Here is a 72,089-nt window from a genome sequence, read left to right as displayed (position 1 = left end):
AAATTAGCCCAAGACTCTATTGATCTAGATGGGACTCCATTAAGCCAAGCTCTCGCTTGGTTGTGGAAAGAGTAGGGAATAATTTTAGCTTCAACACATCTTCATGCACAACTTGTTGCCTAAACAAGTCACATACTTCAAGGAAAGCACGTACATGATGCCTAGCATCTTCATTAGGCGAGCCACCAAATTGACCGATAGAATTTAACATGTTGAACATCACCGGTTTGAGTTCAAAGCAGGCTGCCTGAATTTTTGGTTCCACGATTATAGGATTGAGATCATCGAGAATAGGAGTCAAGTGATCTCGTACCACTCGTGGTCTTGCAACATTTCTGGGTACATTATTTACCGCGACACGGGATATAAATGATCCTCCATTTGGTTATCAGCTTGATATGGTAGTTGATTCATATTGCCTCTGGCACGCTAAGCACATATCTTTTGTCTGAACAATTGCTCGATCTCAAGTTCGATGGGAATTAATGGTTCGTTAGCATATTTTCTAGTCATGAAAATATAAAATCTACAAAAGAATTAGAAAACAAACAAATTAAAAAATTGTGACAAGAAAATAAAATTTTCTATGGCAAAACTTATCAAACTTTCTCCGATTCTCAATCCCCAGCAACAGTGCCAAAAACATGATCACGAGTAAATGTGTGCGTTATAGCAAACAAATATGTGCAAGTATACACCATCAAGTGAGTTATCGTCTCCACAGAGATTTGGGGAATCTTTAAAGATTGCTAAAGCTAGAACTAGGTGTGACTAACTAATCTTAAGTTTCTTGTCTAATGGTATTCACAAAGAAAAAATAAGCAGTAGCAAATGGTATGAACAGATGGAAAAAGTTTGCCAAGGAAAGAAAAGTGTGAACTGAGCAGAAAATTTTTGTCGTGGCAAGAAAAATATGCAATAGTAAAAAAATAAAAGTTGTTAAGGCTAAAAATGTTTGAGTTCTAAATATAGACTAAAAACCTCACACAATCAGAATTCTAACAGAGTATTGGGGTTAGATTTGCTACTGAGAGAAATTAATCTATATGTAGGATGATCTAGTATGCTAAGCCTATGTCGCCCTATAGGATTTACTAAAGTGTTCCAAGAGTATCTCTAGCACAGCTGCTGATGAAATTTTACTATGACAATACTACTCAGCGTGAACTGCAACCCTTGGTTTGTCAAATTATTGTTACGACAATATTCCTCAGTGTAAATAGTAGTGCTAGCCTATCTACTTAAGCATTTATCCTTCTTAGTCACATGAAATCCTCTCCTTATTTCTAAGGCGGATTAGAACCTCACCATCCCGGATTAGTTCCCTTGTTCACGTAGATCTAACCTAACTATCTCGATATTAAGTATCAACTACTAGAAAAGTGGCTATCTTTCAAAAGCTCTTACAAAGACTAGGAATGTTTTTCCAAGGCACTCGACAATCTTTCAAAAGCTCTTACAGTGTCAAGGCAAAAGATTAAAATAGCAAGCAAAATAATAATTAACAAAAACATACTTAATCATTCATTAACCATAAAATAAAATATCATCCAAGCATTTCCAACACCAAATAAAATAGTTTATGGTGTGGCTAACATCATCCCAAAAATATTCATTAAGTACAAGCCCTTAAAATATAAGAAATGGAGAGCAAGAGGAAGAAAAACTCCTAAAAAAGAGCTTTGATGTGACATCAGAACACCACCATGACTGCTCTAGCGAGCTAACCTCTCTCGAGGGCCTAGCCGATGTTCCACCGAAGCCTAGCTATGGAGGGCACCAAGGACAGAAGAGAGGGGGAACGGTAAAAAAGAGGTGATGTGATCGCCTTTCTCTAAGCCTTTATTTTAGGGTATAAGCCTCTCCTCTTTTATAGACGATATAATGTGCTATATATAGTGGGAATTTCTAGGGTTTAGTGCCCTTAAAATTTCCACAACTACCTTTGAATTCACACCCATTGTGTGAATAAATGGCAGCTGGTAGTGGTCCCAAATCCTTAGCAGGGGTAGGGGTTCACGTGATATACCTTGGACAGATGGCCACACGATGTCAGTAATTTTGTCCCATACTGCGTCAGACTTGCGAGATAAAACTAGCCGCGGCGAAAATTATTCCTCACAGTCATCGTATTCAGTTACTTTGGCCCTGGCACAGAATTTTTCTCTGCAAATAAATTCTTCCTCGGTCATTTCCTATCACCTGCATCATCACAGCCAACGCACAACTCTTCTCATCAACAACATCAGTTTAATCAAATAAACTTTGCCGCGGTAAAAACTTATCCTTCACATGCAGCAATACCCTAAATGCAACTTAAATGATATGACAATGGCTTTTAGAAATCAATAACTTAAGTATTAAGACCTAAAATATAGTCTTTTTACGGAGTTATCAGAGATCAAGCTTATTCAAATCTTGGTGGAAGTGGTAGTATTCTCTCAATGAATGCTGCAAAATTGCAACTTATGTCCAGCCTTTAGTCAATGTTCCTTCACTATGTTTTGTGAGTTGGCAAAGCTGCTATGGAGTTTGAAATTTTTAAAGTGAGTATCTTTATCCTGTTGAGTTTTTGTAGCTTCCATCTAGGTGTTTTTACTGCTTATTCTGTCCCTATGCGATTGTGTTCATTCCGAGTGGGTCAGCTCTATAGGTGGCTTCTTTAAAATATTAAAAGCAACGTTGGGGGTTAGTTGTATTAGAGTGTGGAAGGGGATGCCTTTAGGCTTTGGGTATGATGTTTGTATTCTTTTTGGGTTTGGTTTGTTTGGCTGCATCTCTTTTTATGTTTTTGGTTCGAATGTTTTTATCGTTGGTGTAATCTTTTCCTACTTAAGAGTATTATTTTCCTCCACTTAGGTTTAGGGAGGTTTTTAACGAGGCTTTTAATTTATGTTTTATTAATAAAATAATTTTTCCGAGAAAAAAAAGTCCACAGCGCAACCCACAGCTATTCCCTGCATTTGAACCTATTCACATACACAGACGCAAAGAAAGATTACTGAAAAATCTTCGAAGTAAATAATTATCCAAGTGGAGGAATTAATGTTTGCAAGAATATTTCATTTTTAATACCTTTATATGACTTCTTGTAAAGTTATCTATGATCTGCTTAACTTTTCAATTGGATTAAAGCTCATCTCTATCTACATTTGGTGCCACATGACATGATTTTCATTTGCTTTTGCTTCAGCAGTGATGTTTTATGCCATATGCAACCAATGCTTGTTCTCATTCTTGATCAGTTTTTTTGCTTCTTCAGGGTTTTAAATAGCGTTCGCGGTCACATTTTCGGTCGCGTTGCGTTTATCACGGTTGATGAAATAATGGATGCCATCGTGTTCACTGCGGGTTTCGCGGTCGTGAATTTTTTTAAATTTTGCACAACTTATCTTAAAACATAATAAAAATAATTATAATTATAAATAATCATTTTCAAAGATTTTTAAAATGTTTTCTAAGCGAAATTAACATATATATAATATTGTTTAACTAAATAGAAAACTTTAAAAATCCGATGATAGGATAAGATAATTAATTAACGATGACATTGTGAATACATTATTATTTCAAACAAATAATACTATCAACGTATGAAAAATCTAATAAATTAAAATGGATAAAAATAAGCTTTTCTATAACTATGAGATAAGAAATTATTTACCATTTTATCAAAGAGTTGTCCTTCACTGAAAAACTCAAGAATAATGTATATATATATATCAAATGTAAGCAAAAAGAACAACACATATCTCATGCGATAATTAAAGTAAGAAAACAATCTTCATTAAAGCAAAAGCATAAAAGTACGATGTACAATAATTAAAACAACAGATACCTCATGTAACATAACTATGTTAAGATGTACAATACTTAAAACAACACATACCTCGTGCAAGCAACCTAACTATGTCAAGATGTTCAACAATCTTCATTATGGATGTCTCTCGTTTAATTTAAAACCAATCAAACAACATAAATTAAAATCCAAAAAAATGCTAACTAATTAATGTCATAGAAACATAGATTCTTTTGGTAGGCCAAACATACCTTAGAAATGGGGTGGTCGCAGCTTCACCAATTAGTGAAATAACGAGGAAGATCAGATCCTTCACCTTCACTTTGAGAGTGATCTCCACTTGATCTCTGTGGTCTTTGTCCAAATATATATCCAAAAAATGTAACATTTTCACCTTGATTTTCAAATAATTGAGATGGAGGATGTACTTTAAGGAGAAGGATACATGTGAGGTGGAGGTGGGTGATACATTGGTGGCGGAGGGTACATTTGAGGCTGATATGGCACACCATAATTAGCAAATGATGGATAAAAACCATGTGGAGGTTGAAAATATGAAGATTGTACCTGTGGATAAAAACCATGAGTGCTAGTAGATGAATTACTATACCCAAGGTTACTAGAAGTTGATCTTCTACCGTAAGAAGAACCTTCAGAAGTATGTTTTCTGGTGTCTTTCCCTTTTCCTTTTGATCGAGCTCTTGGTTCATTTCTTTCTCTACTAGATGAAGCATGGAAATGCCCACGATCTATATAAACATATTCTTCTCCATACCGATCAGAAGATCTAAATTCAGCTCCATCACCACTCTGTCTATCATCGTCATCAATTGGACTTAAACCACCCCCATCGGGCCCATCACCACTTTGACTTGGTGTTGCACTAGAGCTTGAATGAGATAAATTTTGTTGTTGAGATTGATCATCAATATTCATTTCATCATTTGAGGTATCCACATGCAACACACCAGCATTTTCACCATCTAATAATGGATTCTCTTTCTCTTCAAGTCATTCTGATAGTGAATCAACATCTTCAAAGATATTATCAAGGCTGATAGGATTGTAACTACCGTTTATATCATCAATGCTCATTCTTTTTTGATGCCTCATTTTAAGTCTCATATTATAATAGGTAAACACTAGTTTCTCAAGTTTTTTTGTACTTCAACATGTTTCTTGCTTTGGTTTGAATATAGCTGAATGTGCTCCAATTTCGTTCACAATTTGATGCCGAAGTTGTTTGACTAAGCACTTTAATTACTAATCAATGTAATTCAGGAGTATATGTGCCATATATCATCTACCACTCAGCTGCAAAATATTATTTAAATTTCAAACTAACATCAAAATGTACAAATATAATTAAATAATATAAAGTAAATAATATAATTAACTATTTACCTGGATTCATTTGATTCCAAGCTCTTTGTGCCTGTGGAGTACCAAATGTCTCGTGTTTACTTCGAAATAGTAACAACTGCATAAATAAAAGTTTAAGTTAAAATAAGAAAAATATTTCATTTTCAAATTATTTAACTAAGTTACAAATAATAGTACTTGAATGAATCTAACATGATTAACCATTCTGATTTGATTATCAATAGAAGGTTATAATCTTTCAATCACTGATCTTGTTCCTTCTAATGTTTCTTCTAATACATTCTCATAATGCTCCACCCCAAATTGAAATTGAGGATTGAGAAAATAACCTAATCATAATTTATGATCAAATAATAATATATAATTATAAAACTTAAAAAAAAATAACTCTTAATAACTCTTAATTATATGATATATTGGTTTTTCATCACCGTCAACAAGCCTTAGCACTTTAACTAGGGGTTCGTAAACTTTTATAATATCAACGGCTTTTTTTCCAAAAATCTTTTCCCAAAACAATTTTTTCGGCTTCATAAGCAGGCCATGATTTCTGTTGTCCCCATTTTGATTCTCTGAATTCCTAAATTTTAATAAGAAAAAACTCAATAACATAATTTAACTTATTTAAAAATTGGAACAAATAAAATCATTAAATATTGTTATATTTGAGTAATCAGTAACTGTATTAACTAATTATAAAATACTGACCTTTAACTTAAACATCTCTCTTAAACCTTGTTTTTGCCTTGTTATCTCCTAAAATCATAACATATTTAACTTATTTAAAAATTGAAAAAAAAATCATAATATTGTTATATTTGAGTAATCAGTAACTGTATTAACTAATTATAAAATACTGACCTTTAACTTAAACATCTCTCTTAAACCTTGTTTTTGCCTTGTTATCTCCTCAAGTTGTATGAAATGAGTAGCGAATCGAGTAAGAGCAAGGCGAAGAATTTGCTTACCTTGAGTATACTTCTTCATCAAATCAACAGTCCAAATGTGATTATATATGAAGCATGTCACTTTCTTTTCTTCCTCTAACCTTTTACTACAGTACTTTTTTCCAATACCTCAAGACTAATCTAAGCAGTGAGCTGCACATGAGTCCAATATAGATGGGTTCTTTCAACTTAATATTTTCCCAGCGGCTTTCATTGTTGCCTCATTTTCGGTCACTATTTGGATAATGTATTCTTCCCAATTTCTTCAACAACTTTGTCTAACAAATTATAGTAGAATTCAACATCTCTACTACGAACTCTTGAGACATCCACAGATTTCCAAAATATAGTTCCTTTACTACAATAAACAAGGAAGTTGATGATGTGCATTTGATTTAAACTATTGGTCCAACCATCACACATCAGAGTTGCACCCAGTTGTTTCCAATACAACTTCAGTTCATTTACCCATTCACGAACTTGTTCATACTCCGATGTCAAATACACATATGAATCTCATAAGGTGTTGGGAGCTTTATTCCTTTTCCAACTTCCATTGATACTTGAATTAAGTTATACAACCAAGGAGCTTGCTAATAAAAAAGGAAGGTGGTCATATATTATAAATTTCGAGACCGCTTCACCCATCTTTTTACGCAATGTCATAGACTCGCTAACCTTTGGTTGTCTTGAGCTTTTGCTCTTAACCAATTCAGGTATATTTCCCCTTAAACTAAATTCAGATCTTTCTTCACGATATCTTCCACGTGATCCAAGAGAAAAAGATCGCCCTTCTTCATAAATGTTATCCCAACCACCTGTACTTCGTATGAATTCTTCTCTTCTATGCCATTCATGTTGTGATTTGATACTTTCTTGAGGGGCTTGTCTCATAGCATAAACATCATCTACGAATTCATCCTCTTCTTCCCTTAATTGTGATAAGAATTCATTTGTTCTCTTTTTTTGTCCATTTCCTTTCCTTGGCTTCTTTAAGTAATTTCTCATCATGCTTTCTCTAATGATAATTGTAATCAAAAAATATATTCACACTATTAATAATGTTATTTATTTATTATTAATATTTAAAAATAATTATAAAGTATCTTTTTTCTAAAGAAATTATAAAGTATCACTATCACATATTCATATACCAGTGACATTTGGACATGGTGCGACTTCACCAATTTTATGAGCAATGTGCTCTTTAAACCGTGTTATTCCTCCTTTCACAACTTTGCCACAAAGTTTACATACAACATTTCCTTTCGTATTTGGAACTGGATCTCCAAAGTGCCAACCTATATCTCTACTCTGCACCTTCTAATCCTTCAGTCGGAAACTTTTCAATATGTGGTGGCATGCTTCACTTTCAATAAAAACTGAAATTAATATATACATAAAGTTAAACAAAAATAAAATTTTCCTTGCTTGTAAAAAAATAGTTAAACTGAAATTAAATAAATATATACAATATTTAGAAATTTAGAAGGTTTAGAACCTAGCTTGTAAAACAAATTTTTATAAGTGGTGCATGAAATAAGTTTACCTATTTTCCTTTTTTTTAATATAACTCACACTCATTGAATGTAGTTAGCTGTTTCATTTAATTTCAAAACTATATAATAAAAATAGAAATAAAATATTTGAAGTGTGGCATCTAATTTGTCATATAATCAATGAGAAAATGAGAAATAATAAATTATTTATTGTGGCTCCAGTTCACAGGCAGTAGTAACACGTAGGGATGGACATGGGTCAGTTTAGGTTGGGTCGGGTTTTTGGTCCACCCGACCCATCCGAGAAGAAGGGGACCTCTACCCGTGACTCGACCCGACCTGATAGAAAGTTTAAAAATTTGACCCCACCCGACCCGACCTGACTCGATTATTTTTTTTTTTATTAAAACCCACAAATTTTTTAATTTAAAATATAAAAACACTTAAAATAATCGTTAGAAGCCACACCCTAATATCACTTGGTCGGCCTCGATGACTTTGCCATAAAAAAGATGTTGCTTGCCCTCTACACTTTGAAAACCAGACCCAACAATAGCCCCAAAGACCCCGTTTGCTCGCATGTGTTCCACGTGGATTGCATTGACGTTTGGTAAATAAAAAAGAGGTAAAAGCATGAAAAAAAATTAAAATGAGTTATCCAAATAGCTAAAATAATCGTTGGAACTAAAAAAGCATTTAGTGACAGTTAAGTAATCACACTAGCCTCATTAAATAAACAATTAAAAATACAGACCAAGTACAAATAAGATAACCCTATCTAATTTATTAAATAAACAAAAAATGAAGACAATCCACTGGTTTCAAGCCACGATTTGCATATGTTAAACAACTTGGAAGCCACGCCCTAATATCATGCTTGCCTATTGTATTCATCCCCCTCGAGAACCATGAAATTTGCCGACAAGCTTAATTTTGTTTTAATGGTTCCTTCATCTTTTTCTTTTATATTTTGAATTGATAGAAAACGCTACGCATTATGGGGAAAGTAAAAAAAGTAAAATATTAATAATTATGCATTAACTATTCAGGTCGGATCGGGTAGGATTATTATAATCCTAAACTCGACTCCGACCCGATCCTGAATTTTTTTAAAAAATATGACCCGATTGGGTCGGGTTAGGTTCGGGTTTCATGTTCATCTCTAGTAACACGGTGGTAGAGTGTACGCATGATCAAGTGAACATATAAAAATTATGATGATTTTTTTAATGGATTTTATATATAGTTCTCAATTTTGGATTATTAAAACCTTGATTCGTATTCAATCTAAAAAATCTGAATATTCAAATTTTTGGATCGGATATCTAAATCTAAATATAAACTTTAATTTAACAAAATATAATTTTAAATTTAATAATTTGTGATTTTATACAATTTATTATATATCTATATTATATATATTTATCAAAATATGCTTGAACAAAATAAAAAAATTTCTTAATATGTCATTTCAAAGCTTAAAAAAATAAATAATTTAAAAGGTTAAAAAGGAAGAAGAAAGAACTCACTGGATTCAATTATTCAATCTGCAAGCATTAAGATATTCCAATTTTAAGGCCGTTTGGGTAGTGGTTAGGCATTAACCATTTCAATTTACAGGCTGACTGGCTAGTGACTGGGGCATTGGGTATTTTAATTTTTTAGTTGGGGACGGGCTGTTTGGCTCTTTGTAAATTTTTTTAAGGGTCCATTTTTATTAGATATTTGGATGATTCATGTCTAATCAAATGTGTAAAAAAATTACATATTATCATTATTATCAAGAAAAACAAATCAAATATCCAAGTATCCAACTTCCAAGAGATGTCCCGAGAAGTTTCTCAGCTATTCCCACTCCCAGTTCCCACTTCTCTCAAAACCATCTTCTTCGTTTCTTCTCATTCCCATTCCCCAGTTAAATTTTTTTCAGTTTTCATCCCACTTATTTCAGTCTTGCATGTTCGAAATCGAAACTCAAATCCCCTAGTGAAGATTTCATCTTCAATCTTCCTAAACTAAGTAGAAAAAAAATACCTTCTTAAATGGAAGCGGGAAGCTTGATGCCTTGATCTACTCCTTCACCGGTGGCGAAGCTCGACGGATAGAAGACTTCCTACTGATTGGGCTTTGTTTTTCCAACTCTTCCCCTTCTCGATTGGTTTTTGGTAAGATGTGTATTGTGTGGGTATTTGAGTTCACAGTTGATTAAATAACCTATTTTGTTTTGTCCCACTCCCTGGTTATAACTTGTAAGTAATTTTTCTTTCTTTTCAGTTTTCAGTTCACTTTTCACTATACTTGTGGGCTCACAAGTTGTAGGGAATATATTCCCTTCATTTTCTTTTTTGTTTTTTATACGATGAGTTGATGATTGCAGTACATTTTTATTTTTGTATTTGTCTTGATATCATGGTTGAATAACGGTGATTGCGTCCCGTTATCGGCGCAATCGTCTGTTTCCCGTTAAATTTCGGACGCAATCCACCACGATGGGTGTGAATCCGTGACCCACCGCAAAAACCACAAATAACGGTTTCGGACGGTGGCACAACCGCAATATCAGCCGCTATAGCGTTTTCGGAACGCTATTTATATCCTGGCTTCTTCATCAAAACCCAATCCATGGAGCTTCTTAACAGAATCATCATGATGCTCTTTCTCATCATCTGGTTACATTCATTCCAATAAATTTATTATTTGAAGTGCTGACTTATGCATTGGATCCTTTTCTTTATACATATAAAACATGAACTGAAAACCATCAAAACAAAGTTATGGCAATTCTATATCCATAAATGTATGCTTTAATGTATCCTAACCGAAAACAAGGAAGCCTCGTATTTATCCTAAACAAAATCTGCTGAACAATAAGGTATCTCCGAAAAAAGGTAACAATAATTAAAAAAAAAATACACTCTAAAACTTGGCAAAGTGGCTTAAGCACAAGTCACAAATATTTGCCTTAACAAATCGCTTAACATGCTTATACTTCAATAAAAGAAATTCACATATTTCATTGTAAGAGTCAAACATGATTGTTTCACTATTCCATAGCATATATACTAATAAACTCAAGTGTTCTATCTTTGACCAGAAGACTTTCACAATAACAGAAACAAGATCATGCTTCGTGGATAACAGAAACAAGATCATGCGTTCGTGGATAATTTTCTCACGTCGCTTGACTCTGATTTTCGATTTGTCGGTGGTCTTCGGTAGCTTCATCTTCTTTTATGGTTCATTTGCTGATGCAGTCAGATTTATTCGTATCTTTATTTTGTTCGAGTATTGGTTAGATTTTTTAATCATTTCTTTTTTTGGTCTTTGTGTGATATAGGTGGCTAGTTTTTGTGTCAATGATTATAGAAAAATGTTCTAATTATAATTTAGTTTATGTTTACGGTTTTGCTTGTAAATATTTATTGTAATTTGGATTTTTTTTATTTTCAATAAAATTAACGGCTTTCTATAAAAAATAAAAATTAGTATTATATAGGTTTAGGCCACTAAGACTTCTTGTAAAGAATTCAAATATCAAGATGTGGATCGAAGATCTTGGTCTAAAAGGATGGAGACTTAGACATCCAATTAATAGTCCCATCATTTCATGAAAATAAAATTTTGTAAACTTCTCTAATTTGAAATCAATTCGAATTAGAATGAAATGGGTCGAATCGATAAATTAATCAATAATCATCTACATCAAATTATTTTTTATGGGAGATTGAGGTAGAATATAAACAAAATTCATCGTGATTCTTTCACATTTCCATTGAGGCAATTCGATGAGTTGGAGAGGACTTGATGCTCAACCTTGATTAATTTACATGCTAAATATTTTTAAATGGTAATGGTTTCCTTTATCCAGGACTACTAATATTTCTCTCGTAGATCACAATACATATTTACTGAATCAAAATGAACAAAGAATGAGATATTATAAACTTTTCAGAAGATATCTAATTTCATATAAAAAATATGGCTATCACCTTAAATTTAAAATAAACTCTAAAATCGTCATGAAGCATAAATAAAGTCAAGTTTAAGTTAAATAGTGAAAATAAATTATGCTAGATGATAGAAAACGACTTGAGATTTCTAATAGTATGCTTAATTTAGGGATTAAATAAATAAAAAAAAGAAAAAATCATATAAAAAATTAGAGAAAAACTTTTAACTCTTAAATCTCATATTGATCATAAATAAAGATTTACATTTAAATTATACTATATAAAGTAATAATAATGCTTTCAATTCATGGAGCCAAACTATTAGTTTCGTCCTATTTTATTTTTATAAAATTCTAGAAAGATAAATAATAAAACACACTTTTCATTGTCATTTATCACACAAATAAAAAAGCATTTTTGAAAGCGTCTTTTGAAGATGTGTTTAAAATGAAACGTTTTTTATTCATGTGATAGAAAAAATGATAATCTGATAAATAAACTGAAAAATATATAATTTTAGGTACTAATATGTTTAGAATGATATTTAGATAAAAAAAATTCTTAATATATAAAAATAAGTGTCTGAAAAAAAACGTTTTATTTTCTAAAATTTTTGTTAAAATTAGGCGCCTAATGTTTCAAATGTTACACTTTTAAGTGACCAGACGTTAACCGCCGTTAAATATCTCCGTTAAGTGACATGTGTCACAATTTGATAATATTGATAATTTTAAAAAAAACAAAAAAAAAAATTTTGGAAAAAAAAACCCTCCCCGTGTTTAGCAGCCCCTTTTCCATTCCATTTTCTCCCTTTCAAAAGTTATATGTCGGATCAATGGTGACCGTCACTGTCACTACCACTATCATCATCACCGATGTCGACCCTCGATCAAACTTCTGTTGGTCTTTCTTCATAATATGCTACCGTTTATTGTGAAGAAATGTTCAAATATTTGTTGGATTTTAAGCCATCGTGGACATTCTTCGTCTATTTTGACCGAGTCTGTGTGTAAAAAAATAAAATGAAACGTTTTTTATTCATGTGACATAGAAAAATGATATCTGATAAATAAACTAAAAAAATATATATAATTTTAGGTACAATATGTTTAGAATGGTATTTAGAAAAAAAAAGGCTTAATATATAAAAATAAGTGTCTCAAAAAAATGTTTTATTGTCTAAAATTTTTTTCGTTAAAATTAGTGTCTAATGTTTCAAATGTTACACTTTTAAGTGACCAGACGTTAGCCGCCGTTAAATATCTCTGTTAAGTGACATGTGTCGCATTTTGATAATTTTAAAAAAATAAAAAAAAATATTTTTTGAAAAAAAAAACCCTCCCATGGACATAATATATGTTATTTTCGTTTAATTTTAATTAAGATGTGATCACTGGGGTGTTAGTTGTCGTGAGTTGGATGAAGTGATGTGTTAGTAAAAAGGTTTAATTTTTATTTGTACCTTAAACTTTAAATAAATTACTAATCATAGGATTTTTTGTAAAATAATTGAAGGATAAAATATCAATTTTCTCATTTTCCGTAAGTTTTCTTCCCCAACGAAGAAATATATCGTTAAGTTTGATGGCCATTCAAGCCCTTTTCATAACTCGGTAAATTTCAATGGCACTGAACTCTTTTTAAAAATCAACTTAAACAATTATCAAAGTTCCACTTACAAGAAAAAAAGAAAAAAGGAACTCTTAATTTGAAACATTCAGTTGATGTAAAAATCATAGACCAAGAGTGCAACAACAATAAAAAGAAGAGTTTCAAAACATATTGTCTAGTTGTATAATGTCCTCGTGCAAACATGCAACATCACACGCGCTTATCCATCAGTTGTAGTTGAAGCTTTTCATCTTAGGTGTTAAAATGCTAAAGCTATCAATCAAACCGAAGGAGCTCGATATAGTTTGAAACCGCGGCTAGGAAGAACATTTGCCTCACCCCCTCTTCTTTTATTATGGAGAAATTAATTCCAGATGCACTCTGCAAAATGTAGGGGAAATGTTCAACACAAAGAGAGAGAAAGAGAGCAATCAACAACATAAAGGACCTGTAGAAAAAAAATTAACCTCCTTAGGTGGTAATGGTAAATGAAGAATAATTTAAAAATATGAAATGGGAGTTTTCTCAGCTTTTATAAGTAAGAGCCTTATAGATGAAAGGGGGAAGCTATGGAGAAGATATATTTGGGGGAATAAAACATATCGAAAAAAGGGGTAAATTGATATTTTATCCCCTGAATATTTGTGTTTACAAAAGACCTATGATTAGTAATTTATTTAAAGTTTAAAGGATTCAAATAAAAAATTAAATATTTTTATTAACATGTCACATCATCCAACTCACGGTAGCTAACGTCTCAATTGATACATCTTAATTAAAACAAACGAAAGTGACTATATATATATTTTTTTAATCTAGTAACTATAAGTTTATAAAACTCAAATTAAAGTGACTATTTGTAGTTTTACCCTATAATTATTTAAGCAAATGATTGACTATGTCCTACTAAATGTGTCCATTTTAAACTTTTAAAAAATCCAAAATTTTAAACTTTGACCCTAATTATTTTAAATATTTTAAACAATTAAATTTTTTAAAACATATATTTAAAAACTAAAATATATTTTTTATATTTTTATCACTAATAAATTTGAAATACTAATGAGTAAAAGTTAAGAAAGTTTAACTAAAAAAATTAACAGTAAACATATTTAATAAACAGAAGAAATATATAATATGCCCAAACAAAAGAGCAAAATGACATCCGATAAGCATTCTTTACATTGAATGGAAAGGTAAAGCTTTTGTATTTGCATTGTGTCGTGTTGGGTCCAAGGCTATTCTATATGTTAACGAAACCAATGAAAGAAAAAGTTAATGATATTAGGACCGACACAGAATTTTATAGAATAAAGTATATAAATAGTAGTTATAAGTTATTATTTTATTGAGTCTTTTAATTATTAAAAGTTATAAATGGTCTTATAATTATATAACACAATTTTATTGAGTCCCTTAACTATAAAAGTTACAAAATATTCTTGGCAATTTATATGTTCTAAACTCATTTTTTGTTTGTTAGAAAAGTGATGGTCTTTTGAGCTAAACATTAATCTGCTGATTGAGATATAATAAAATCATATTTTAATGATGTCTACTAGCACCATCGTTGCTTTTAACCACTGACTAAACAACATAATGTTTCAAGCACTGACTCAACAATATAATATAAACAGATAGTTGATCTATAAAATACAGCTCAAACAATTCTGAAATCAAATATTAGCATATTTAGTCAACAAGTTAACATCCATAGAAGACCATCATTTTGTAACTTTTAATAGACAAATGACTCAACAAAGTAATATCTTATAGTCGGGCGACCTTTTGTGTACTTTACCCAATTTTATATTAGGATGAATTTATAACATTTTAAAAGACGAAAATAAATTATTAATAAAAATTATAAAAAGTATCTATATGAGAATATGAAGTTTTAGGAAATTAGTTTTTTTTATTTCTTTTACAGCTCTCTCATCCCTAGTACTAATTTCCATTGTACCTTCCTCAAGGACGAATCATGTGATCTCAATAGTTAAAGGACTTGTTATCTGTTGAGGGCTCCAAGTTCGAGCACCAAAATTATTAAAAGTCTGAATGTTCAGTGTTAAATGATTGAGAATATTTGAACATATATTATCTTGTATTTTTTCTATATGTATAAAAAAAGTATACCTTCCTCAAGAAAGAGGAGATGACAGAATCGAATTCGATTTATGGTTCAAATCAAACTCCAACAGTCTACGATCTCAACCAAGTCCTTTTAGTAGAACACTTAAGCCCATGTATTTGAATTGGGTAGAAGAAGTAGCAGGCTCTTGGTGCCTTCAATTTGGGGCGTTATTGGACCACCGTACACCCTTCCCCCCCCCCCACCCAAAAAAAAAACAACAATAGGCCTTTGCAGTTGTGTAAAGCAAAGACCGCTAAAGTTTAGATATTTTAGCTTGTGAAACGCAAATTCTACCCTGTTTCATCGCAGAATGGCAAATTCCAACGTGAAGCAAGCACTGGGCGATCTGAACAAGGAATCCTTTGTCTCACTTCTAGCAAAGATCATAGGGGAATCCAAGTTCCTTCAAAACAACCCTCCAGAACTGATCCCAGAAGAAGACAGGGTGGTGAACCATGTACTAGATTGTCTCCGCCCTTACAGCACAGCTACTGGGGGAGGACCTTTGCTTATTAACCATGTTACTTATTTCCCTGGAAGAGGCAATCTCATTGTGGAGTATCCTGGAACCGAACCTGGGAAGATCTTGTCTTTTGTTGGTATGCATATGGATGTTGTCACCGCTAACCCCAATGATTTGGGTACTCTTTCATTCTTGTTTTTACTGTTTTTTGAAGTTCCATTTTTTCGTTAAAAGAAAGGTTGTTGCATTTCTGGGGTTTCATTGCTCAATTTCTTATTTTTCTGGGTTTGGTTTGCATTGGATATATAATTGTATTTGAGTTGGTGAAGATTTTTTCCTTCCCTTTTGTTGGGAGAGTTTTGATTTTTTTTAATACTACGGGTTTAGCCGTGTGGATTTGGTTAATTTCAGCCCTTCTTTTGTTTGAATTTTGGTTTCGGAACATAAAAATAAAGTTTTGTTTGCTTTTCCCTTTATTTTTTTGTTCATGGGGTCGATTTGAATTAGCTTTCAATGCTTGAGGATTGATTAGGAATAAAATCTGAATGTTAGAAATGAAATGCGTTGATGGTTTTACATTATATGATAATTGCATTTTCAGGATTTTGATCCTTTCTCGTTGAGCATTGACGGTGACAATCTTCGCGGCCGTGGAACTACTGATTGTTTGGGACATGTTGCCCTTGTAACTGAACTAATGAAGAGACTCGCTGAGACAAAACTGAAATTAAAAACAACTGTCGTTGCAGTTTTTATAGCCAACGAAGAGAACTCAGCAATTACTGGAGTCGGTGTTGATGCACTAGTGAAGGCTGGTCTGCTTGATAAGCTGAAGGGAGGCCCGCTGTGCGTACTTCCATATCTCAAAGAAGAAATACTGAGTATTTTTAGTATGAAGCATGTTTCAAATGTTAAAAGAATAAAGCCCATCATTGTTTGTCCTGTCTTCTTTACTAATTCATATGATATCACAGTTTCTGGATTGATACAGCTGATAAGCAACCTTGCATTGGTACTGGTGGCATGATACCCTGGAAACTTCACGTGACGGGGAAGCTTTTTCACAGTGGTTTAGCGCACAAGGTATACGATATTGCCTAATCAAAATATAATCATTCTTTATCAAACAAACTATAACCTGTTAAAATAGTTGGTGGTTATTTGGTTTTTCCATTCTCCATTAATTTTGAAGTTGTTAATTGTCTGCAGGCTATAAATGCATTGGAGCTGGGCATGGAAGCACTTAAAGAAATCCAACTGCGGTTTTATAAGGACTTTCCTCCTCATCCAAATGAACAAGTATATGGATTTGCTACACCATCAACCATGAAACCAACACAATGGAGTTGTAAGTTTTAAACCTAAGATTAGCATGTTATTCTTGAGAATAAAGGTTGTTCATCAACAAAGTTCTTTAGTGCAGATCCAGGTGGTGGAATCAATCAAATTCCCGGAGAGTGTACAGTATCAGGGGATGTCAGGTTGGTTACATTTTCAGAATGTTCGTAGATTCTCTTGACATAAAATGTGTTCTTACTTGGACCGTTGTTTCGGGCAGGTTAACTCCTTTCTACAAGTAAGCATCCCTCAAACTTGATTACATCTTTTACACCTTTCAAGTTATTTGCCGGTGGAAGATCTTTTATTCTTTCCCAAATAGAATTGCCAATCGGTATTTCGTCTTTGAGAATTTTCATTACTCTGTCTCAGTGTAAAAGATTTAATGATGAAGCTTCAAGAATATGTAGATTACATAAATGAAAATATAGGAAAACTAGACACACGGGGTCCGGTTTCAAAATATATCCTTCATGATGAAAACATTAGAGGAAGGTATGCCCTTTTTCCGCTTTTTTAGTAAAACAAATTTGTTCTAGACGAAGTTAAGGTTTTCATTTACACTATATCTGTTTACAGCCTTACCTTGACTTTTGATGAGGCAATGGCTGGAGTTGCTTGTGACCTTGATTCTCGTGGATTCCATGTATTGTGCAAAGCTACTGAAGAGGCAGTTGGGCATGTGAAGCCTTACTCAATTACTGGAAGTTTGCCACTCATTCGAGAGTTGAAAGTGAGATATATACATGGACATATACATCTTTTACCAGCATATATATACATATATAGTATGTAGTTCCTGGTTTCTTAGAAACAGTCATTAGCTAATTGTTTTTGCTCATTTTGTCAGGATGAAGGTTTTGACGTACAAACCGCTGGCTATGGTATGAGAACATTATCACATTATGCATTTTGCGCTTAAGTTAGTAAAATCTATAGCATATAGTGAGAGCCTTTACTGTATCTTAATGCTTTAAAATACGCATGGACGATACTCATCAGAGTAAGATACTGTACCAGATCAGTAGCCTGAAGTTACCGCAGCCTCAATTTGCATGACAAGTGAATCAGTTTGCAGGCAAATGAAGTTACATGAAGGGTTAATAATGCTTATCGACGATATGATGCCATGGATATCTATTGAAGTTAGGGCTACCTATAGAGAATTACTGCAAACTTTTGGGCTATCTATTGTTCTATTTGCTTTAAGAATTAACAAAAGATCATGAAATGTCTATGAATGCTACATTTTTTTTTCTCAAACCTGATATGTGCAGGTTTAATGGCCACGTACCATGCGAAGAACGAGTACTGCCTTCTTTCGGACATGTGCCAAGGTTATCTCGTTTTTGCAAGCATCATCGCTCAATTAGAGGATTGAAGACAACAAATTTGATTGTTCTCCCCTCAGTAATATCACATTTGAACTGTTTCATGAACATTACCGTATGTTAGTTTGTTTGTTTAATGTGGTCTTTTAGTAAGGAGACAACTTAGGTTTATGTCATAACGTTGTCTTTGTAGGAAAATCAAAAGCACCATTGTTTACAAATATTAATTATATTATTATATTGTTGCCATACTTAATACTTAATACGCTAAAACGTTTTCATCAACATAATAGATAATGTTTATCTATATATTTATAGCTACCCTCGGATTGTTTTATTGCTTTATAGAATTAGGACTGAAATATTGGACCTAAGATATATATTTGACCACAGATTATTGGACACCTAACAACTCTTTAAAACCCATCAAACGGCTTTGATGAAGACCTTGATGAAAAAAAGGATTTTTTTTTCTAGGTATTGAGTTTGAGCAGTTGTCATTATTAAGTGTGTTATGTTATTTTGTTAAGAATAATTTAAATAAATATTATCGTGTAATTATCTTAGATTATTTTAAAAAATACTCTTCACATATCATAATACAATTAATTATGATTTGATCTAATAATTCCATAAAGTCTGCTTCAAAGCATGGAATTCAACTCAAGCTTCTAAATTTGCACAAACTGACAAATGCCAATCCGTAGGCTTACTTACAAGGCAGTGCCATGTGTGACCATCATTTCCCTATGTTTGGGGAGAAAATGAAAGCCTCTCTTATGTTATCAGCTATAGCCTATATATGTGTGTTCTGCTTCTACGGCTGTACAATCACCATTTACCAACCACACCCATTGATGGAGCCAAAGAGGATCACTGAACTTTTTGGCCTCTGCTTGTAAATGAAAAAGCATACAAGCAAACCATCAAAGCCACAAATCTCTTCATTTCTGTCTCTTTGTGTGAAATCCACTCTTCACCAGAGTTGTTGGTACCCAACCACTCCCTTGTGGCTCGTAATCCTACCCTGAGATTCCATTTTTAAGCCTCTTCACCCCTCAAAAGAGAGGAACTTTGAGGGTGCTTTTTGCTGGGAATGCTCCGTCACTTTCTGGTATTGAGTCAGCTCTGCGTCTCCTTTTTGGTTCGTTTCTGAGCTTTGCAGAATTTGTGTTGGATCTGAGTAATGGGTTTTCTTTCTTTTTTCCTTTTTAAGCAGATTTGAGAACTTGGGTTGGGACTTAAATCTGCATCAAATTCGATTCAGTTTCATTTTCTAACGTTCAAGGTAAGATTCCTTCGAATACGTGTAGTATAAGACAACTTCTGGTTTGAAACTCTGTTATGTCTGAATTTCATCTGTTTGCCATAATCTTTTTATCTTTTCAAGTTCCCATTTTCAGGGAAGTACCCCTTGTTTTTTAACTTAAAATGAACTTGCTGATTATACGTCTTGCTTGTGATGTTGTAACTAAAGCAATTCATCTTTAAACCAAATCAACAACAAGAACTAGCTGCAATGAAGATTGTTTCCCTTGATGTCTTGTAATTGAGTTTTAATTGTATTATAAATGATGCATCTTGATTATATTATTGCTTCATACATGCTGCACAGATGGGAGATGTAGCTAAGGACCTAGCATCTGGAACTGTGGGAGGAGCAGCACAGTTGATTGTTGGGCACCCTTTTGATACCATCAAGGTGAAGCTTCAAAGCCAGCCTGCTCCGCTCCCCGGTCAACCGCCTAAGTTTGCTGGTGCTATGGATGCTGTGAAGCAGACTATAGCTGCTGAAGGTCCCAAGGGCTTGTATAAGGGAATGGGGGCTCCACTAGCCACTGTGGCAGCCTTCAATGCTGTCCTCTTTACTGTGAGAGGGCAAATGGAAGCATTGCTGAGATCCGAGCCTGGCGCCCACCTCACGGTTAACCAGCAGGTCATTGCTGGGGCTGGGGCTGGAGTTGCTGTCTCTTTCTTAGCTTGCCCCACTGAATTGATCAAATGCAGGTCAGCTTAATGGCTTTTCATATTCCCTTTTGGGGTTAATTGCTTTTTGGTGCAAATTTTGAGTTGATCTCAAATTCCAAAACGTTATAATCAAATCCCCAAAGTGTCAATATTGTGTCAATTAGGTCCTTTTGTCAACTTAGCTACTAGCCTGGTTGTTAAATGTGAACCCAAATCTAATGTCAAGCAGATTGCAAGCCCAGAGTGCGTTGGTGGCCGACGCTGGCTCAGCTACTATGGCAGTGAAGTATGGAGGGCCGATGGATGTAGCCAGGCAAGTGCTGAGGTCCGAAGGTGGTGCAAGGGGTCTCTTCAAGGGTTTGGTTCCCACCTTGGCTCGTGAGGTTCCCGGAAATGCTGCAATGTTCGGTGTCTATGAAGCATTGAAGCAGTACATGGCAGGAGAAACCGACACATCGAAATTGGGAAGAGGATCGTTGATTGTAGCTGGAGGCTTGGCGGGAGCTTCGTTCTGGGGCTCTGTCTACCCAACTGATGTTGTCAAGAGTGTGATCCAAGTAGATGATTACAAAAATCCGAAATACAAAGGCTCCATACATGCATTTAGGTCGATCTTAGCATCAGAGGGAGTGAAAGGGCTTTACAAAGGGTTCGGCCCCGCCATGGCACGAAGCATCCCTGCAAATGCAGCATGCTTCTTGGCATATGAAGTGACAAGGTCTAGTTTAGGCTAATCAAATGCTGTTGTGGTTAAAAGTTTTAACATTGTTATCATATTTGCTTCTGTCACAGCCATTTTCTGTTGATGAATGATGATGTTTAAATTGGTAATTTTTGGGCCTTTGGATTGGAGTTACAAAAAATAAACCAATATCACAGTGGGGGTCAAACCCACGGCCTTCTGATCCGAAGTTAGACGCGCTAATCCACTGCGCTATTCGGATCCTGATCGCTTATGATTTTGAATTAGTATCTACCGAATTTAAAATATTTGGACCGTTGGTTGGAGTAAACAAAATAGGGTAAACTTATATATTTGACAACCCATTTGTTTTCACATTTTTGTTTGAGCCCCTAAATAATATTCTTTAAAATCATATTTAAGATTACCTTAAAAAATTATATGTATCATCACATTATTTTAATAAAATAATTTTTTTTTATATGTTGTGTAAAACCCTAAACTGATACGACACACAGTCAACAGATTAGAATGCCGCATAGGATCACTGGAGTAGCTAACCCAAAATTTTTCTTCCTAATTACTCATTTAAGAAATGATTTTCAAACCATTTAAATCAAATAATTGGATCATAAATATATACCATAAGTTTATATCGGGGAGCTCCCAAAATACGTATATCAAAATAATAAAAACCGATGGCTCAAAATAAAGTTACAACTTAACTATATAAAAGGATCTACAAATAATACATGCCCTCTAAAGAATAACTCGATACGTACTCTGCTCCACACTTGATATGGAAAGTTGCTGTTCAAAAGGCTCCTCAGACGGTCTACCTAAATACCTCCGCGCGGAAGCAAATTATGAATGATGAGCTCATTAGCCCAGTGCCACACTAACATCTAAACCATATTAAAAACGTTCATCGAATTCTCAAGCTATCAATGACAATGCAACAGTGAGTATACTCGTATACTTCACTCTCTACTCTATGGTAGACATCATGGTGCGATTGAGGGTTTTGTATCTTGAAGCTCACGCGCTCCTCTAGTCTACTGAGGATGAGGTCTGGAATCTCTACGTCGGACACAACACCCTCGACTAACCCACCTCTCACGAGTGTCGGGCCTCGCCTTAGTTAGTTTAAAGTGCCTCACGCATTACCTAAGGATATCCGGACAGTACTAAATCTCGACACCAATATCTTTACTAAAGTAACTCAAGTGTCTCGATTATTTCTCGAGAATCAACCAAGGCTAGTTTTATGTCACCCTAATTGATCTCATTTCTAATTTATTCGAGCATTTATCTTGTTCTCACTTGTAATCTTATTTGAGAGTAATTGTAGAGTTATTGGGAAACCTCATTTCTTCTTAAAGTCTCTTAAATTTTATGCCCCAAAATGTACACTAGTACCGATACTAAGCCTCTCAATATTGGTATTGTCCCTTGAGTATAGATACTCCTCTCAGGGTATGGATACTCTAGTGCCAATTCCTATTGAAAAATGAGTAGTATTAATACTTCTCTGGGGAGTATCGATATTCTACCCTTGGTATCGACATTCCCTCAAGTACCAATACCAAAATTGAGCACTGGAAAAATGATCTCGATACAGCCCTTGGGTCTCAATACTGAACCCTCAGTATCGATAATCCTATAATGATTATAGATACTCTTTCATAAAATCCCTTTGATTTTATGTCTCTCATAAGAACAATATTGGCATTGTTCTTCCAGTATCGATACTCACGCTAGAAAATGCTCTGTTTTGGAACGAATTTGACACTCAAATTTTCCCAAACTATTCTATTAAGGTTCTCAATCATTATTAATGTTTTATGTGATAATAAGAGGTCATAACAGAGGCTTTAGAACATGCTAAAAACATCAAACGTGAAATCTACCATGAATTGCTCAACCATGATTCATAACTTAACTCTTAAGTTAGAACGCATTCAAATGACTCACTAATGGTATGAAAGAGTTGTGTGAATGTGTTACCTTGGTGTTCTAGCATATGGAAACTCTCCCAAATCAACCAAGGGTCAAATTCTCTTTACCACCCCTTGCCTTGTAGATTTCTCCCACCTCTTTCACTAATCAAAGACAAAGTAAATAAGTTACTAACTCATTTAGAAGCTTGGATTGAAGTTAAGGACATTTCTTACAACTTGACTAAAAACTAACAAGAATCACTTAATTCTCTTAAACCTCCCTTAAACCCATTTTTGAAACTATGCCTAAATTTTGAGAATGTGAGGCTTAAATTGAAGCTCTTTGAATGAATATTAACATTCTTACCTTTTCTAAACTCAACTAAGCTTGAATTTCTTAAAGCTTTCACCTATATACAAACTTTGAAGAGAGAAAAGATGAAGAGAATAGGGGGAGTTGTTCATGTGAAATCAAGAAGTTTTTAAGGATTTTTAGCTTTTGAAATAAAAAATGGGTTAATTACTTCTACTCCTCCCTCTTCTACCTGCTATTTAAAATGATCTCACTCATTTAACAATTGAGCCTATCTCAAGCCCAAACTTAATTCAACTTGGTCCAATCTATTTTAAAAGGTTTATTGGGCTCGATTTATAGGTCTCGGGTCAACCCGAACAACTAACCCAGGATTCGGGCGTTACATTTTGATTGAGAAAATTTAACCTTAACGCTCTTTAAAAAATAAGCTAAGAATGCCATTTATATTTTATTTATATTATATTACCATCACAAGATAATTTGTAAATATAGAAGTTGAACCTAAAAACCCTTGCATAAATGCCTAAATGGGAGTAAAATCACCTACGTCTCAAATTCAAATATACTTGCAACGTTTTTTTCCCCAATTTATTGGCCAAGAAAATGGAAATAAACAATACAAAGTATAAAATAATCATGCAAGTAAAGAAAAACAAACTTTATGTTGGGATATTCGGTGAAGCTCAATTGATCAACCAAATGATTTTCCAAGATGGGTTGAACTGGATTTGAGAGAAATCTAGAGATTAAGAAGTTTTAAAGGATGAGAAAATTTAAGCAAAAGGATTTATAGTGGTTCGACTTCTCAACCAAGTCTACATCCACTACCTTAGCTCCTCACTAAGGACTTTTTAACAAATTTACTAATTTGTTCTTTCTTTTTACAGGATAAAGAGATAACCTTTACAAATCCCCTAGCTTTTAAAAGGCTTAGCTAGAACCACTCCCCTTTACAAACGGAATTAGATGTGTAAACAAGAAAACCTCACAATGTAGGTGTTTACAAAAATTAAGCTCACTAAAACAATAATATTTACAAGAGAAAGGAAAATAAGAATGAAAAACTATTCTCTTGTATTTGATTTCTTGGATAGGTGTTCTAACCTTTCTTCAAGTGTCCTTAACTTTTTTTTATATGTTGGAATGTGTTTGTGGCCGTTTATAGCCGTTACGGATAATTTGGAGCCGTTGGGGGTAATTTTCCTGCAAAATAAAATTGCCCAAGACAGGGAGTATCGATACTCCTTTAATGAGTATCAGCACTACCTTTATAATTTTTAAATAAACTAGTCGTTACTAGACATTGGGATGCTCATGGTATCGATACTACTGTACAAAGTAATATCGGTACTCCTTCGAGTATTGATACCTATTTTGCATTTTGGAATTTGAGCAATTCGGAAAACAACTGTTAGTATTGATACTACCTTTAGACTATCGATACTTCTCTTACCTTTGGTTTCGGTACCACGTGGACAGTATCAATATTGTTCATGCAGTATCGATATTGTAAGAATAGTATCGATACTATGTACTCAGAAAATTAGTTTTGTGCTCAAATTCTATTTTAATGGACTTTCAATTATTTTTTAAAACTTTGAACAAATTCAATTCAAGTCCAAAAACATTTTGCCTTAATTTGTCATATCAAAACATTATAAAACATGGTTCAACAATCTCCCCCTTTTTGATATAACAAAATATTGAAAAATTGTTTTTGGCAAAACTCCCCTTAATAAAATATTTAATGCAAAAAGAGAAATATTTGGTAAATATTAAAGCTCTCCCTTTTTCATTCTTGAAATTGAATTTTTCAAGCCTATACTTCTCCCCTTTTTTGTAATATCAGAAATAATTCAAATTTAAAGTTCAAAAATAACAATGGAGAGTATGTGGTAAATTTTAACATAAACTCATTTGAAAAATCAAAGCTCCCCTCGATAAAAGAATTCCAAACAATAGTTTGACTTTAAAGAGCATGACACTTAAAAAAATGAATTTCGTCAAAGATGAACAAACATGTTAGTAGCACAAGAAATTCAATATATCCAAGTCTAAAATACTTTATGCAATACCAAATGTTGTATTTAAGTGTGTATGCATAAAACTATCCAAAAATGTTATGCATTTGAAAAAAATGATATCAATTGTTAGAGAGATATCATTTGAAATAAATCACATGCATAAACGCTTAAATTAAGGTCAAAATATTTAAAGTTTGTTAAAACAAAGCATTTAAAATCAATTTTGACCAAAAATCATTATGATGAACTAAAAATTATGAAAAATCATTAAAACTTTAGAAAATGTTCATCACAACACTTTTTAACATACATGAGATGAAATTATTTAAAATCAAAACTCATTGCATGCATAAAATAAATAGACAACCAATTAATCAAAACAAAAACATTAAGCTTAGAGGTTACTCATTTTTTTCAAGTGTGTCTAGAGCATTTAAATATTTTCACTTTCATCACCATTGCTCCCACACACCTACAAGAGACATTCATTTGGATTTTGGTATCCAAATTGCTTTGGATCCTTGAACATTAGTTTCAATGCCCCTTGTTCCTTTTGGAACTCATGTTTAATTTTAAAATGTTTTCCTTTCTTTAAAGGACACATATGTTCCAAATGACTATGAAAATGGCAATGTGAGCATTTTTCCATTTTTAAACATAATGAGTTGTTTCTAAAATTAATTTTTTTTCTTTTGTTAAGCTTTCAAGCTTAACTTTCAAATCAAAAATTTCTTTTTCTAAATCATTGATTTTGATTTTTGAAAGCTCTAAATCATTTTTCAAAGTTTCATTTTGTTTTCCAAAATCAACTTTTGTTTTCAAAATCAAATCATTATCAACTTTAAATTTTGAAATTAATTTCTTACATTTGGAATTCATGGTCTCAAATTCCAAATACAACTCATTATATGCAACTTGTAACTCATTAAAAGAAAAAGAATTTGATTCACTAGAGCTAGAAGTTACTATTGAATCTTCTTCGATGGCCATGAGGCATAGGTTGGGTACTTCATCTTCATTATTGGATTCATCTTCATCACTCCAAGCCGCCACAAAGGTCTTCTTCTTACTTGATCCTTATTCTTTAGGAGTGAACAATCATACTTGATATGCTCCGTTCTTTGACAATTGAAGTACACCGAGGGACCCTACTTTTTGCTTGATTCATGCTTCATTCCTTAGAAGTCATGAATCTCTTGAATCTTTGGAATAGCTTGGAAATCTCTTATTCTTCATCATCATCTTCATCCACCTCTTCACTTGAGTCTTGATTGCTCTTATTGGTGGATTTGAAGGAAATGTCTACCTTCTTCTTTTTCTTGTTTTTATTTTCTTCATCTTCTTCTTCTTCCTTCACCATCAACTCATGAGTGAGAAGAGAACCAATAAGCTCATCAAGAGTGAGAGACTTTAGGTTCTTAGCTTCGATAATCGTTGTCTTCTTCGATTGCCAAGACTTTGGAAGAGAGTAAATCATATTCCTCACAAACTTCTCATTAGGGATTACTTCTCTATATCCCTTGAGACCGTTGACAATCACGAAAAATCTATCCATCATAGCTTTTATGTCTTTATATGGTTTCATATTGAAATTCTTATAGCTATGGTTGAGAAGACTGATTTTGGCTTCTCTTACTTCATTGGTTCATTCATGAGTGACTTGGAGCTTGTCCCAAATCTCCTTGGCATTAGAACAAGAGGAGACTCTTCCATATTCATCCAGGTCTACTGCACAAAATAGAATGTGCATAATGTAACACCATAACCCATATATGTCATACGAGCCACAGATGTCACATCAACTCAACTAGCATTTGCGAAACTTAAATGCTTAAAAAAATTTGTTTCACTTAATAATTTCCTTTTTTTACTTTAAAAACTTTTTCCTTAATCACATAAAATTATAAAATATTGTTTGATCATTGAAAACTAATTTAATTTCAGTCAGTAATTAGGCAGTTCAATGTTGTTTCACATCCGAATACCACTGCCTAATAATGCTTGATTTTAAATCATTTAAAATATAACATTTATAATATTCACTCATAAATATTATTAATACTAAAATTAGATGAAATTAGAGAAAATAACCCTAATTACTATTACAAACCATTTTTTAAAATAAATTTGTAAAGCAACCCAACAAATATAATGTACATGCCACTAATAGGTCAAAGTTAGGATGTCTTACTGATACCGTCGGTAGGTTTGATTTTGTGTAAGATGCTGGCAAGCTCCTCACTTCACAACCTCTACTTTATTCGAACCTACGCATGAAAATCATCACGCACTAAGTAAAACTTAGTGAGGAAGAAATATAACTAAAGTGATATAAAAATCATAAATTTCATAAAATATAAGAAACAAATTGTAATTTAAATAAAAACATTAAACTTCAAACCAGGCTAGTCAAGCGTTTTTTCCTTCTGAAAAACCTGAAAAAATCATCATCTCATGATTTTGTCAAAAGTCATGTAAGTCAACATCGAATATCATAAATAACTTTTGCTCTTTTTTATTCGAACATATTTAAAAACTTTCTTTTTGATTCTATATTTCTTTCTTTCATATACTATCATAACTTTCACATTTACTATTATAGCCCAATGTATATGTAAGAGAATATAAGGCATGTGAGTTTAAGGTGCGCATTGGGCACAACACGATGTCGAATCATAACTGAAACTGAGATATGATACACTTTAGTGCAACCATAACCTGAATAAGCACCAACGGTGCTGAACATTGATACACAAATGTACCAAAACTGAACTGATAACTGAACATTTATACACGAATGTACCAAAACTGAACTGATAAGTTCTCTCTTAATGGCATGCCAAATGTACCTACGACTCTCAGTGCAACATACAATGTGCTTATATTTATTATCATAGAATCATTTATTAATATGTATCTGATAACTATAAAATCATCTGATAATTGTAAACATTTAGAACTCATCATCGTAAATATCATACTTGGACAGTTCATACCCAAAATCATTCATAAAACTTCATGAAATTTTTATAGAAATATTACATACTAAAAATTTATAAATCATACTGGAAAATAAAATAAGGTTGACTTATCGCAAGTCGTCATCGACTATAATAATTGTCATAACCATTTTTTTGAAAAACAATTAATAATTATTTTAAAAACAATCATGACTTTAATTTGGAAAATTGTTGATTTTGTATTGATTAGGATTTAAATTGAAAAGGAGTCGCCATCGACCTTTGGGTTAGGTAGGTCGAATACCTAAAAACGTCTTTTAAAATTTTTTTAAGGAAAAATCATTTTTAGTCCCAAAAAAAAACTGGTCTGCGATTACAAAGATTCGATGTAACGGGTCCAGGAGTCGGTTACGTGCGGGGAACGATAAGCACCCCCACAACGCCCAAAAATTGGTACTTGCTATCTTACATGTTGTCTTAATGATGGAAAGTATGAATCGAATATAAAGTTAAATTATGATCCACTTATTAAAAAATTGATTAACTTACTTCAAGTTAATTATTTAAAAGAAAATCCTTTTACTCGATAAGAAATCTTGAAATTCGCAATCCTCCGTTGGGAAAGCTATCTCAATCGTTTCTTATTTGTAAAAGAATATTATATCTTTGAATAACGCATATCTAAATAAAGATGAATATTGACATTTGCATAAAAACGCATTGAATCATTCACATAAAAATAATTAATTAATAAAATAAAATAGATTTATTTCAAGTCTCATTTAGTTCGAACATCGTATCGAATTGTACCACTTCGATCAAGTGATAATTTCCACGCCCATTCTACAAATACGTGTTCTTGAAAATATTTGGATAATATTGCTAAATAAGGTAATAAAGTAGAAACAAATATGATTGCAAATGTAAAATAAAATATTTACAACACAATACTAATAACATTTATTTAATAGGATACATATAACTACATAATAAGTGAAATGTGTACATACATAAGGGACTGAAATAAAAACAATTAAATATTACAAACCAAAATACAAATAGACCAAAAAATAATTACTTGGTAATTACAAGGACCAGGATGAGAATAACAGTAACTTTAAGGATCAAATAATAATTACAAACAAATTAGAACCAAGATTGAATATATCACATAATACATGCACTGGAAATGTAAATAACCTGAAAATACTATAAAGGACTAAAATGAAATAAACAGAACTATAAAGGACCAAACACAAATTAAACTAAATGCCAAACAGTGACTAAAATAAAATATTTACAAATGTCATATCCAAATTCGAACAACATCAAAAATACACAATACATTAAATCAGTGACTAAAAATGGAAAAATAAAAACATATCCTGCTTAAGTACAAATAACATTAAAGTACAATGACCTCAGCATAAATATATACATACACATGCTTAAAGGCTAATAAGGGCTAAATTGCAACATTCATAAAACAAGTGTTCAAAATAAAAAGAAATAAAATGTTCATTAATGACCAGGATGAAATATTATACAAATCAGAAGGACCTTAAATGGAGTTTACCCACGCACTAAAATGCTTGACAAGTCCCCCTCTAAACGACATCATTTTATGCCTAATATATATAACATCTTAGGCCAAAAAATGACCACCCATCTCATTTGGTTTCATTTGAAATGAGAGAAGGGAGAGAAAGAGTTATGAGCACTCTTTCAACTCTCTCATCGGAAGAGAGGAAGGTCACCGCTGTCGGTGGCGCTCACGGCGGCTGGAGAGAGGTAACCGCCTCAAAAGTTTCCTCTCCTCACCCTCGACTCGAAAGCCAACATCATTTAGCCAAAAAATGCCCCTATATCCCTAGATATAAGGGTTTTCCTCTCGAATACTTGGAAAACCTGCGACCTTTGGCTTCCCGATGCTCCGAACGGGGGTAATAACTCTCTCTCTCTTTCTTGTTTGGTTTCAGTGGTTTTTGTTTATTCTTCTCTATTTTTCTCTTTGGTTTGATGTTTGAGTTCAAATGGATTCCCTCTCTCTCTGTATTTTTTCTCTCAAAACCCCCTTACTGAATCTTGATATCTTCTCTGTCTTCCGTTTTTATATTGCTTCAGTGATTGGTGATTGATGCTAGCTCTTCGTAGGGAATGATTCCCTATGTTAATGCTTTTAAAATTTCTGATAAACTCTTAGATTTGATGAGATTTACTTCTCCATTTTACTATGGATATGATTTGTTGTCACTGTTTGGTGTAGATGGGTCTGATCGGCTCCAATGGTGGAGGGCAGCGAGGGAGCTGGGTGTGGGTTATCTTAAGTGGCGATTGGCTATCTAGGGTTTTAAAAATCCTAAGGTTAATCGGGTCGGGTCAGATTCTCTCTTTGGGCCAGTTCGTGTTAGTTGATATGGTTGTAATTGGGCTCTGGCTCCATTCGGGTCTTGGTTGTAACTGGGCTTCTGGGTGGGCTTGCTTGTAATGGGCCTACAATGTAAATTAAAATTTAATAATAATAATAATATTATTATTATAATAATATAAAAATAAAATTTTTGTAAACCCAAACAAAAACGGGTGTCTATAGCTTCCCCTATTTGCACATTTTTGTGTTAACAAGAATAGGGTAAAGACGAAAAAGACAACAAGTTTTTGTCTGGTTTTTTTTTGTTTAAAAATTTGATAGTGTTTATTGTTGGGGACGACACTACTCATACGTGATGAAGAGTTCTGGTCGTCTAAGGGTGACACGACTCCTACGTGATGAGGAGATATGGTTGGTGGATGACACGGTTCCTACGCGATGAGGATGGTAGGCCATCTTTAGGGAGTGTGATAACACGGTTCCTACATGATGAGGACGACTGGCTATCTAGGAGTTACACGACTCCTACGTGATGAGGAGGCCTGGTCGGTGGATGACACGGTTCCTAGGTGATGAAGATGACATGCCATCTTTAGGGATGATAACACGGTTCCTACGTGATGAGGAGGACTGGTTATCTAGGGGTGACATGGCTCCTATGTGATGAGGAGGTCTGGTAGGAGGATGACACGGTTCCTACGCGATGATGACAACTGGCCATCTTTAGGGGTTTGTTTCAAGGGAAACAGACTCAGAGATGATCTTTCAAGAGAAATTATCTCAAGAGAGACAAAATTCATTTCAAGGGAAACGATCTCACATATTTGACTTAAGGAAGACTGTCTCAAGTGAGACAAAGTTTGTTTGTTTTAAAAAAATCTCAAGTGAGATCAACTTTGTTTCAAGTGAAGCAAATTCGAAATTTGTATATCAAAGGAAAAATGTCTCAAGCGAGACGAAATTTGTTTTGAAAAGAAATTGTCTCAAGCGAGACAAAATTTATTTTTATAAAATGTCTCAAGTGAGAAAAAAAATTTATTTGAGAAAAACACTCTCAAAGGTGATAGACAACCTGCTTGTTCCTGCATGTTGAGGAAATGTCTTTAAAAAATCTGATTGTTGAATTTAGGAAGTCAAATTAATGTTTTTTCATGTTAGAGACGTCTGATCATTTCCGAACACTGATTTCTTGAAAGATCAAAACGATGCATTTCTGACTATCTTGGATGTTTACGATGGATGTCATGATAAAGTTTATTTGATGTGTTTGATATGATGAATTATTGATTTTTTCCTCAAGAGAGGGGAAAATGTCTTTAACACACATGATAATGAATGTTTGATGCAAAGATGCAAATTTGATGTATCATATATGTATGTGTTGATGTATATATGTGCTGATGTATGTTTTCTCGATCTGGAAGAAGAATGGTTGCTAGAGCAGTCTTCACTCTATCCTTGATTCAATTTGTCTTCATTTTGACCAAGGTGTACTCTTGCAAACCTCGACCTGAGACGATTTGCTTTCCTTTCCCCAACTTCGATCTTGAGCTTCTGAGAGATATTCGTTGAATTCCAATATACTTCAAGAGAACTTATCTTGTTTGAAAATTTTTTCTTCCTTTAATTTTCAAAATTTTGAAAATATCAAAAGAATTTTGAAAAAAAATATTACCTCATTCTAAGTTTCACAGTTGAAGCAAATCATAAAACATGAATTCATTGAATATCAAAAGAATCAACTGCTCTTTTATCTTTGATAGCTACAAATCTTTGACAAATATCAAGATCGAAAGGTTGGTTTTGAGGTTGGTACATACATTTTGTGGTTTATTTCATCGATTCAGACATCGTGAAGATCATGGCATGCCCCTCTTTCTTGGCTTGGCATTTTAATCGGAGGCGGACAAAATGACACAACTAGCATAGTCAATTGCTAGACTTTTTAGAACACTTTTGTTTCAGTTCTCTGAAATCTTCCATTTTTTCAAGCTTCTAGGCTCCTCTAGCCAAGGTAGTGTAGAAATATCAGTCTAAAAATGAGATTTATGAGTGCTCGTGTGAATTGACTATAACAGGTGTTCCTCAACTCCCTTAGTCCATATTTACCGAAACTCCTTATTTAATAAATTTGACTTAACTTGCTTTTGTTTGGCTAGCTGAATTCAGCTTTATTGTACATATATATCTTATAATTGTCTTTGTTTTGGCTAGCTAAAAGATTCATGTCATCACAAAGTCTTCGACTTGACAACCACAGTGGAGCAAACACTAGATTGCCAAGTACCCAATCAATGTCATGGTTTGAATGTAATCTTTTCATAAAGCCAGGGCTTTCGAGTTTCCTTTATAATCAATTGCTTTATCGGAATAGCTCAGCTTTATTGTATACTTATATATATTTTCTTGGGTATACAGATTCCATTTTTTTAAGCTTGTCAAGAAGAACCTGTTATAGTCCATGTGTTTGTTAAAGGTCAGAAAATATCATTGTTAGAGTTCAATTCCCAAACAACTGACCTAAACTAGATTCACATATTCGACCATTCCATCTGAGAAAATCATGATCATCATTGAACGTCATTAACAGAAGTATAAACCAATTAGTTTTGTAATCTCATATGCTAGTTGCCCCATTTTGTCCACTCCTAACACATACCTAAATGCCAAACCCTTGATTGACTCTCCATGTAAAGAGAAAGCTAACTTGGTCCCTTCAAGAAAAGGGTATGTACCCTGATGTTTATTTAGATTAGGATCAAGGGGTCCTTGTTTTTCTAGGGTTCAATATTGTCATTTGTTAAAGATTTACAACCTCAATTATTAAAAAGCTTTTAATTAAAATGATATTCAAAGAATTTCAAGATTGAAATTTGCTCGTTGTTTATTTCCTAAGAATGAAGCATTTTATTGAAAATGTTTGAACGTCAAGTGACTTACAAACATTTAAACATAGAAGTACAAAAGAAAAACCAGTTGAAACAAGATGACATTCATGAGAATGCAACAAAACTCCTGATGGATGCCCTAGTCAATTCCCAATCAGAATGCCCCATCACACATTGAATGTCAATGCCCCTGAATCGATCAGATCTTGGACCTTGCACTTCAATGCCCTACAATTCTCAGTGGTGTGCCCTGAGCTCCCAATATGATAGCTGCATATGGCGTTAATATCATGGCCTTCAGGATATGGGACCTCTCTTGGTTTGTATTGAACTGGAGTCAAAAGGTTCTTCTCAACTAGCGTTGGGAACAATTCCTCATATATCATTGGTATTGGATTGATGCGAGTCTTTTCATAAAATATTTTATGAGGTTTGGTCCCATATCATGTAGTTGATATATGGAGATTTCAATGTGCCAATGAATAGAGTGATGAACTCCTTTTCAATCATCAGTGGATGCACTTGAGATGCAACATCCCTCCATCGTTGTGCATATTGTCGAAAGCTCTCATCACTTCTCATCTCCATATTTTGCAGTGTTGTTCGATCAAGAATAATATATCAGTCATGTTCTTGTATTGATCCAGAAAGACACGAGCCAAATCCTTCAAAGAGCAGATTTGAGTACGACTCAGTTGATTATACCACCTAGAAGCGGGTTCAGTCAAACTATCCTGGAAGCAATAGATCAACATCTGATCATTGTTGGTGTATCCAGTCATCCTTCAAACAAATATCGTGAGATGAGCATTAGGGCAACTGGTTTTATTGTACTTCTCAAAGTCGGGCATCTTGAATTTGGGCGGAAGCACTAAGTCGGGAACTAAGACTAGTTCACTTGCATCCATCTCATTGTGAGAACTCTGTCATCTCATTCACAGGAATGTCTCTCTACACCACTTTTTCAAATTCTACGGGATCTCATTGTTGGCTCTTTTCATCTCGTTAGAATTTGGCATGTTGCGATCAGTAGAATTATCCCAAGGATTTAACATGGTTTTTTGAGTTTTAATGGAGAAGAAGCCTACTAGGTGTCTTGGAAGCTTGTGGGGTAAAATGAGTATCGGTTGATTAGAATGGGCCATAACACATTCGGAGGTTCCTCTGGTCGAGGCAATATTCTCTTTACCTCTTTCTTGGTTGAGCCCAGTCAGTTTAGCTACAATTTGATCAACTAGGTCATTTTGGTTTTCTAAGATACACTCCATGGTGGCTTTTTGTGTCTGCTCTATTTTGGATTCCCACTCTATTTGTATCTTTCAAAAATTCTCTTCCAGCTCTTTCTTCAGCATCTCAAATTTTGCATCCATTCTCAGTACTGTGTGACGAAGTTGAACAGTTAGAATCATTTCCTCAAAGTCCCCCATGAGATATGATTAATGTATATAAAAATGCTTAAATGAATGTCATGCAAAATGTAATGATGCAAATGCAGATGCAAAAAATGTTGATCCCAACGGTGAATATCATAGAATAATTTTCACCAGAAATAAAAGTCTTCACATCACAAGACAATCCATTTTACAGACATGTTTTCATTTAGATGTTGAGTCTGGAGTGTAATACCCCAAATATCAGGTCAGTGACATTATTGGAAAGATTTAGAATTTGAGGATCTATTTAAATAATTGATAAAAGATAAGAAATGATTTGGAATAATGTTTAGGACCAATTAGTAACAATGGATGAATATAGAGGGCATTTTGGTCTTTTAGTGGAAAGGCACAACAGTGTTATTTAAGATAAACTTTAGGTCAGGATGCCACCAATTAAATATTTTAGAGGATGTTAATAAAGGCACCAATGTTTATATAAATTAAGTTGGGTAAAAATTTATATAGTTTTTAGAGATGCATCTCCTAACAGCTTAGAAAGGGGTACTTATGCAAAAAGATAAAGTTGTGGCATATGCCTCAATAAAGTTAAAGACTCACAAGAGGAATTTTTGTTTTAGAGTTGGTAGCAGTCGAGTTGTTTTAATTAATGGACGTCATTATTAGTATAGTTAGCGGTGCTATGGTTGTGCTAATTATAAAGTCTTATGCTGAGCTGAAGAGAAAAGTAGTTGAGTAGCAAGTAAGTGATAAAGTTTTCTGAAAGTTTCATTTTGGAAGGAAGTATTGCGGTTTGGACTGAGTTCTAGAATTATTGAACCTTATGAAATTTTTTTAGTTAGCTTTTGCCTCCCAAAATGGTCAAGACCTAAAATGTTTACATGTGCCATTACTTATTAAATTCTGATCAGATCCATTGCTTATTAAATTATGACCAGATCCATTGCATGTTCTTACATTGGGAAAAATAGAGAATTGATCAAATTTGAATTATGAAAAAGAACCCATAAAGATATGGACTCGAGAAATCCAGAATGGGTGTAGCAAAAAAATTCCTCTAGTTGAAGTACTATGGTAAAAACATGAAGTCTTAAAATTTGAGGACAAATTTTTATTAAGGGGAGAATTGTAAAACCTCAAATATCATGTCAGTGACATTATTGGAAAGATTTAGAATTTGAGGATCTATTTAAATAATTGATAAAAGATAAGAAATGATTTGGAATAGTATTTAAGACCAATTAGTAACAATGGATGAATATAGAGGGCATTTTGGTCTTTTAGTGGAAAGGCACAATATTGTTCTTTAAGATAAACTTTAGGTCAGGATGCCACCAATTAAAGATTTAAGAGGATGTTAATAAAGGCACCAGTGTTTATATAAATTAAGTTGGGTAAAAATTTATATGGTTTTTAGAGATGTATCTTCTAACGGCTTAGAAAGGGGTACTTATGCAAAAAGATAAAGTTATGGCATGTGCCTCAATATAGTTAAAGACTCACAAGAGGAATTTTTGATTTAGAGTTGGTAGCAGTCGAGTTGTTTTAATGAATGGACGTCATTATTAGTATAGTTAGCGGTGCTATGGTTGTGCTAATTATAAAAGTCTTATGCTGAGCTAAACATAAAAGTATTTGAGTAGCAAGTAAGTGATAAAGTTTTTCTAAAAGTATCATTTTGGAAGGAAGTATTGTGGTTTGGACTGAGTTCGAGAATTATTGAACCTTATGAAATTTTGTTAGTTAGCTTTTGCCTCCAAAAATGGTCAAGACCTAAAATGTTTACATGTGTCATTGCTTATTAAATTCTGATCATATCCATTGCATGTTCTTACATTGGGAAAAATAGAGAATTAATCATATTTGAATTATGAAAAAAAACCCATATAGATATGGACTCGGGAAATCCAGAATGGGTGTAGCAAAACAATTCCTCTAGTTGAAGTACTATGGTAAAAACATGAAGTCTTAAAATTCGAGGATGAATTTTTCTTAAGGGAGAGAATTGTAATACCCCAAATATCAGGTCAGTGACATTATTGGAAAGATTTAGAATTTGAAGATCTATTTAAATAATTGATAAAAGATAAGAAATGATTGGGAATAGTGTTTAAGACCAATTAGTAACGTTGGATGAATATAGAGGGCATTTTGGTCTTTTAGAGGAAAATGAATTTAAAATTCATTTTTCTTTGGTATAGTATTAAAGGAAAGGGAAAAGGGAAAGCAAGTCATAAAAGCCATTCCTCTTTTTCTTCTCCTTCACGTGGAAAAGCCCTCCTCCATATCTAAAGGCGAGTTTTCAAATTACTAGTTTATTCATTCATTTTTGGTTGGTTTTTAAGCATTGAGTATAATAGAAACTTAAGGAGGGATTAAATGGGATCAAAACTAAGTTATGAATGAGATAAAAGAGATTGAAGAAAATGTGTTTTTGAGTGATATGTTAAAATAGGAGGGTTTATGGATGTTTTATGGTAGATTTGACTTGTCATAGAGGTAAATGAGATATTAGAAGCATTGGATAGGATTAAAAACACATTAGGAAAAGTGGTGTGATTCTTAGAATTTAATGTTCTTGGAAGATGTTAGATGTTTTAAGAAACAAAATGAAGGAAAGTTAGTGTGGATAGTTAAATAAGAGTTTCATAGTATGTGTAAGGTGTTAATATAATGAAATTGACCCCAATTGGGTAAAAATTGGGCTTAAAACTGAAAATTCTGGGCAAGGGTATCAGTACTGATAGAACAGTACCGATACTATAGGCTAAAATAGGATGAATTAGATGAGTAGTATCGATACTGATTCAATCAGTATCAATAACAATGAGGTAGTATCGATACCATGGTAAGGGTATCGATACCAAGCAACATCGAATCTAAATTTGGTATTGATACCGAAAGGGGTATTGGTACCATAGTATTATAGTATCGATACCAAGAAACATCGAACCTAAATTTAGTATCAATACCGGAAGGGGGTATCGGTACCATAATATAGAAGTATAGGTACCAGGATAACAGTATCGATACTATGGAGCCAAAAATGTAAAAAATAGGTTGATATTGGTATAGAAAGTTAATAATATGTTCTTTTGAGTATTGTTTAAGTATAATGATTAGGAAATATTCTAACATTGAGTATGGTACATGTTTTAATGGATGCTTGAGTATATCGGAACCAAACTCCCGAAACAAGCAAAACCAAGGGAAAAGGCAAAGTACTGGAGAAATCAGCCTTATGTTTTAAATACATAGTGAGGAAAGTCAGGTGAGTGCATTTAATTATGTACGTATATGCTATAATAGTTATAGTGGTATGAATTATTGATGTATGTATAGTGATTTCCAAATGGCACTAAGTGTGCTAAAATGTTAAGAAATTCATACTAAGTGTATTAATTTCTGTATAGGGCACTTCGTGTGCTAAAATGTTAAGAAATTCATACTAAGTGTATGAATTTTCTTATAGGGCACTTCGTGTGCTAAAATGTTAAGAAATTCATACTAAGTGAATGAATTTCTGTATAGGGCACTTCGTGTGCTAAAATGTTAAGAAATTCATACTAAGTGTATGAATTTCTGTATAGGGCACTTCGTGTGCTAAGATGTTAAGAAATACATACTAAGTGTATGGATTTCCATATAGGGCACTTCATGTGCTAAGATGTTAAGAAATTCATACTAAGTGTATGAATTTCTGTATAGGGCTCTTCGTGTGCTAAAATGTTAAGAAATTCATACGAAATGTATGAATTTCTATATTAGACACTTTATGTGCAAAAAGTTAAGAAACTAATACTAAGTGTATGAACTTCCATAAGGGAAATATATGTGTATTAACATAAGAAATTTATAATAAAGAAGTGGATTTTTATATTGGTAATGAGTATGCGAACCACGCAGGTTTTAGTAATGGTTGAGAAATGGTGGTAATAGCACTAGCAACGTAAATCAAAGAATTTGTAATGATTGAAAGGGTTAATTGATATTATGAATGATTATTATAGTAGGGACTTCTCTAAAATAAAAGATTAATAGGCCTAACTGTGCATTTGATAGAAATGTGTCATTTATGCCAATTAGATGAAAGACTAAGTGGCTTTGAGGCCTAACTGTGCAATTGACAGAAATGTGTTAATTACGCCAGTTAGATGAACGGTTAAATACCATTGAGTAAAAGAATAATGGACTAGTTGTGCATTTGACAAAAAAATTTCAAATATACAAGTTAGGTGAAAAGATAAATACCTTTGGGTAAAAGAATAAAGGAATTATAATGTAATGTGATATGAAGGGTATATAAGTGATAAGAAGGGATTATATATATATATATAATGTACAATAATGTAAAACTAGTATGAAGGGAGGTTATAAAGGAAAACATAAACAGTATATAATGGGCATGAAATGATACCTAAATGAAAATACCAAATGGTGTATTAACAATATTTAAGGATTATAAAAGATACATGACCAATTAGCACCTTGGTGCAATACATGTATAATACTTTCACATTTAATGTACACAGGGTAAATAAATAATAAAGGGAGAAAATATACAGAATGATATGTATGATGGACATACTAAGAATAAATTTCATGATGGTATGAAAGAATTATAGTTTAACTGAGGAGGGCTTAACTGATTCTTATGAATGATGAAATTAAATTATTCATTCAATATTTATAAGATATTGTCTTATAATTGTAATATCCTTGCACTATTATATCTCACTAAGTAAATACTTAACATGTGTTTATTTCACGCATAGGTAAAGACAAAGATTAGTTGCGTAAGGAGTGTAGCAGTAGCGACAGCTTTCATCTGTTAAGGTTGACTCTCATCAGTAATGGTAGGATAATCATGTTTATTTTTGAACAATTGCTGGCATGTAATCGAATTTAAAGAAAAATGCTCTGGAATGTTTATAAAGTGGAAAATTGGTAGTATATTTCGATGATTCTTTTATAATTGTGCTAAAATGTTTTAATTTAAATTTCAAAATGAAATTTTATGGGTTTTCAAATGAAAAAAAGTTTTAAAAAGTGATGTGACATCCATATCTCGTGTATGAAAAAGTATACGGGATATGGGTATTACAATTATTGGTATCAGAGCTATAGGTTTAGCCGATTCTCAGCCGAAACTGAGCTTAATTTAATTGAGAAAAATGATTACATGCCTTTAAGATTGTCAAAGTTACTGGTAGGGTGTCAATTAGAGTCTGATTGATGTCACTCCTTACTAACTTGAGCGTTAGTCTTATGTATGTTTTAATAGATGTCGAAAACTAAGGACAAAACTAAGGAATGCCCCAGCGTTTAACGACATTTCAACCTTTGAGAAATACTTAGGTGAAACATTAAAGTGTTTAAAGTATGGTTAATTTGAGTAAGAAGAAATGAATAAGCGGTAAGTACATTGACCGCTGAAAAGCTTATAGAAAGAGGAGTTGTTAGTGGATCAACTGATTATGAGTTGTTTAAGAATAAATGTTAAGTTTTATGAAACTAATAGAGTTATTTTAAAAGTAATTTGTGAAAATGGATTTACTACATGTTTCATGCTTCAATGGATTATTATTTAAAATCGAGATTAATTCTTGAGAACTTGGAAAAGTGTCAAGTTTATAATGAAAGGAAAAAGAGGGATGGCTTTTATAACTTAGCTTTCCCTTTTCCCTTTCCTTTAATATTATATAAAAGAAAAATGAATTTTAAATTCATTTTTCTTATAAAAGACCAAAATGCCCTCTATATTCATCCATTGTTAATAATTGGTCTTAAACACTATTCCAAATCATTTCTTATCTTTTATCAATTATTTAAATAGATCCTTAAATTATAAATCTTTCCAATAATGTCACTGACCAGATATTTGTGGTATTACATGGAGTGGATCACTGCTTCGTCTCGAATCTTCGTCCCTGAAAATGATACCTCTCAAGCATTCTGTAACCTAACTCCGTTAATGCCCCGACGGTACTGAAGTCAGTGCGTCACTCCTTGATGACTAGCGATGAAATGATTGTAGATAAGACTCCACTGCTAGATTACTCCTCGAATTAGTGGATCATCATTTCAGTCTCGAATCCTGCACAATCTTTGAGCAAGTCTCATTCTTATACTATGAACTTCTTTTAGCCCTCGGTGCATGTCTGTATATGTGACTACTTGATTGAAAACTTTTATCTCTTCTTGTGAAAATTTTCTCTCGAATATCCCCTTACAAATCAACACTTTTGACATTATGTCATGACGATACAATGCAATGCAAAGATGAAAAATGACACAAACAAAAGAGAATAAATAAGTTAGTATGAGTTAGATAATCAATAAAATTAGAAGATGCTATATAAAAATACAACACCTACCCAATCATGATATCTACCCAAGCATGCTTTCATTAGATAGCATTCCTACTCGGACATGCTTTCTACCCACATGATTTATTAATAGAAAATAATCCTAACCGCATGGTATCTAGTTCGCATGCTTTTATTCGAAAATAAAATATATTCTACGAATCTAAAGCAAAAGGTAAGGGTTTAGAAATGCTCATCCTTTGTATACACTTATTTTGGGTACCTAATGACGGACAGAGGTTCAATATAGCTATACCTAGGGTGATCTTTCTACGGTTCACTATATGCATGGTTTCGGCTCTATGAGAACAAGGTACCCGAATTATCCTTGATGTCGGTGCCCTTTTGGGCTACCAAACCCTTGATCCTCACCCATTACAGGTTTCAAATAGAACGAGTTCAATTCGAGGGGATTCACTACCTTATACCCATACGAGGAATAAATCCCTACGAATGTATAAGGTATGTATCTCATGGGGTTTTTCCCTAAAACTCATACGAAGAATAAATTCTTATGAGAGTTAGGCATTCACCCTGACTAATTTGGATCAAAGCTCAAGTCTAGAGCTTATGTCATGTAAATGCACGTGATGTGTGTGAGGAGGAGCGTACAAACCTTTGACTCTAAAAAAAACTCTCAATAGAGACTTGAACACTTGCTGAAAACAAAGATTCAAAATATTAGTACCACAATTAAAAATGAAGAAATTAAAAAACTTCAACAAATTGATCATAAGTAAACTATAGACTCGAACTTATAATTTCCAGCACAACGATAATGTGTAAGCGACTTACAGTTTAACTCTCTAAAAAAGAGTCCCCAGCGGAGTCGCCAAGTTGTCATAATCATTTTTCTAAAAAAACAAATAATTATTATTTAAAAAAAGTATGACTTTAATTTAAAAAATTGTTGATTTTGTATTGATTTGGAATAAAATTGAAAATGAGTCACCATCAACCTTTGGGTTAAGTAGGTCGAATACCTAAAAACGTCTTTTAAAAACAATTTTAAGGAAAAATCATTTTTTAGACAAAAAAAACTGGTCTGCGATTACAAAGATTCGATGTAACGGGTCCAGGAGTCGGTTACGTGTGGGGAAGGATAAGCACCCCCACAGTGCCCAAAAATTGGTACTGGTTCGTTTACATGTTGTCGTAATGATGGAAAGTATGAATTGAATATAAAGTTAAATTATGATCCCCTTATTAAAAATTGATTAACTCACTTCAAATTAATTATTTGAAAGAAAATCTTTTTACTCGATAAGAAATCTTGAAATACGCAATCCTCCGTTGGGAAAACTATCTCAACCATTTCTTATTCGTAAAATAATATTCTATCTTCGAATAATGCATATCTAAATAAAGATGAATATTGAAATTTGCATAAAAACGCATTGAATCATTCACATAAAAATATTTAATTAATAAAATAAAATAGATTTATTTCAAGTCCCATTTAGTTCGAACGTCGCATCGGATTGTACCACTTCGATCAAGTGATACTTTCCACACCCGTTCTACAAATACGTGTTCTTGAAAATATTTGGATAATATTGCTAACTAAGGAAATAAAGTAGAAACAAATATGATTGCAAATGTAAAATAAAATATTTTCAACACAATACTAATAACATTTATTTAATAGGATACATATAACTATATAATAAGTGAAATATGTACATGCATAAGGGATTAAAATAAAAACAATTAAATATTACAAACCAAAATACAAATAGACAAAAAATAAGTAATTGGTAATTACAAGGACCAGGATAGGAATAACAATAAATTTAAGGATCAAATAATAATTACAAACAAATTAGAACCAACATTGAATATATCACATAATGCAGGAAATGTAAATAACCCAAAAATACTATAAAGGACTAAAATGAAATAAACATAACCATAAAGGACCAAACAAGAATTAAACCAAATGCCAAACAGTGACTAAAATAAAATATTTATAAATGACATATCCAAATTTGAACAACATCAAAAATACATAATACATTAAATCAGTGACTAAAAATGGAATAATAAAAACATATCATGCTTAAGTATAAATAACTTTAAAGTACAATGACCTCAACATAAATATATACATACATGTGCTTAAAGGCTAATAAGGGCTAAATTGCAACATTCATAAAACAAGTGATCAAAATAAAAGGAAAAAATATTCATTAATGGTCAGGATGAAATATTAAATAAATCATAAGGACCCTAAATGAGGTTTACCCATACACTAAAATGCTTAACTAGTCCCCCTCTAAATGGCGTCATTTTATACCTTATATATATATATATGTATATATGTTTATATATATATATATATAACATCTTAGGCCAAAAAATGGCCACCCATCTCATTTAGTTTCATTTAAAACGAGAGAAGAGCTCTCTCAACTCTTTCATCGGAAGAGAGGAAGGTTGTCGTCGCTGGTGGCGCTCACAGTGGCGCACGGCGACCAGAGAGAGGTAACCGCCTCAAAAGTTTCCTCTCCTCACCCTCGACTAGAAACCCATTATCCTTTATCCTAAAACCGCCCCTAAATCACTAGATCTAAGGGTTTACCTCTCGAATACTTGAAAAATCGATGACCTTTGGCTTCCCGATGCTCCGAACGGAGGTAAGAACTCTCTCTCTCTCTCTTTCTTATTTGGTTCCAGTGGCTTTTATTTTTTCTTCTCTATTTTTCTATTTGGTTTGTTGTTTGGGTTCGAATGGATTCCCCTTGTCTCTGTATTTTTTCTCTCAAAACCCCCTCACCGAATATTTGATATCTTCTCTGTCTTCCATTTTTACGTTGCTTCAGTGATTGGTTTGGTGATTGATGCTAGCTCTTTATAGGGAATGATTCCCTTTGTTTAGGCTTTTAAAGTTTTAATAAACTCTTGGATTTGATGAGATTTGCTTCTCCATTTTAATGTGGATATGATTTGTTGTCACTGTTTGGTACAGATGAGCCTGATCGGCTCTGATGGTGGCGATGACAAGGGAGTTGGGTGTGGCTTGGCTTAAGCGGCGGCTAGCTATCTAAGGTTTCAGAAACCCTTTGGTGAATCGGGTCGGTAGGATCCTCTCTTTGGGCCGGTTCGGGTCAGCTGATATGGTTGTAATTGGGCTTGGGGCTCCATTTGGGTCTTGGTTGTAACTAGGCTTCTGGGTGGGCTTGCTTATAATAGGCCTGCAATGTAAATTAAAATTTAATAATAATAATAATATAATAATAATAATAATAATAATAATAATAATATTTTGTAGATCCAGACAAAACAAGTTCTACAATAATCAAATAAACAAATTGTACTCACTTTAACACTTTATTATTATTTTTAAATCAAAATATAAGTCTCACTAAGATTTAGATTTTAATCCTTTGCCTTCCACTACTTTCAATATACAATTTATCAAAATTCTATATTCTGGCAGTTTGCACTACCTTCAAACAAATATTATTATTTATTAATTAATATACTAAAAATATTATGTTTGCAATAATGGAAACTAGACTCGAATATGAATCTAACCATATAAGGAACTCTGTCTAGTTCCACTTGTACAATTTATAACAAATTTTCAAAGTTGACTGATATAAGTCGACATAATTTGCTGCCCTGTTTTTTGACCTATCACTGATAAAAATTTCATATCTTTTTGTGTACACCTTGAAATCAGTCACCGTCTGTTTTAAACGAAGCTAGACTGATATAAAAATATAATGGTATAGAGATCATCTTCTAATCAATTCTTTATAATTTATGGTGAATTTCTAAACTCACTATTCGAATTCTAATTTCTAGACAACTTTCCTTAATTAGCATCCTTAGCTTAATTTCATAATTCGGCAAGTTTAATAAATGAACCTTTAGGCTAGAATCACAATTCACATAACATTAGGATTCACTTTTTTTCCGTAGTAACTCTGTCACTGACTCATTGTAAGCCAGTATTTGTACAATAATACAAACAATAATTAAATGCGTTCATCTTTGCCTCGCTATCGAACCTTCTCCATGATAATCTTCTTGATCCCATAATTTTTCCTTCCCTTCAAGCTACTTGAATCACTAAATTTACCTTGATCTGATGACATTATATAATAACATAAAATATTCAAACTATATGTTAGCATCGAACTAACATAATCTAAACTTAAATATAAAATTCGATAGAAATAAATTTGGTTACAAGAATTAAAGATCTAATTACAAGAATTACTGGATAAAGGGTTTATCAGACCGAGTGTCTCACCATGGGGAGCTCCAGTTTTGTTCGTCAAAAAGAATGATGGATTCATGCGTCTTTTCATTGATTATAGACAACTCAATAAAGTGACCATCAAGAACAAGTATCCCCTCCCCCGAATTAATGATTTATTTGATCAGTTAAAGGGAGCTTCAGTGTTTTCGAAGATTGATTTACATTCTGGTTACCATCAATTGAAGATTCAAGATAAAGATATTCCAAAGACGGTATTCAGAACGAGATATGGGCACTATGAGTTTATTGTTATGCCATTTGGAGTTACGAATACACCGGCTACTTTCATGGATCTTTTGAACAAAATATTTCAACCTTATTTGGATTGATTTGTAGTGGTGTTCATCGATGATATTTTAGTGTATTCAAAGTCAGAAAAAGAGCATAGTTCACATTTAAAGATTGTTCTACATATTTTGAGGGAAAATAAGCTTTATGTTAAACTCTCCAAATGTGAATTCTGGTTGAAAGAAGTGATATTCCTTGGACATGTAATTTCTGCAGAAGGAGTGCGAGTGGATCCCTAAAAGATCAAAGCCATTTTAGAATGGGAAATTCCAAAGAATGTGTCAGAAGTTAGAAGTTTTCTGGGGTTAGCTGGTTATTACCAAAGGTTCGTTAAATTGTTTTTGATAATAGCATTACCCCTAACTAAATTATTGAGGAAGGAGATAAAATTTGTGTGGACTCCAGAGTGCCAAGAGAGTTTTGAAAGGCTAAAGAAGATTTTGACAGAAGCTCCAGTGTTGGTTCAACCCGAGTCTGGCAAGAACTTTGTATTGTATAGTGATGCGTCTCATAATGGCTTGAGATGCTTGTTAATGCAAGAAGGTAAAGTGGTGGCTTATGCATCGAGACAATTAAAACTGCATGAAAAGAACTATCCAACGCACAATCTGGATATGGTTGCAGTAGTGTTCGCTCTTAAGATCTGGTATCACTACTTGTATGGGGAAAATGTTATTTATATACAGATCACAAGAGTTTAAAGTATTTGATGACTCAGAAAGAATTGAATTTAAGACAGAGAAGATGGGTGGAATTCTTAAAGGATTACGATTTAGTAATCGATTTCCATCTGGGAAAGCAAATGTGGTAGTAGATGCTTTAAGTCGAAAGACGTTTGTAGCCATACGAGTTTTGGATTCCAGAATAACGTTAAGCGGAGACAGTGCAATATGTGCAGAGTTAACTCTCAAGCCATCATGGCTAGATCGAATTAAAGAATTACAAGCTAGAGATGAAAGTGTTCAAAGAAGCTACAGCAGATAAGGAATTGAGAGGTTACGAATTATGAATTGAAGAGTGATGGGAACCTATATTATCAAGGAGACTAGTGATTCCTGATAATGATGAATTGAAGGAAGACTTGTTAACAGAAGCTCAGTGTAGCCCATTGACCATGCATTCTGGAGGAAACAAAATGTATATGGATCTCAAGAATCAATATTGGTGGCCTGGAATGAAGAGGGACATTACGGAATTTGTATCTAAGTGTTTGACTTGTCAACAAGTCAAAGTTGAGCATCAGGTTTCGTCAGGATTATTGCAACCAATTTCGATTCCTCAGTGGAAATTGGATAACATAACAATGGATTTTGTAACGAGGTTACCTTTAACTCCGAATAAAAGAGATTCAATCTATGCGATCGTAGATAGATTGACTAAGTCAGCCCATTTTATTCTTGTAAGAGCTAATTTCCCTATGGATAAATATGTTGAGTTGTATATCAGGGAGATTATACGATTGCATGGTGTACCTATTTCTATAGTTTCTGATCGAGACCCTCGCTTTACTTCGAGATTTTGGAAAACCTTGCATGGAGCATTAGACACACGACTAAACTTCAGCACAACATTTCATCCACAGACAGATGGTCAGTCAGAGTGAACCATCCAAATTCTGGAGGATATGTTAAGAGCTTGTGTAATAGAATTCAAGGGATCGTGGGAAAGGTATTTTCCACTTGCCGAATTTGCCTACAACAATAGCTATCAGTCGAGTATTAAAATGGCTCCCTATGAAGCTCTTTACGGGAGGAAGTGTCGTACGCCTTTGAACTGGTATGAGCTTAAGGATAAAGAAGTGCTTGGTCTTGAGTTGATTCACGAAGTAGAAGAAAAAGTCCAAATAATTCAGAGTAATCTCAAAGCTGCAACAGACAGACAGAAATCATATGCGGATTTAAAAAGGAAGGAGATAAAATATCAAGTTAGAGATAAAGTGTTTTTAAAAGTGTCTCTATGGAAGAAAATTTTGAGGTTTGGCCGAAAAGGAAAGTTTAGTCCTCGGTTCATCGAACCTTATGAGATTGTTAAGAAAGTGGGACCAATGGCATACCAATTAGCTTTAGCACCTGAAATGGAAAAGATTCATGATTTTTTTCCATGTTTCAATACTTCGGAAGTATCGATCTAATCCATCCCATATTGTGTCATCAGAAGAGATTGAGGTTCAACCGGAGTTGACGAATGAGGAAGAACATGTTCAAATATTAGCTCACGAGGTGAAACAACTGAGGAATAAGACTATTCCTTTGGTCAAAGTTCTATGGAGAAATCACAAGATAGAGGAAGCAACGTGGGAATGTGAATAGTATATACGGCATCAGTACCCCCATTTGTTCGTGCAATAAAAATTCGAGGATGAATTTTCTTAAGGGGGAGATTTGTAACATCCTCAATACCGGGTTAGTGATTAAAGTGTAAGATTTTAAGAATTTAGTGATCATATTAAATAAATTGAAAAGTGAAGGAATTAATTAAAAGTTGTTAGTGTAGGATGATTTAGCAAATGAAGGAAAAGTAAAAGGGTAAATGGGTCTTTGAACAATGAAAATAATTAAAAAATTAATGGTGGGTATTATAATACCCATGTGGAGAATATGTTGGGAAATTAAGTTTCCAGACATTTCTCCCATCTTCATCTTCTTCTCTTCTCCAACGTGAAGCCAAAGCTAAGATAAGGTGAGTTTGATTTCTTTGCTTAATCCTTCAAATTCAAGCATGAGTTTGATTCATGAAGCTTTAGGAAATATGATGGAGATGAAAAGGGTCATAAAAACTCAAAGATTTGTAAGTTATGAAGGATTAAAGATAGGAAGAGGTTGAATTTGACTTGTCATCAATCTAGTTAAGACATAAGAAGTGCTAGAATTGAATTTAGTACATGTTGAAATTTGAGTACGATTCTTGAATTTCATAAAGAGAAGAGGATATTGAGGTTAAAGATGGGATAAATGAATATTAGTGAGGCTAAGCATGTGTATGTAAGTTAGGATTATTAAAGGGGGGGAAATATGAAGTATTGAGCTGAAATAAAGTAATTTTCATGCTGAAAATGTGAACTCTGAGCCAGGGGTATCGGTACCCATTCAACAGGTACCGATACCTACTTTAAATAAGCAATGAAATTAATTTTCCTTTAGTTTAAGAAATGAAAGTTTAGGATATGTTATTAGTATACTGATATGTATCAATGTATTATTATGTAGATATAGAACGCAATCATGTTCTGGAACAATTGAAGGATTAGAATCGAGTCAAAGTAAGCAAGGCTAAGGTGAGTGCATATACTAGATAGAATTGTATGGCGATAAGACTTGCGATAAGTCTATCTCTTATAGTTGAATTATGATTTTATAGCCATGTACATGCATAATTCATCCATGCTTTAATATGATATAATATGAATGAATATCGTTATAAGAGAATCAATCCAAGTATGTGAAATAATTGAAATGATCATATGTGTACATGTGAAGAGAAATATGTGTTTATATGAAAAGTGATGAAAAAGATATGAAAATGAGAAATATATTCATATTTAAGCCAATTTTATTTAATATGAGAGTTGCAGGTATAATTGGCATGCCAAGAGTCGAGAGATATACAATGGTCCTTCAGGACATAGTGGTCCTTCGGGACAAATATTCAGTGCCCCTAGTGGGAATTTATACGAGCTGTGGTGACAGCATTCGTGCACAATCTCAGTGTACTCATGTACCTCCTGTTCTCAATAATGTACATGGGCAATACAAAGATAAAGTGAAGTCAAACTTGCATAAGAATATAAATTTCATATATGCATGACATGATCATATATGTTGTAGTGTAATAGATACATGTAGGTTATAATGTTACAATTGAACGGTAAGAGTGCATGTCTCATGAATTCATTGTTATATATTTAATTATGCCTCAGTAAGTCTATGACTTAGCGTGTAAGTGATTTACACGTAGGTACCAAGAACCAAGAATAGCAGAAATAGGAGTGACAAGAACAACAACACTGCTAGAAGATCAGATTAGAAGTAACTGATAAAGTATGTATTTTGATTGTGTATAGTATGTTGGCATGTAAGAAATGTTTTAGTACGAATGCTCTGATCGACTTTTCTAATGTTTTAAATGCATATATGTAAATGGTAATTTTGTATAGTGATGAAAGGTTAAATTTTAAGAGTTTATGTATGTTTTACGGATTGTAGCAGTACTGTAGCAGGGTATCGGTACCCTGTAGTAGAGTATCGGTACCCTGGCAACAATCTGGAAAACTTTGAGTTCACGGTATTGTTCATACCGTATAGTACTGTTCATAAATATGTTTTTACCTCAAAATTTTATTACGAACATAATTCAATAGTATATTATCGTATTTTCTTAATATAAGTTCAAATATTTTGTTATTTGGTAAGAATATTGTTTTAAAAAAAGGCAATGTGACATCTCGGACTCATATTCGGGTCGGGTACGGGTTGGGGGTGTTACAATATCGATACTGTAAGAACATTATCGATACTATGTACCCAGAAAATCAGTTTTGTGCTCAAATTTTATTTTAATTGACTTTGAATTATTTTTGAAAACTTTGAACAAATTCAATTCAAGTCCAAAAACATTTTGCCTTAATTTATTATATCAAAACATTATAAAACATGGTTCAACACTTTAGTTTAAGAGTTGGTGTGTTGGAGAGGATGTCAAATATAGTTGGATGATGCGAAATCATTATTAAACTTAGTGTATACCAAATTATGGAGGAATTTATTTTCTTAGGAAAAATCCAATTAAAATTATACATTTTACTCATTAAAATTAAATTAATAAAAATATTAATCTGTTACTATTTTTTTCAGAAAGAAACTGCTCCCACCAAATTGAGATTGTGGTTTGGAAAATCAAATTTGTTTGCGTCACCAGAGATGTGACTTTGATAAGAGGATATGTAAAAAACAACAAAGAAACCCATAAAATAATAATAATTTAATAAAATATAAAGAATAAACTATTACTTTTATTTTATTTTTTTCAATTTAAATTATTAATTTTTTAAATTAATATTTTGTTAACATATATTATCAATTTATAATGTATTGATCGTTCAAATATTAAATATTGTTATTTTAATGACATGATACGTTAGTAAAGGGTTTTAATTTGATAAGAGTTTATACAATATATTAATTTAACTCTTAAACTATGGATAAAACATCAACTTAACCATTAATTTTTAGATAAAATATAATTTAATCTTTAAATCCGATCCAAATTTCTATCGTAGATCACCGCTCACCATAATCTTCGGTCATCATTGATTGTCGATCATCGCTGACTAGCATCACCATTAATCTTCATCGTTGACAACTATTAGAGTTTAAAATTTCTAATTCACTCAATTTTTCATTGGAAAAATATCTAAAATTTTACAAATCTAACCCATAATTATTGACTTGTTTTAAAATCAAACCAAGATATCATCAAACTAATATGTGCTTCTTCAATGGAAATTGGTGCACTAAACTAGTATACTCGTGGATTTCAAGGGTATTCTTGTATAATTTTTCTTCCACACTCAAGTTGCATAGACTTGGGCCTAAGGTCATGTTAAATATTTGTAAGTAAAATAATAGGAGATCAACATGGAAATTAGAAACGTGTAAGAGAAAATATTTAATAGGTACCTTACTTATCCATGTGAGAAAATATAAATTTACAATAGTTAGTATTTCATCTAAACTTAAAAATGTAAATAAAAGTTAATCTCTTTTATTAATTTATTGTATTATCAAGCTAATGATATTTAATATTTCAATAATTAAAAGTTATAAACTAATAATGTAAATATTATATTTTTAAAATTAATAATAAAAAATGAAGAAAAATAAAATGAAAGTTAACATTTTAACAATTTACCCATTATAAATTAATAATAGGGTAAATTATATCAGAGACCACCCAACTATAGTTCCTTTTTATTTCGACTACCATTTTTGAATTATTGTCAATCAGACCACCAACTATTTAAATGCATTCAATTAGGCTACTAACCGTTAACAGTTATTGGAAATGAAGATGTGACAGTTAATAAAATTTGTATAATTTATATTTAATCCTTATTATTTACACAATCTATCAAATTGGTCATAATTTCAAATTAATTCAATATATTTAATCTTCTAATAATATGAAGACAATATTTAATCTTCTAATAATATGAAGACACATGTGGGCTTTTTCAATTTAATTTAGTCGTGACACGTGGCACCACCTAAAGAAAGGAAAATAAATTGAATAGAAAAGCTTTAGAGGAGATTCGAGCTCAGGTATCTAAGGAGGCAAAATAACAAATTGAACAGCTGCACAAAGAACAATTTTTGGTACTTTGATTACAACAACTAATATTTACTTTAAAACATAACGAAGGCCAGAAAAAATGAAAACAAAATAATATATTTATACCGACCAGATTCAAATATATATATATATAAAGGGGTAAACTAATAATTTATAGTGCATTGGGTCTGAGATTTCTTACCTTAAACCTAAAATAATTCGAATATATATATATATATATTGGTAAATTAATATTTTATACTGGGTTGGGTCGGCTAGGTGATTTTTTACCCGATCAAATTGGGTTTAAGGTAAAAATATATTATTTTTATACTTTTAAATTATAATAAATAATTATAAATATATTATTTTAACTATTTTAAAATATTATTATATTCGTATTGGGTCGGGCGGGGCGGATTTAATGTAAGAAATCCCAAACCCAACCCAGTAAATATTAATATATAATATATGCAGTGTATATGAACTTGGAATGTGTGTTTGGTTTAATGGTTAAACACTTGTTCAAGCTTCCAAAGCGACCTAGGTTCGATCTCCTGCTTCCTTAATTTTTGTTGCCTTTAATTTTCTTTCAAATCAAATAATAACACGTGACATGATTTTATTCGAAGATTAAACTTATTTTAATTTATTAAAATTAGGACCAAATTGATATAATATATAAGTAACAGTGACCAAATGTGTAATTATGTCAATTTTATTAATTGTCACATCAACACTTCAGTTAACTATTAACGGCTAGTGGTTAGATTGAATGTATTTAAATAGCTGATTGGTTTGATTGACAAGAATTCAAAAATGGTGGTCAAAATGAAAAGTAGATATAGTTGTATGGACTTTGGTATTGTTTACCCTTAATAATAAAACTGGAACTGAGGATTTTAGAGACTGCCAAGATGCCAAAGGAGTGGAGAGAGTCTACGATGATTCTAATCTATAAGAATAAAGGAGATCCCCAACGTTGTGGTAACTACAGAGGTATTAAACTACTCAGTCATACCATGAAGTTATAGGAAAGAGTGATAGAGGCTAGATTGAGACATGTTACTAGGGTTTCGGAAAACCAATTTGGCTTTATGCCAGGCAGGTCTACTACGGAGGCGATTCATCTACTTCGACGGCTTATTGAGAAATATAGGGAAAAAATAGAGATCTTCACATGACGTTCATTCACCTTGAGAAAACGTATGATAGCGTACCTCGCGATACGATCTGGAAGACCTTGGAAACGAGACGAATCCCAACTGTTTATATTCGAGCGATTCGTGATATGTACTGTAGATCTAATACATACGTTAGGACTACAGTTGGCGACACCGAGGCATTCCCGGTGGAAATCAGACTCCACCAGGGGTCGGCTTTTAGCCCTTACATCTTCGCCTTGATTATGGACGACATCTATTGGGCGACACCAGATGGTGTTCCATGGTGTATGCTTTTCACTGACGACATTGTCCTACTTGCTGAAACAAAAAATGAGTTGAATAGTAGACTGGCTACCTGAAAGACTGCTTTGGAAGAAAAAGGTCTAAGGACCAATATTGAAAAGACATAATATTTATGTTCAAACTAAAGTGGGAACCAAAACGATGAAGATGTAGAAGTATGCATCGAAGGTCACGTTCTCCCCTCAAAGGATTGTTTCAAGTACCTATGGTCTATGATACATAAAGATGGGGGTGTAGATGATGACGTTTCACACCGTATAAAGGCGGGATGGCTAAAGTGGAGGGCTGCTACTGGAGTCTTGTGTGTCAAGAAGGTGCCTCTAAAACTTAAGGGAAAATTTTATAGAACGGCAATAAGACCAGCGCTGCTGTATGGATCAGAATGTTGGGCAATCAAGAAAGATCACGTATGGAGGATGGAGGCCGCAGAAATGAGAATGCTTCGATGGACATGTGGTAGGACTCTGTGGGACATGACACAAAACTCTGCAATTAGGATGTCCTTGGGGGTGGTGCTTGTATCCGAAAAATTGAGGGATGAAAGACTACGGTGGTTTGGGCATGTCCTTAGGCGTCAACCATCGGATGCGGTCAGGATGGTAGAGTCGATTACAGTCGACGGTGCCAAAAGGAGAGGACGACGAAGGAGAAAGTGGGAAGACTGCTTGAGATATGATTTGAAGGAATTAACCCTTACCAAGGACATGACCTCTGATAGGAAAGTATGGAGACTTAAGACCAGGGTAGCCGAGTAGTGTGGGTCACAACCATAGGGTGTAGCATCCCTGTCTTCTTTTTAATTGCCTTTGTAGTAATTTCCATTAACCTCTACTTTTTATACGTTTCTGTCATTGGAGTTTATGAAGGCTTAGAACTAGGATAGTGGACTAGTGTTGCCTTAGTCTAGGTTTTAACCCATTTGACTTTATTCATTCTCGTAGATTGCTATCGATGACTTCTGTGTATCATTCTCTGCATATGAAGACTGTTAAACTATGTATTTATTTATTTATACATGCACTGTATTTTATATTTATTTTTAATTTTCTGACTGCAGAAGGTCTTACACGGAAGCTGCTCTTAACCTGGCGTTGGGGGCAGCCTACTACCCTACCTCCCCCTTATCCCATTGCATATGGGAATAGGATTTTGTTGTTGTATTTGGAAATTAAGTGACAAGGGGCTCCGTCTATGCCATTGGCTCTCTCATTGTAGCTTCGAAGTTCGGGCAATGCAGTTGCCTCCTTCCTTCTCCCATGCCTTCTTATTATTTAATCAGTTTTTTTTGTTATTTTCGTTATATATATATATATATATATATATATAATTTAAGGTGAATATAAGTAGTAATATTTGTTTTAGAGAATTTTAATTATTTAACGACGAATATTTAAATACTATGTAATTGTTGGTGTTTAAATCGAGTATCTCTAAAATAACAACAATCTCTTTAACCAATGAATTAATTTAGTTGGTGCTTTATTGTTGTTTTTCTAACTTCGTTTTCTTTTTGATGAATTGATATTCATAATCAGTGCGATCAAATGGAAAACTAATTTGTTATATATGTCAACGTACCAAAATAGTTATTGTGGAATGAAGTGTTATTATGTTATATTAAACTCTAAATTCCGATGCAATAATATTTTAAGTTGTTTCTCACTAAATGTTAAGAGTGTATTGCTACTTATCAAACATTTTTAACCCAATTTATAATAAGTCAATCAATGTTGATGTATCTATTTTAAGAAATTAATTGTACTAAATACTTTTAAGTTATGTTATGATTTTAAATTAAGATATAAATTTAAAATATTTTAATTAAATTAATAAAATATCACATTTTCATTAATTAAATATTTATGTTAAGTTTAGTAAATTATTCAAAATCAACATTAAATCAGTGAACATACAGATACATACAGATATAAGATGTCTTAATCCCCAGCATAACTCGGTTCCACACCTACTCCGTCGGCCCAGACAGATGCTCCTTATTAGCCCAACGTATCGACGCCCCCAGCGACGTCGTTTGGTCTGTAGTCCGCCGTTTCGACAAAACCCAAACCTACAAACACTTCGTCAAGAGCTGCGCCGTCAAAGACGGCTCCAAAATGGTGGTGGCCTGCACGCGTGACGTCAACGTGATCTCCAGCTTGCCCGCTGCCACCAGCACCGAGAGGCTTGATATTTTGGACGACGATTTCAAGGTAAACGCTTTTAGTATTATGGGGGGAGCATCGGTTGACCGGTCGGCGACGATGGTGCATGGCATCGAACGCGACGAGAAGATCTGGACCGTGGTTTTGGAATCGTGCGTCGTTGATGTCCCTGAAGGGAATACGGAGGAAGACACACGGTTGTTCGCGGATACAGTTGTGAAGCTCAACTTGCAAAAGCTGGCGTCTGTCTCCGAAGAGTTGGCGGCGCGTGATGGCGACTGTAATAAATAACAGAAAAGAAAAAAAAGTGTCCCTTTCTTATTTCGTTTAATCTCTTTTCCATATATTTCTTGTCTTTGAATTATGTTTTTTTTCTTTCTAGTTTTAATGGATTTTTAATGAAATTACGGGAAAGTCTTGTGTGAAACTGTGGTAAGAATCAATAATGTTTTCAGATGATTTTTTATATAAAATTCTAGTAAAAAAGGTTTAAACAAATAAATGTTATTAAAGTGGGAATTAATTTGAGAGCATTTTGTTTTGTATTTTTAATCAAATAATTACCCTTGAATAAGGCAATTGGTGTCTTAACATGAGTCAGCTCCCTCTAATATATCATCGTATCTTTCGGTACTATTCACAATGTGTGCTCATAACTACTTATGACATTTCCGGGTTCTCTCATTTGAGAAATTATTTCATTACTTGATTCACCACATTATTTATGATCCTATGATCATTATTTTATAGATTCAGTTTACTACGTTATTTATGGTACTATGATCATCTATGATCCCAATGAATGATAATCACAAATTTTAAAATAATTTTAATATAACAACCCACTTTTTATTTACATGTAGAAAAGAGGTGATTCATATTAAAAATAATAATGTAGACAAATGTTATTGGTTGGGACCACGGATGACGTGATGAGCCAAGATCATCTAACAATTTTTCCTCTTATTCAGGCTAAATGTTGAATCTATTAAGTGATATTAGTGATGAGAGATGATATTATTCTTTTTAGAAGTTCTTCCCATATCCCTTGTGCTATCTATGAACAATGTAACACCATTACAAGTTCAAACCATTACACTTCGATCAGAGCGTACATAATATATGACTCTACTTACATGCCAACACATATAAAATATAAACCAACATACTATGTAAGATGCTTCTGATCTGATCTTTAAATGAGGATATGCTGCTCTATTGCTCCTAAGACCGGTCTTCTTGCTTTTCTGAACCTACGTGTAAATCACTGACACGCTAAGTCATAGACTTAGTGCATAAATATATAATAATGCATTTCCTATGGATATGAATATGAGACATGTTATTCATCTAAAATCATCACTATCATTCACAATTTCATTTCATTCATATGATTCACTGTGAACAATATTAGTATGATAACCTATAATGCAATAAACACATTTTTCCATATTATTTTTAGGCCCATGTATATACTGAGAACTTAAGGTATTTGAGTACATAGAGGTTGTGCGCATCTGCTGTCACCACAACTCGTATAATTCCCACTGAGTGGCATATGAAATTGTCCCGAATGACCTGTGAGTATGTCCCGAAGGACCTATGAGTTGTCCTAAGGACCTATGAAACCCTCGACTCTTGGCATGCCAACTATACTTATAGCTCTCACATTACATCACATGGGCATTAATATTATATTTCATATAACTATGTACTTGTATCATTTCCCTTGTAATCACATATATCATTTATTCTATCACATTTACCATGTGCATATCACCATTAATCTCATATCATATAACATAAGTATTTGAGTATATTCACATGAATCATGTATCGAATCATATGTCAACATATATGACTTATGCATGTTTAATAAAGACTATAATGTATGCATGTTCATAGCTACCATACTATGAAATTAATCTAAGAAATAGACTTATCACAAGTCTTAATTTCTTTGAACTACATCTCTAATATGCACTCACCTATATTCATTTGTTTTTCCCCCGATCGATCTTACAAGGCAATTGTTCCGAAACTTAATTAAGCTATGTATCTACATAAATAAAATTTTCAAAATGATTATCAGATTCCTAAACCTTGTAACTTGCTTCTAATAACTTAAACAAATTTAAGGAATCATTATTCTATTTTTCCTTTAGGAGGGTATCGATACCCTACTTAAGGTATCGGTACCCTCATGGCATTCTGTGATTTTTTGTTCAAGGGGGGTATCGTACCCAGTTGGGGGGTATCGATACCCTCAATACATAATGTGATTCTTTCATTTGAGAGGGTATCGGTACCTGTTGAATAGGTACCGATACCCCTAGCCCAGAAATGTCATTTTAAGCACGAAAAATCACTCTCTTCTCAGCTCAACTCTTCATATTTCACCTCCTTTAATTTACCTAACATACATATACTTACACTCATTCCTACTCAATAATCACTTTCTTAAACTCAAAATCCTATTCTTTATATGACATTCAAGAATCACACTTAATTTCCAACATGTTCTAATTCCCATTCTAACACTTCCTATTCCTTAATTCCATTAATGACAAGTCAAATTTAAGCTTGGAATCTACTTAATACTTTCTTATCAAGATTTCACTTTTCCACTTCCTTTCTTTAATCCTTCCTATTCTCCTCATCTTGTTGTTTTAGAACAAATTAAGTTTTCCTTAAGCTTAATTATCACTTAATAATCAAAACACAACTTGAATTTCAACTAATAATCAATTAATAATGAAACTTACCTTTACTTTGGGGTCTTCACGTTTGAAGAGAAGATAAGAAGAAGATATCTCTAGAAGCTTAGATTTTTAGCTTCTTTGCCTTCCACGTGGGTTAATATAACCATAGCCCAAATTAAATTATTTTCTTCAAAAAAGACTATCTTGTCCTTCAATTTCTTCTTCTTTACACTTCAATCCTACACAATATTTCTCATATAACTCATTAAACTATTCAATTATTCTACTTTAATCACCAAATTCTGAAACTTTATAATTTAATCACTAACGCGATATTGAGGATGTTACAAATCTTCCCCTTAAGAAAATTCGTCTTTGAATTTTCAATGGGCAAAAAGATATGGGTACTGATTTCTCATATCCTCTTCACGTTCCCACGTTGCTTTCTCAACCTTGTGATTCATCCATAAGACTTTAACCAATGGAATATTCTTGTTCCTCAATTGCCTAACCTCATAAGCTAAAATTTGAACCGGTTCTTCCTCTTAAGTCAAATCCGGTTGCACCTCGATCTCTTCTGATGTTACGATATGGGAGGGATCCGATCTATACTTCCGAATCATTGAGACATGGAAAACATTATGAATCTTTTCCATTTCTGGTGGCAAGGCTAATTGGTATGCCTCTGGTCCTACTTTTTTTATAATTTCATATGGTCCAATAAACCGAGGACTCAATTTTCCTTTCCGACCAAACCTTAACACCTTCTTCCATGGAGACACCTTTAAAAATACTTTATCACCAACTTGAAATTCAATTTCTTTCCTTTTCAAATCTGCATATGATTTATGTCTATCTGCGGCAGCTTTGAGATTATTCTGGATTACAAGAAATTTTTCTTCCACCTCCTAAATTAATTCAGGACCAAGAACTTCTCGATCCTTAAGCTCATACCAGTTCAAAGGCGTACGACACTTTCTTCCATATAAAGCCTCATAGGAAGCCATTTTGACACTCGACTAATAGCTATTGTTGTAAGAAAATTCCGCAAGTGGCAAATATTTTTCCCAAGATCCTTTAAATTCAATCACACAAGCTCTTAACATGTCCTCTAGGATTTGAATAGTTCGTTCAGATTGTCCATCGGTCTGAGGATGAAACATTGTGCTAAAATTCAATCGAGTTCCCAATGCTCCATGTAATGACTTCCAAAATCTCGAAGTAAATCGAGGATCTCGATCAGAAACAATGGAAACAGGTACACCACAGATTGAATCTCTTTTGTTCGGAGTCATAGGTAACCCCGTCACAAAGTCCATCGTTACATTCTCCTATTTACATTGAGGAATCGACATGGGTTGCAATAATCCTGACGAAACTTGATGCTCAGCTTTGACTTGTTGACAAGTCAAACACTTGAATAAGAATTCTGTAATATATCTCTTCATTCCAGGCCACCAATAGCGACTCTTAAGATCCATATACATTTTATTTCCTCCTGAGTGCATAGTCAATGGACTACAATGAGCTTTTGTTAACAACTCATTTATCAACTCCTTATCATCTAGAATTACTAGTCTCCCTCAATAGTATAAATTCCCATCAACCTTAACCTCATAATCTGTAAGCTCTCCATTCTTGACTTGTTGCAACTTCTTTGAACACTTTTCATATTCAGCGTGCAATTCTTTAATTCTACTTATCCATAATGGCTGAAGGGTTAATTCCGCACATAAAGCACCATCATCATTCAATGACAACATAGCATCCAAGGCTCGTAAGGTTGTAAACGTCTTTTGGCTTAAAGCATCCGCTACCACATTTGCTTTTCCAGGATGGAAATCTATCACAACATCATAATCTTTCAAAAATTATATCCACCTCCTTTGCCTTAAATTTAACTCCTTCTAGGTCATCAGATATTTCAGACTCTTATGATCTGTATATAAATAACATCGTTCACCATACAAGTAGTGGCGCCAGATCTTCAGGGTGAATATCACTGCAGCCATCTCCAGATCATGTGTAGGATAATTCTTCTTGTGTGGTTTTAATTGCCTCGACCCATACGCTACCACTTTACCCTCTTGCATTAGTAAACATCCCAAGCCATTATGGGATGTGTCACTATAGACCACATAGTTTTTACCAGACTCCGGTTGAACTAATACTGGAGCTTCTGTCAAAATATTTTTCAGCATATCAAAACTTTCTTAATATTCAGGGGTCCCACAGAAACGTTACACCTTTTCTCATCAACTTGGTCAATGGTAGAGCGATCATCAAAAAGTTCTTAACGAACATTCGATAATAACTGAAAAGTCCTAGGAAACTGTGAACTTCAGATACATTCTTGGGAACCTCCCATTCAAGGATATCTTTTACTTTCTGAGGATCCACTCGAATTCCTTCCGCAGAAATCACATGTCCGAGAAATATAACTTCATTTAACCAGAACTCACATTTGGATAGCTTGGCATATAACTTCTTGTCTCGAAGAGTTTGCAAGACTATCTTTAAATGTGCATTATGCTCTTCATTTTTTCTTTGAATACACCAATATGTCATCGATAAACACCACTACAAATTGGTCCAAATAAGGTTGAAAAATTCGATTAATTAAGTCCATAAAAGCAATTGGTGTATTTGTAATTCCGAAGGGTATCACAATGAACTCATAATGGTCATACCTCGTTCTAAATGCAGTTTTTGGAATATCTTGAACTTTCAATTGATGATATCCTGATCGCAAGTCAATCTTAGAGAAGACCGAAGCTCCCTTCCACTGATCAAATAAATCGTTAATTATAGGGAGAGAATACTTATTCTTAATAGTTACTTTATTGAGTTATCTATAGTCGATATAGAGACGCATTGATCCATCATTATTTTTGACGAACAATACTGGAGCTCCCCATGGCGAAACACTCGATCTTATAAATTCCTTATCTAATAATTCCTGCAACTGAATCTTTAACTCTTGCAACTCCTTTGGAGCCATTTTGTATGGTGCCATGGCAATAGGTGCAGTTCCTGACATTATCTCGATCTAGAATTCCACCTCTCTATCCGGAGGTAAACCCAGTAATTCTGTAGGAAATACATCAGGAAATTCTCTAACTATGGGAATTTCCTCAATCCCCTTATCTTTAGTTCTCACATCTAGCACATTCGCAATAAACCCCTAACATCCCTGCAATAATAGCTTCTTTGCTTACATCACAGAAATAACATTTTCCAATGGATTCCATCCTTCACTAAATACTACCACTTCTAATCTATCTGAGTTGACTAACGTTACCCTCTTTAATCTACAATCAACATTTGCATGATAACGGTATAACCAATCCATTCCCAAGATTACTTCAAATTCATCAAAAGGTAATTTCATTATATTAACAGGAAATTCAATTCCCTGAATCCGTATGGGACACCCTCGACACCTTCTATTAACTCGAGCATTGTGCCCTAACGGATTCGTAACTATAACTTCATTACTGGTGTCTTCTAATAGAATGTTCAATTCTTTCACTATCTTACTATTAATATATGAATAGGTAGATTTTAGATCAATCAATACCATGACACATCTATTCCACAGTAAGAATATACATGTTATAATTTCTTGATCATCCCGGTCTTCATTAGTTTTGAGGTTATACACCTGAGTGGTAGATCGAACCTCCTATTGAGTAGCAGATTCTGTCAGATTTCTTCCTCTACCTCTACCTCGTCCCCTCTGAGGCATTAAAGCAGATCTTTCTGGTTAGGCTGGCTCTTGGGTCCTCATAGGACAATCCCTCATAAAATGCCTTGTTTCCCCACATCGAAAACAAGCTCTTGTTTTAACTTTGCATATGCCACTATGATTTCTCCCATAAATCTGACACTGTCTAACTTGACTCCGCTATGCTCGCCCTTCACCAGACCCTACAGATTGAGTCTGTCTGGCTCTCATCTGATTTGATTCTCTAGCAGAGGATGCCACCGATTCTGACCTTGCTTGAGATCGAAAGCCCAAATCTCTACCTCTTTTGGGCGGTGCAGAACTCGATGAAGCTCTAGTTCGTTTGGATGGTTGGGATCTTTGCTCCCCAAACCGCTCATTTTGAGCCCTTTCTAGAGCTCTAGCTTGGTTCATTACTTCTTGGATTGAAGACAAATTCTGCACAATCAACATCTCTTTCAACCTCAGGCGCAAGCCTTCCACAAACCATTCGCAGACATCCTTCTCTGTAGGCACTAGTTCCGCTGTAAAGCGACTTAGTTTTTTGAACTCACACTCATATTCATACACTGTGCGGTTCATTTTCTTTAAGTTCATAAATTCTTGCTTCATTTGTTTGATGAATTTATCCCCTATATATTTGTGCCGAAATTCTTCTAGAAATAGAGACCATGTCACACGATCACTTGCCATCCTCAACGTGACATTTGTCCACCATATTTTCTCTTACCCATGAAGCAAGGAGACTACTCCGTCAAGCTTCTCCACATCAGAACAATGAAGTCCTTCTAGCATAATCTTCATATCATTAAGCCAAAGATCCATAGAAACGAGACCTTCTTCGACTTCACCTCGAAACTCTAGAGCTCCTAAACCCTTCATCTCCTTTGCAACATTCATTCTCGGAGTTGAAGTAGCAGGAGGTTGGAAACGCGCCAATACTGCGTCCAACGTCCTGAAGAATACATCTTGATCAACTACTGACACTCCAGAAGCTATTTGTTCTTCACCTTGCCTGGTCAGGGCAGGTGAATTACTGCTCTCAGCTAATCTCTCATCTCCCGCTTCACTTCGGGAGCTATCTTGTATGGACATCTAATAAAACATAATCAAATATCTATATTAGCTAAACAACATACTCATTACTCTTATCATATCAGAATTTATTACTACTATGTTGGCATGTACACTTTTTATGACACTTGGGACTTCGGTTTATGCTGAGAATCGACTAAATCATAGCTCTGATACCATTAAATGTAACACCCCCAACCCGTATCCGACCCGAATACGAATCCAAGGGGTCACATTGACTTTTCAAAGTTTGTGCATTTATAAAACCATCATAAATTTAAAACTTTCATTAACACAAAACTATATTTACATTACAAGTTCAAAACATTATACTTCGATCAGAGCGTACATACTATATGACTCTATTTACATGACAACACATATAAAATATAAACTACCTTACTATGTAAGGTGCTTCTGATCTGATCTTCATTTGAGGATATGTTTCTATGTTGCTCCTAAGAATGGTCTTCTTACTTTTCTGAACCTACATGTAAATCACTTACACGCTAAGTCATAGACTTAGTGAGGCATAAATGTATAATAATGCATTTCCTATGGATATGAATATGAGACATGTTATTCATCTAAAATCATCGCTATCATTCACAATTTCATTTCATTCATATGATTCACTATGAACAATATTAGTATGATAACCTATAATGCAATACACGTATTTTTCCATATTATTTATAGGCCAATATATATACTGAGAACTTAAGGTATTCGAGTACATAGAGGTTGTGCACATCTGTTGTCACCACAGCTCGTATAATTCCCACTGAGTGGCATATGAAATTGTCCTGAAAGACTTGTGAGTATGTATCGAAGGACTTATGAGTTGTCCCGAAGGACCTATGAAACCCTCGACTCTTGGCATGCCAACTATACCTATAGCTCTCACATTACATCACATGGGCATTATTATTATATTTCATATAACTATGTACTTGTATCACATCCCTTGTAATCACATATATCATTTGTTCTATCACATTTCCCATGTGCATATCACCATTAATCTCATATCATGTAACATAAGTATTTGAGTATATTCACATGAACCATGTATCGAATCATATGTCAACATATATGACTTATGCATGTTTAATAAAGACTATAATGTATGCATGTTCATAGCTACCATACTATGAAATTAATCTAAGAAATAGACTTATCACAAGTCTTAATTTCTTTGAACTACATCTCTAATATGCACTCACATATATTCCTTTTTTTTCTCCCGATCGATCTTACTAGGCAATTATTTCGAAACTTATTTAAGCTCTTTATCTACATAAATAAAATTTTCAAAATGATTATCAGATGCCTAAATCTTGTAACTTTCTTCTAATAACTTAAACAAATTTAAGGAATCACTATTCTATTTTCCTTTAGGGGGTATCGATACCCTACATAAGGTATCGGTACCCTCATGGCATTCTGTGATTTTTCGTTCAAGGGGGTATCGGTACCCAGATGGGGGGTATCGATACCCTCAATACATTCTGTGATTCTTTTGTTTGAGAGGGTATCGGTACCTGTTGAATGGGTACCGATACACTTAGCCCAAAAATGCCATTTTAAGCATGAAAAATCACTCTTTTCTCAGCTCAACTCTTCATATTTCACCTCCTTTAATATCCCTAACTTGCATACATATACTTACACTCATTCTTACTTAATAATCACTTCCTTAAACTCAAAATCCTATTCTTTATATGACATTCAAGAATCACACTTAATTTCCAACATGTTCTAATTCCCATTCTAACACTTCCTATTCCTTAATTCTATTAATGACAAGTCAAATTTAAGCTTGGAATCTACTTAATACTTTCCTATCAAGATTTCACTTTTCCACTTCCTTTCTTTAATCCTTCATATTCTCCTCATCTTGTTGTTTTAGAACAAATTAAATTTCCTTAAGCTTAATTATCGCTTAATAATCAAAACATAACTCTAATTTCAACTAATAATCAATTAATAATGAAACTTACCTTTACTTTGGGGTCTTTACGTTTGAAGAGAAGAGAAAAAGAAGATATCTGGAAGCTTAGATTTTTAGCTTCCTTGCCTTCCACGTGGGTTAATATAACCATAGCCCAAATTAAATTATTTCCCTCTAAAAAGACCATTTTGTCCTTCAATTTCTTATTATTTACACTTCAATCCTACACAATATTTCTCATATAACTCATTAAACTATTCAATTATTCTACTTTAATCACCAAATTCTAAAACTTTATAATTTAATCACTAACCTGGTATTGAGGATGTTATAAACAAGGTAAGATAATACGATATATGTGTTGCTTCATTTAAGTATGCATGATAATTGGCACTTCTTAGAGGTATCTCATGGGCATGCCACTGATTTATTTTTCTTGCTTAAATTTCTTGAAAAAAGAAAGACTAGCTAAAGGAAAGAATGGTGGGGGTAGGGGTAGTAATTGGGTGAATAAAGATGGTCTCTTAGCATTAAACCACTAATTCCATGAGGTGGGAGTTCAACAACGGAGAAACAACAATGACCTCCACCCTTTACGGTCAGAAGGAAGCGTATCTAGGGTTAAAATAGTGGCGGAAGGCAAGAGGGGCTGGGGTCATGCCCACCCAAAATTTTTATTAAAAGTATAATATAGAATCATAAAATTAAAAAATATTATTTGGCCCGTTCAAATTTTTAAAATTTTAATGTTCTTTATTAAACTCATTCCCCTAATTTTTAAAAGTTCTCATTAAGTGTCTTAAAATTTCAAAAATAAGACCTTAATATTTTTGGAAAAAATTTAAACTAAACCTTTCAAAATTTTAAAAAATAATTTAAACCTCTGAATTTTTTAAAATTTTAAATTGGAATCCCAAACTTTATCTCCAAGTTCTGTCAATGGTTTGAACAACCAAAAACAGATCACGACATAATTTCTCTTTCCAAACATATATTGTTAGTATAGATGTAAAAAATTAATCCAGTCTTTAAAGTTGATTGAAATCGACTTAAGCCGGAACTGGTTGTAATTTGAGGTGAAATTGATTGAAATCGCCTTGAGTCAGAATTGGTTGTGATCTGAGGTGGTGATGATCTAAAATGGACTCAAGTTCGAATTGGTATTGATATGAATTTGAGTTGGATTTGGTAATTTTGGATCTGAACTAAACTTGAGAACTATTTGAACCTGAATTGAACATGTTTAATGTAATAATTGAATTTGATATATATTCTATTTAATATGAAATTGAATCTGAGGTTAACTTGATAAATAACTGATATTATCTTATCTGTAAAACCCTCTTTCGGGTAGGCCCAGAATGGGGCTTCGACTTGAGTGAAATGGTTAGAGTCACCATCGATCATTTATTTTAAAACAAATAGGTTGATCATATACCTCAATTTCTTACCTGATACGCATCTTACCAAAGATATGTCGGATTCGGGAGTCGGTTACACAGTCAAGATTATTTACCTTGGATTGATTAAAATACTCTTAAAAAATAAAAAAATAAACATTAGATTTGTAAAGGAATAGATTGAATCCAAAAGAAAAATAATAAACTATAAATTATAATGCTTCAAGAAAAAAATATACACATGCTAAGAAAATAAAAAAATAAAACCAAAATGCCCATATTAAAACACACATAAAAAATAAGATTAAAGCAATGATGAGGTCTATTAAATTATAAAAGTAGAATACTAACTGCAAAATTAAACAAAAAAATAAAAAAGGAAGTAAATGAACAAAAATAAAGATAAAACAAAAAAAGGTAAATGAAATAAAAAGTCACCTAGAAATAAAAAAGAAAACAACAATTCCAAAAAGAAGAAAAGGAAATAAAATAAAGAAAAGTAAAAATTAAAAAAATTAAAATTAAAAAAATAATGAAAATGAAAAAAAAGAAATTAAGAAGAAAGTAAAAGAAAAATAATTAAAATAAAATAATAAAAAAGAAACCGAGGAAAAAGAAAGAAAAAAATAATAATTAATAATTAAAATATAACATACACAAAAAATATACGTAAAAATAAAAAAAATATTAGATTAAATAAGTAAAATAAAATTAATTAATTAAAATGTGAGAAAAATGTCTAAATTGAAAGTAAAATAAAGGTCCAATTTAAAAACGAATTGAAGTTAAATTAGGAATTTAGGGGGCCAAATGGCTTTTAAAAAAATAAGAGGGACCAAAATGGGAACTATCCCATTATTGTGCAAAAAACGCGAATCTAATGTAGTTGGGTCGGGTCGGCGGGTCAGTTCATCGGGTTGGGTATAAAGCCTAAATTTTAGAAACAAGTTTCATTGTTTTTCATTTGATTCAAAATGGATCAACCCCCCCCCCCAAATTCTCTCAAAGAACAGTCACCGCAAAATCCTAGAAACCGGTGGCCACTAACTCGTCGACCTCCATAGAACGGCGTCGACCGTCGGTCACTAGCGATGGTCCACTAAAAAATTACTTTTTTCAATAGCTCTCTTTCCATGCTTTTCAAAAATCAAAGTGATTTTTAAAATCAAGCCTCGAGGGAAACTAGATCTAGGAGAGAACTTTCGAAAACTCTCCCCCTTTTCATCAGCTCATTTGGTTTTATGGTTTTTTTTCGAATCGAGAAGAATATGAAAGGCAAAATAACATGCAAGTGTTGAAATCGAAAAGGAATATGAGATTTTTACCCTCTTTTATTTCTTCTTAGAAACGTTACAAGTGCTTTGGTTTGCTTCTCTGATTTTTCATGTTTGCTAGTGCAATCTCTTATGTAATCTTGTGTTATCTTGTGTTCGATTCATAGCATTTTTAGCCTAATGTACCCCTATTTTTGGGTGTTTGATTCCGAGTGAAACACTCAGTTTGTTGTTTATTTTTAACTTGCTTTGGTGTCCCACTAACACACGGCTTATTTGTAGAACCGAGATGATCAGCTGACCTGAGGCATGGAGCGTGAGGAGTCTTCGGTGGGGGACATGCGGCTCCAAGGAGATGGGTAGATATGGTTGCAAAACCCTAGTTGAACCAGTTTGAGCTGCAGTCTTGGATCTTGACCGGTTCGTGGGTTGCAAATCGGGTCGCTGATGTGGGCCACTGTTGGTCTTGGGTATTCTACTGTATTTAGGCTTGGTTCTGTTATTAGACCTGTATCATGTAAACAAATATATATATATATATATATATTACATAATATAATTTATAACAACATAAACATGTTGTGTAACATAATAATATTAGTCGAATTGAAATGGACGAAATTAGGTGTCTTCAACTGCCCTTCTCTGCTCATTATCGTGTAACGAAAATAGAGCAAAGATTAAAAGACACAAATTTCATCCATATCGAATATCCTATGTCGTAGAGTTAAAATCCGATGTTAAGACTAGTCTGTCAATTTGAATTGAATCACAAAATGACTCCCTCGTCGTGAAGTCGAGTTGAACTGGAAAATTATGAGCATGATATCCTTCGTTGCGAAGTTGAAACCGAACTCAAACTTTGGAAGGCATCTCTTGAATCGTCTTCTGGCCCGAGACACTTCGTCATGAAACTGAAACTTGACCTGGAGGCTTTGGTGTTGCTATGTTACAGATGACTCCTTCATCGTGAAGTTGGGTCAATCTTTTGGGTACGATATCCTTCGTTATGAAGTTGAAATCGTAGGAAAAAATCGAAAAGTGGCTTCATTTTTCCATTCTTAAACCTGGTCTTCTTCTCAATTTAAAGACCTTGGTGTGAGAATTTGACCGGAAAGTAGTTTCTTACTGCTACTTCACGGTGAATTCATCTTCGAGCTGAATGGTATTGAACTCGACAGTGTTTGTTGACATATAACTCTTCTCTCTTTTGAGTTATGATGTACTGGGCTGGGGGTAAACCCATGTTATTTCGTGAAGTTGAAATCGTGGAAGGCTCATTCGCTGTGAAGTTGAGCTTTGAATTGGATATCCTTCATTGTGAAGTTGAAATCCAATCTAGAGATGGATGCTGCTTGTAGGAACGATATCCTTCATCCTGAAGTTGAAATCGTGGATGTCTCATTCGTTGTGAATTTGAGCTTTGAATTGGATACCCTTCGTTGTGAAGTTTAAATCTGTTGAGTTACTCGATCAATGGAATCGGCCAAGAGAGGGGTGAATTGGCGATAAAAATTTTGGTGGAAGCTTTTGCAAAAAATTGAAAGTAATTGGACAGCAAATTATAGTGGTTCGACTTTATCAACCAAAGTCTACGTCCACTACCTTAGCTATCCACACTAAGGATTTTCCAACAAATTCACTAATTTGTTCTTTCTTTTGAGGCCAAAGAGATAACCTTACAACTCCCTCAAGAATATACCCTAATTCTTGAGAACACTCTTTTCTCAAAGAGAAGATTACAAATTTGCAAACTTACAAGAAAAAACCTCACAAGGAAAATATGTTTGCAAAATTCTAGAACAAAGAAAGAACACTCAAGAATAAATACAATTGAGCACAATAAGTGTTCTTGAAAGCAAAATGAATATTGAATGAAAAATAGGCTTGAAATGCTCAAACTTGAGGTTTGATGCTTTCTCTTTGATTCTCTCTTGATTCTAATTACTTGATGTTTTTTTTGTTCTTGATCAATAGCTTCTAAGCTTGTTTAAATACACCTTCAAATGATTTTGAACGTTGGGGATGCTTAGTGGAGTCAATATAGCCGTTTAAGTGCGAAAAAAATTAATAAAATCAGTTGGGAGCGTCAGTGCATCGATGCATACCCATGTTGCATCGGTGCATCAGTGTAAAATTCAAATATTTTGACTGTTGGACCCTTAGTGCATCGGTGCACTAAGAGTGTATCGATGCATAAAATGCATTCGATGTTTTGAAAAAGCCTGAGTGCATCGATGCATAGTCTTGTGTATCGATGCATCAAATACACTGAGTGCATCGATGCATAAAATGCATTCGATGTTCAAGAAATTAATTGATGCATCGATGCATGGACTGGTGCATCGGTGCATGCCCTTGAAAAATTGATTTTAGGCTTGATTTTGGTTCAAAATACTTTGTGAAAATTTGTTTAAAAATAGTTTAAGTATAAAACACAAATTTACACATTTAGAAAGGTTTAAAATTGATCTTGAAAGACTTGGAGTAATAGCTTGATATTCGAGTAATTAAATCGAATATACTTTTAGAAAATCATTTGTAAAATATTAAAATTCATTTAACTTAATTTGTTATATCGAAACATCAAAATGTTTTCAACAATCTCCCCCTTTTTGATATAACAAAACTCTTGAGTAATTTTAAGATTTTCTTTGAAAATAAGTTTTGAAATCAATTTTGAAATTAGTCCAAATTACTCCCCCTTACTATAACACTTATCTCCCCTTTTAAAAACTTTTAACACTTAACACTTCTCCCCCTTTTTGTTAAATAAAAAAAAACTAAAAAATTGAAGGCTTTGAAAAACATAGCCAATTGATTAAACATTTTAATTGAATATAGCTTAAGCTGCTAAGATCAAAGATCAAAAGAGAGGTTAGCTATTAGTGTTCATAATCAATATTCATAATAAAATGTGAAATGGTAAATTGGTCATATTTCAACTAAAAAATAAATGATACATATATTGAAACAAACCAATAAAAGTTCAAATATCCATCAAACAAACATCCAACAATCAAAGAAAGACAATCCAAAATGTTTTAACAATTTAAATTCAAGTTCAAACCCAAAAACAATCAAAGCAAGATAAGTCTATTCACCCATTGAAGGATCGGGAGGAGGAGGAGGGTAACGAGCTCTCATCTCAAGCGTGAGTGCATCCAAACGATCATTCATATCTTGTTGTCGAGCTCCCAAGGTAGAGAGATGGGACTCAATGAATGTGAAGCACGAATCCATGGACGCATACCGTAAATCAAATGTCTCCAAAAACGAACGAAAATATGGAGGCATTTGATCTTCTTATGGAGTTAGTTCCGGTGCAGGCTCGTCATCGGGTACGTGATCATCGATGTCTTGCATAAGTTGTTGAAATTCAGGATCATCGTTAGAAACCGGAGCCGGAGGAGGAGGAGGAGCACGAGAGGAGCTAGGAGCAGCTCGTGAGGAACTAGCTCCCGGAGTTTGTTTACTGGGTTTAAAAGCCCATAATCCAGTTACCTCATCCAATATCCAATCTGATTTCTTCAAGGATGTGATATTGATAGGGTTTTGAAGTGGTATAAGATTTTCAAGAGAGACATCTAGACCCAGTTTTATAAAGAGATTACTTAGAAGACAACCATAAACTAAGGTTTCGACATGTTTGGACGGGATAATGTTTATGATGTCCACTAGTTGAGTACCTACCTCCGGATGGTCTAAACCACCAAGAGATCATCAAATGGAGAAAACGATCGTGATGAGATCGTAGAGTACTAACACTTGAGTTTGGAACATAGGGATATTCCACATTTTCACTCTCATTATATACACCACTATCATCTAACCCAAATCGGAAAGCTATAGTCTCGGGGTCAATTTTAATATATTGGCCTAAAAGATAGGATCTAATGGCTATAGTTCCACATTGAGTTTCATTTTGAATACACACCACATTGGAATAGAAAATGCGGACCAATTATTGATAGACGATAGGTTTAAGTTTAAACAATTTATCAAACTTCCAAGCTTTAAGAATCGAAAGGTATTCGAAATCAATGTCAACCATTGCTTGAAGTGAAGGAATACGC

At 33.4% G+C, this 72,089-nt stretch overlaps 2 protein-coding genes and 1 pseudogene across 5 annotated transcripts; all 3 read left to right on the top strand.

Moving 5' to 3' along the window:
* The first annotated feature begins 15,633 nt into the window (after positions 1-15,633).
* LOC120146287 lies at positions 15,634-18,539 on the top strand (annotated as a pseudogene).
* A 742-nt stretch (positions 18,540-19,281) lies between these two features.
* On the top strand, positions 19,282-21,264 carry LOC120146271 (mitochondrial carnitine/acylcarnitine carrier-like protein). Of its 4 annotated transcripts, none has more exons than XM_039159881.1 (4): positions 19,282-19,569; positions 19,675-19,736; positions 20,071-20,462; positions 20,653-21,264. In XM_039159881.1, the coding sequence occupies exons 3-4, from the start codon at positions 20,071-20,073 to the stop codon at positions 21,155-21,157; spliced, it is 897 nt and encodes a 298-aa protein (XP_039015812.1). In that variant the 5' UTR covers positions 19,282-19,569; positions 19,675-19,736; the 3' UTR covers positions 21,158-21,264. The 4 variants fall into 4 exon arrangements, with proteins under 4 accessions (XP_039015812.1, XP_039015814.1, XP_039015813.1 ...); XM_039159883.1 differs by having other exon boundaries at positions 19,675-19,743; XM_039159882.1 differs by having other exon boundaries at positions 19,672-19,736.
* Positions 21,265-30,034: 8,770 nt separating this feature from the next.
* On the top strand, positions 30,035-56,173 carry LOC120146255 (abscisic acid receptor PYR1-like). The gene is made up of 3 exons (XM_039159872.1): positions 30,035-30,136; positions 30,500-30,656; positions 55,653-56,173. Exons 1-3 carry the CDS (start codon positions 30,035-30,037, stop codon positions 56,171-56,173), a joined length of 780 nt encoding a protein of 259 aa, XP_039015803.1.
* The last annotated feature ends 15,916 nt before the right edge of the window (positions 56,174-72,089 follow it).

Source organism: Hibiscus syriacus, unplaced genomic scaffold (assembly GCF_006381635.1).
Source record: "Hibiscus syriacus cultivar Baekdansim isolate YM2019G1 unplaced genomic scaffold, ASM638163v2 tig00110904_pilon, whole genome shotgun sequence".
NCBI lineage: Eukaryota > Viridiplantae > Streptophyta > Magnoliopsida > Malvales > Malvaceae > Hibiscus > Hibiscus syriacus.
The sequence above is the reverse complement of the archived record's forward strand: the minus strand, read 5'-3'. Positions and strand labels throughout refer to the sequence as shown.

Excerpts from the sequence above, each read along its gene's own strand:
- LOC120146255 (XM_039159872.1), top strand. The coding sequence starts at position 30,035 with ATGAGAGAAGGGAGAGAAAGAGTTATGAGCACTCTTTCAACTCTCTCA. Across the intron at positions 30,137-30,499 it reads CTCACGGCGGCTGGAGAGAG|GGAATGATTCCCTATGTTAA; the intron begins GTAACCGCCTCA and ends AGCTCTTCGTAG. Across the intron at positions 30,657-55,652 it reads GAGGGCAGCGAGGGAGCTGG|ATGTCTTAATCCCCAGCATA; the intron begins GTGTGGGTTATC and ends TACAGATATAAG.
- LOC120146271 (XM_039159881.1), top strand. The coding sequence starts at position 20,071 with ATGGGAGATGTAGCTAAGGACCTAGCATCTGGAACTGTGGGAGGAGCA. Across the intron at positions 20,463-20,652 it reads ACTGAATTGATCAAATGCAG|ATTGCAAGCCCAGAGTGCGT; the intron begins GTCAGCTTAATG and ends AATGTCAAGCAG.